The 72,089-nt window shown below is 37.7% G+C and overlaps 2 protein-coding genes across 3 annotated transcripts; both read right to left on the reverse strand.

Moving 5' to 3' along the window:
- Nucleotides 1-10,180: 10,180 nt before the first annotated feature.
- Nucleotides 10,181-19,193, reverse strand: LOC141684430 (protein ALTERED PHOSPHATE STARVATION RESPONSE 1-like). Its single transcript, XM_074489413.1, has 5 exons — nucleotides 17,797-19,193; nucleotides 17,179-17,348; nucleotides 16,512-16,735; nucleotides 15,572-16,244; nucleotides 10,181-10,441 (listed from the first exon to the last, which is right to left on the reverse strand). Exons 1-5 carry the CDS (start codon nucleotides 18,806-18,808, stop codon nucleotides 10,343-10,345), a joined length of 2,178 nt encoding a protein of 725 aa, XP_074345514.1. The 5' UTR covers nucleotides 18,809-19,193; the 3' UTR covers nucleotides 10,181-10,342.
- Nucleotides 19,194-19,348: 155 nt separating this feature from the next.
- On the reverse strand, nucleotides 19,349-38,036 carry LOC141684431 (uncharacterized). Of its 2 annotated transcripts, XM_074489414.1 has the most exons (9): nucleotides 37,764-38,036; nucleotides 36,909-37,022; nucleotides 36,552-36,625; nucleotides 29,603-29,705; nucleotides 21,219-21,269; nucleotides 20,690-20,831; nucleotides 20,441-20,579; nucleotides 19,820-19,925; nucleotides 19,349-19,739 (listed from the first exon to the last, which is right to left on the reverse strand). In XM_074489414.1, the coding sequence occupies exons 1-9, from the start codon at nucleotides 38,005-38,007 to the stop codon at nucleotides 19,591-19,593; spliced, it is 1,122 nt and encodes a 373-aa protein (XP_074345515.1). In that variant the 5' UTR covers nucleotides 38,008-38,036; the 3' UTR covers nucleotides 19,349-19,590. The 2 variants fall into 2 exon arrangements, with proteins under 2 accessions (XP_074345515.1, XP_074345517.1); XM_074489416.1 differs by lacking the exon at nucleotides 29,603-29,705 and having other exon boundaries at nucleotides 21,219-21,294; nucleotides 37,764-38,033.
- Nucleotides 38,037-72,089: the final 34,053 nt, after the last annotated feature.

Raw genomic sequence — 72,089 nt, forward strand, 5'->3', positions numbered from 1 at the left:
TCTCTATAGAAATGCATATTGTCTAGTATAATTGTGTAATTGTGTAAATAATATAATACTTTACTCTAATTTTGATGACTCTTAAGAAGGGTGTATCAAAATCGTTTTAAAATTAAATATAAATTGAGCATGATAAGTGAGCTCACTTGTTTTCTTAATTCTCAAGTAAATAGAGTGATGGAATTTGTTTAAGTCAAACACTGTGTATGCTTGTGTCTCTTTAGATGTTTGATCTAATTGATTATACATCTGCAAAATCACTTATGCCAACTCTTGTTTTGTATGGAATGTATGCTTTAGTTAACATTTCAGGATATAATAAATTGGGTTGGTTCTCTTTATATTTAAACTTATAGTAGATCAAAGATTATATTTATCACATGTTTTTGTGCTTATTTATTAGTTTATTTCCAGTATACTATTACTTAGAAGCATGTAAAGTAATTATATAGATATCTCAAAGGATCATCAATTACAGAAAATTGATGATCTATAGATTCTGAGTTCGATCTAACTGGTTGTATAGATGAAAATTTTCCAGTTGGAAAAGATGACAGGATGAATCTACAAGCAGCTGTCGCCATCTAGAAGACAAACTAAAACTCTTGAACTTGCAAAGAAGCTTTGAATTATATCAATCTCTACTGGTGAGAGTGAAGACACTGGAGATGGATGATGATCATATAATTCATGAACAGAAAGTCAATCTATTGACTTCAGTTTACCGTTAGAATAAATTTGAACCACTGAGACGTCACCAGAAGCTTCTGTAATTACCAAAGCTTCAATTTATAATCAAGATTCAAGCACGTCAACAACAAGAAAATATCTCTAACAAGCATGATTCACTTTCACAAGATTGTTAAGTGAGCTAGGTATGCCTAAATGTCTCTCAATCTTTGTCAGATATATGCTTAAAGTAGCCAGATTGCATGTTATGAACTTTGATGAAATTCCACTCTTATGTCAGTTTGATGCTTTTAGATTTTCAAAATCTGTTTAATCTTAAATGTTTAGGAATTATAATACACTATATGGATATTTGTAGAAAAAATCATTTATGTGTTTTGAATTCTGATGATTTGACTGAATATCAAAGGATGAAATCATATGACAAGTTCTCAAGTAGCCAAGTGTCTGAACAACTCTAGTCTGATTGACAATGTCAATTTTAGGACTGTAATGAGTCGGATTTTATCTGCTCTGACTATCAATGGATAGTTCTAGCAATTGATAGTCAAAGTGAACACTTGGAGTGTTAGTCTCAAAGTATCGTAAATGGGGGGGGGGGGGTTTAATACGATACCTACAATCTTTTTCGATTCATTTCAAGTTCTTCGTTCAATTTACGGAATCAAAATAGACACAAAATAATTTGAGGAATATATTATTTTATTAATATAAACCTTGAGGTTTCTACACTCTAATCAATCAAATGATTAGCTACCATAAATTTAACAGCATAACAATATGTTTACAAGCTAATAAATTTGGTCTTCAATGGAGCTTCATAAAATACAGTTGAGAGCTGAGGAAGATTACTGATTAAATTGAATTCATTCTGCTTCTATTTGTGTAGACTTTTAATTGTCTGGACATGTGGCTTAATTTGAGCCAAGTATCAAAATTAATTGCTTCTGCTTCCAATGAATATTCCCAAGTGTTTAACTGACGACTGGAGGGGAATAATTTATCTTTCCTTTCTTTTAACTTGCGCATACAAGGAATAATTAATTCTATGTTTTTTCTCCTGAGTTACGAGTACATGAGGGATTGTTTTCCTTGGTAACAATTATGCTGAGTTGCGAGTACAGGAAGGTCATTGACTTAGTCAATTCTTCTCAGTTGCGTTTACAAGGAAACATGCTTTCCTTGGTTGTGTTTACAAGGAACCATGCTTTCTTTGGTTGCGTTTACAAGGAACATAACTTCTACTTAGCACCATTCCTGACTTGTGCCCACATGGTAAATATTTCCCTTAGAAATTTTCTCTAACTTGCGACCATAAGAAAGAACAACCTCCTTATAAATATTTCTCTAACTTGCGAGTACAAGGGAATTGTTTTCCTTGGTAACATATTTTACTTGAATGATTCTTCAATCCCTTGATCCCCTTAATATTGTATCATCTTCAAATCTTCTGCATGATCAAATTAATTCTTTTCTGATGTGCTGATACTTGGTGTACTGGTCTGGTTCACAAAGAACTAGCAGTGAATTGATTCAACTCGGGCTCTTTACAATTTTGAGCTGATACAACATGTTGGTCAGTCATTCTTCAGTCACTGAACCCCTGATCTTTAATATTTCAAATCAATATATTTCATTAAAACTGTAAATTCTTTAATAGTTTATTCTTCATAGAGGCTTGAACATATTAATAAACTTTTTTCCATGGCCTGGTTACGGACTTAAAGTATTAATTCCATATTTTGATTATTGTATTTATCTAGTCTTTTTCTTCAGGGTTCATGTGCTTTACAGTTAATATTATTTATCTATTTATATTTCATATTGAGTTATATTTCCTCGGTTACATATTACGTTACATTATGTGTTACAATCTCCCCCTATTTGTTTGTTAGAGTTCGACAGGCAAATCCCTAAAGAATAACTCAACTGACAATAAGAAAAAGTACGTATTGAAAATAGAGAATAATATTAAATATATTCTGGATCATATGTACAATTCCATATTTATTAAGTTACAAATTACAAAGAAAAGAAGTGTTCCTCTAGCCTGAACAAATAAACTATGTCTTCTCTGTTTTTTTCTTCTTCTACTTCTTGCTTTGGGTACCTTCTCGTTCTTGAGTAGATTGAGTCTGCACATACTTTCTTTTGGTAGCTTTCTTTCTAGGATCTGATGCCTGTGTTGAGTCCGGAAGAGATTTTACTTTCTTTCTATTCAGAAGTTCATTTAGCCTTACTTGAACAGAATCACGAGCTTCAATTTCAAGTGAATTTATGGTGGTGCATTGTTAAGCTCTTTGAGCATCAATTGAAGATATCCGATCTTGGAGATTTTGAGGATAAGACTAAATAATAAAGTAGATTTTCTTGCCATTACGAAGTCAGTTATCCTTTTAGGATGGCCTTGTACTCTCATGGTTTTATTGATAGACTCTTCTTTCATTACATCTTCAAGTATCTTCATGATTAAAATCCGTGCAATCTTGTAATTTTTGCATGTAGACACTTTGACATCCGACAAGGCTTGCTTGATTGAGTTTGATTCACTTGCTCTAAAATCTTTGATTTTGATCTTCTTTTTATTGATCTCAAATACTAGATCCCCTTCATCATCCTTGCTGATAATAGGTTCACTATCTTTGAGAAGATTAAATTCCGCCACTTCATTAATGAACACCATCTCATGATATTCTATGTTCAGCTGCCTCATCTCTTTCTCTGAATCTCTGATCATCTTGTCATTCAACCTATAAGCATACAGTGCTTCAGCAGCTTTGAGATCTGCTTCTGATCTTTTCACTCCAGGAGCTTCCAGCTTCGCTCTTTTGTTTCTAAGTTGACTTTCCAGAAAGGTGAGTTGAAGATATCGAATGAGTCTCAAATGTTCATCAAATAATGTTATGTTCTGCAATCTACCATCTGCAAACCTCTTGATCACGAATGGTTCAAGGAATGCTTAAGGAGACACATCCATCATCATTTTGTGAAGCTTGTCTCTAAAGTATTCATTCTTTAGAGAAACCAACCATGAAATCTTTGTACTAAGGACAAACAATTCAACTATGTTCATCTTTTTCAGCACACTGGTGGATACCTTCATTTGGATCCCGTCAACATGATTAACATAAATTCTCCACCCATTCTTCAAAGTTTTCATTGTGACACCAGTGATTATCCGAATGAACTCGTAAAAGAATGTATGAATGTTGACAAAGAGTTCCCTAAATTTTTCCACAACATTTAGAAGTTTTCTGTTGTCAGTGTCTCCAGTTTGTCCATTTTCCTTTTCACATCATCCCACTCACTTCCTTTTCTGGTTCTTCAAAGATATGATTCTCCAGCTTCTCTGGATTCTCTTCTATAATATCTCTCTAAACTCTTGCTCTCATTCTTTCAATCTCGTCTTGAATTGCTTCATAAGATATATTTTATATTTTTCAGTAATTCCATAGTACATGCAATCATCCGAGAAAGTATATTCATCTTCATATTCTTCATCCTCGGAAATTTTCTTCCTCTCTTCCATCTCTACTTCTTCAAACACAGGTTCACATCCATTTCATTTTTCTCCCCTTCTTCCAATCCTTCCAACTCAAATTCTGAGAATATGGTCCTTGAAGCATATACCTCTGATAGAAGATTCCTATGAGCTTTTATGACTTGACTCGGAAGATCTTGTTTAGATGTTGATTTCTTTTCCTGAGTCGTTGAACTCTTCTCACAAGCTCTTTCTCTGATAAGCACCCTTTCATCAATCCTTTCTTCATCCCTCTCCTCTTCCAGTTCATCACCAAACTCATCATATTCAGAGCCAGCTGCTTGAAATGCATCTTGAATTAAATCTACAGAAGCAACTACTTTTTCTTATTCTACCCCTTTCTCCCCCTCAATTGTGTTATCCTTCAGAGCTGGGGTTGATTGAGTAGTCAAGATCAAGTCAGGGATATTATGAATAAGTGGTTCTGGAATAGATACTTGCTTACTAATTGAGGTCTTTGGCCCAGTATTGGCAAGAACTATTCTAGTGGTAGTTGCGATTGGCGCTTGCTTGCTAACTGAGAGCTTTGGCTCAATATTGGCAATTGTCTTTCCCTTTCCTGAATGTGAGAGTGATTGCTTTATGAATTTCCGTAAGCTCACAAAAGATGCTTGTTGAAAGACGGACAATCTGGTGGTCCCTGATAGACAGTTCAGCCTTGAAGATACTGATACTTTAGAGTCAGTTGTTCTTTGAGGTATTCATAATTGAATGCCAATTGCTATTCAAGATAAGCCTTTCTTACATATTCTGACATGTCTATAGGTAAGTTTTGGATGGTAGATGTCTCACTGGCTTCTCGCGGTGTTTCACTCAACACTCTATCACTCAGTCGAGGGTGTGGTGTTTCACTCATCCTCACGGATACCCTCCTCTCAAAGCTCCAAGATCCAGAAGTACTTGCATAAAACATTAGAGCCATCCATGAGGATGTCAGTAGTGGTGCAATGGGAGTTTGCAATTCCCGATCCTTGTACAAGAAAAGTTGCACGTCACCCTGAGATGAATGGTCCAGAGTTTAAATCTCTGGCAAAGTCACCGAGACCGTCATACTTGGCATCTGCTCATCAGCTTTCTCAAGTGTCGGTGAAGACACTCTCCCCTTAGGCTCACCAGGTGAATCTGGTTCATTGGAAATAGGTTGCCGATCCGCACCTATGTCGGATCCCTTTTTCATAAATACATCCAGGTTTACTAGTCCTGGGGGAGGTAAGTGATGTGTTAGATGTGGCAGTGATTACAACACTCTCTCCTGACATATGTGAAGGCAGTTGATCCATTGAAGGGCCTTGAATATGATATTCTTACCGTAATATGGTTGAATGTCCTGTTTCCTTCAATTCTTCCTCACCATATAACGCTCTTCTGATTGACACATTCAGAGCTTCAAGAGATTAGATATTGGAAATAATGTTTGTCTTTTTACAGAATGCCATGGCCGACGGGTGATCAACAGACACATCTTCTTAAGAAGATGGATTTAGGAACTGTTTTATTGCCTTTTAAGCCATTGTATCCTTATGAGAAGATACAAGGGGGATTACAACCGTCTCATTTTTGGATAATACTATACTTCTGAGGAGACAGATCCGTGGTTTCTCTCAACGTACCTTTCCTATTTGCTGCATCTTGTGCAGTTTCTTCCTCTCTACTTATTGGATCTTTATACTCCAGGGATTTGGCTAAGAGAATTTGAGATTGTTGTATAGGCTCTACAGGATGGTTATGAATTTGAGGGAAAATAAATTTACTTCCTCTCCTATTTACTTGATCCTCACGGATCTGTTTGTGAAAATCATCTATGTATAATGCTTCAATGTCAATTAAATCAGGAAAGTCTTCAAAAGTTTGACTTAGAGAAGATACATTCATACTCGAGAGGTCTGGCCGGTAGACATCTGCTTCTGATTGTTCTGGCACAACCTCTTCTTGTTGTTCAGCAACAACAGGTTCCTGATCAATTTCCATTGGTTGAGCTTCAACCTCAGGCCGTGGATCACTTAGTTCAGCACTTTGATCAACAATCATTTGTGGTGCTTCATCCTTTGATTGTGTAAGAACAACACCCATGTGTATTTTGAGTAGTCATCAACTATCAATAAAACCCATTGGTCTTTTGTTGGAGAATGGTCCCTGAAATTGAAATAATGGGAGATGTTTTATAAGAAGATGAGGAAGATAAGGCTCCAAGGTACTTCAGCCTAGGCGCACGCTCGGGGGTAGGGCACCTATGATTAGTTATGTGGCGTTACATAGTGCCATATGCCTAAGATGCATATGGATTTTACTAAAAATTAGGGAGATGCCCAAGTTCAGGGAAACAACCAAGTTTAGGGAAACACTCAACTTCAAGAAAATGCCTCCGAGAGTGAGATGCCTCGTTAAGAGATGCTTCTACACAATATGGTTTCTACATCCCTTGAGTTTTGTTGAAGATGGAAGCCATTCAAAAATACTGATCTTGGATTTGGTTTGTCACATGAAGATTCTTTATAAGACCCTTATTGAGGTAGACGCTCCTCTTACAGAAGATGCACCCTCCAAGTATGTTTCCCCTTGTCGAGGTAGACGCTTCTCTTATAGAGGAAGCTCCCTCCAAGGATGAATACCCTTGTCGAGGTAAACGCGCCTCTTACAGAGGAAGCTTCCTCCAAGGATGAATACTCTTGTTGAGGTAGACGCTCCTCTTATAGAAGACGTGCCCTCCAAAAATGATTCCCCTTTTTGAGGTAGAATCTCCTCTTACAGAAGAAGCTCCCTCCAAGGATGAATACCCTTGTCGAGGTAGACGCACCTCTTACATAGGAAACTCCCTCCAAGGATGAATACCCTTATCAAGGTAGATGCGCCTCGTTTAGAGGATGAAGGATAATTCCCCTTGTCGAGGTAGACGCAGAAGATCCCTCCAAGGATGAATACCCTTATCGAGGTAGACACGCCTTGTACAGAGGACGTGCCCTCTAAGAATTATTCCCCTTTTCTAGGATGCTCCTCGTACAAAGGACGCCTCCTTCAAGGATGATTCCCCTTGTCAAGGTAGTCGATTCTCCTACAGAGGAAGCTCCCTCCAAGGATGAATACCCTTGTCATAGGAATCTTCTTTCAAGGATGAATAATCTTGTCGAGGTAGATGTGCCTCGTATAGAGGATGCGCCCTCCAAGGATGATTCCCCTTGTCGAGGTAGACCCTCCTCTTACAGAGAAATCTCCCTCCAAGGATGAATATCCTTGTTGAGGTAAATGTTCCTCTTATAGAAGACGCACCCTCCAAGGATCTTACCTTTGTTGAGGAAGTCGCCGCTTTTATGAAAGGTGCGCCCTCTAAAAAATGGTGATTGTAAAAGAACCTAGAAGCTTCGACTTTTATTTAAATAAATTAATCACATTATTTATAGAAAAGACGATATCAGTGGTTTGGAATTATAATTTGGCAATGAGTAAAAAGTCAAATAGTGGTTGAAGGAATTATATTTGTGTCGTTGGTGGAAGGATCACTTTCACCGATAAGATACGTCCTCCCTACATCAGAGGTTTACTCAACCTCCATAATTTGCTTTATGTGGATTAGTTTCATGTTTCTTAGCCTCCACGATTATATTCTAAAGAACTTTGGATTCAACTATTTGACCTTAAAAGACTCATGGGGGTTACTCGTTGAAAGTCTTTTGAAGATTATTTATTAGTTAGAAGATCGGAGAGCTAGTCTTTTGTTATGGTCACGCCTTTCCCTTAGAGCGTGCCCTCCTATGAAGATCCTCTCAGTTTAAGGCACATCCAAAGGAAACCAATACCGGGATGAAAGAGTTAGAAATACTGGGTTATACGTTGCCAAGGTATGCAAGGTGCACACTTTTATACGATTTCTCTTGTTTCTGATGCCGAGTTAGCTCATGTAAGCTTGGAGATGTGGTGCATACGTGATAAACCTCTCTCGAAAAACCAAGGTTAAATTCTTCAAAAAGAGAAGCGGTAGAGGGTGACAGATGTTCCGCTACGGGTGTGAAATGGTTGTACAGATTCATGAGACGCGCATCCAGCTAGGGTACACCCTATCATATGTAGATAAATAATGGAGGAGAATGAAGAAAGAGGAATGAATAAGTTTGTAAGGGCGATCCATAAATTTGTAGACGATCATACAATTTTTTCAAGTTCGCTAGGGGGTTGAAAATTCCAATTTTGTTTTCAACTTCATATGGAATTTGGGGGTAATTGTTATAGCCAAAATTTGACATATATTTTCGGGTCAAAATCGAGTCAATTGGATTTAATTTGCGCAAAATTACTAGGATCAAGAAGTTAGGGCTTGCCCCTTTCTTTTCTATGAAAGAAAGGGCGCACCCTCTAGAGCTGGAAATCAAGGGCGCCCTAACTCTTACAGAAGTCAGGGCGCACCCCATCTATTTTACTTGGCATAAGATGGATTTTAGACAAATTCTTTGGGCAAATTCTTTGGATACTTCGTGATTTCAGGAGGGCGATGGATGATAATTACTACGTATTCTTTGCAGGTACTGTATTGAATAACTTCTTCTTATAATGCAACCACTAAAAGGCGGTCTCCGTGGTCAGAGACCTCCAGGGTTATGTCTTGATGAAAGGCCTCCTCCTGTAGTCAATATGTGTCCTTATTGGGGATGTGATGTAAACTATGGTGTATGCTTTGGGAGCTCTGTCTCTGTAGTCAACGGGTGTCCTCGTTGGGAGATTTCGGAGTATCCTGTACTTTGCACCCAAAAGCTAGGTATCACTTGTCCTGTAATATGGTGGTAGCTCTTTATTCGGGGGACAAGAATGCGTCCAATATTTGGGGTAAAGCATAGTTATACCTGCGTCCACGGACTAGAGAAACATCTGGTAGCATAGAGTTATCCTCGGTCAGAGAGTTGCATTATCCGTGAAAGTCTCGAAGCCGTGGACGAGCCTATGATCTTTGTGGTTAGACCTCATCGGTGGGCATTCCTAAAACTAGTAGAAGTCAGTTTCCAGTAGGTTTTCTACTGGGTCTCGGGATCGGGATGAGAAATCTAAGCCCATTAGGTTTCTTGTTCACTAAGAACTATATTGACTTGATTCCCTATAAATAGGAATATGTAGACAAATTGTAAGGGGTCGGCCACCAACCGTAAGCAATCTCAGCCTCCAATTCATCACAACAATCATATTCCGCTCATTTTTTAGGAATAAATTATGATAATAAATCTTGATTACGGCGACAAAACTCAAACGTTATTGTCAATGGTCATTAAAGATATGTAAAGGATGGAATGAGATTGAATAAGGGATTCCTGATTTTAAAATGTGACAGAACAACCAAGAATTCACACATCTTTGCAGTTTTCTAGATATTTACTTTTATTACCTAAGAAATTGCAGTACGTATCAATTTGCTAACTCTCGTATAATGGAGTCTGGCTATGGAATTGGTGGGCAGAGATCATCAGATAATTTGTTTGTTTGGTATCGCTTAGCAACTGAACTAAATATGTTGTCCTTTGAGAGGCAAGGTTTCTGCCATGCATATATTATCTCAGCAATTCATGTCTCTAGCCAGTTTAACATCCAACTCTCTCTGTCTATTATGCTGAAGGCATTTTATTAATAACCAGAACATTTCTATTAATTAATTTCTTAATCAAGTTTCTGGTGATTAAATGGTTAGTAAACTAATTGGGGACATGTCCTTGCTAATCTATAGTGTATCTTATATTTCTAATAAACCTCAAGTTCAGTAGGCAGCTAGGACATAGGAATATAGGTTGGACAGATATGTTATATTTGAGACATTTTAATGGAGATTATATAGAAGTGGAGAAGACCAAGAGGGTGGCACTTTCTAAAATATCATCTTAGGATAAAAGATTAGAGAGTAGCGCACACAAAAACAAAGTCACTGAAGAAGAACATAAGAGTAGTACGTTCGGTTTAAATTCATGAGAGACCATGACATGATCATGAAAGTGAAAGTTGTTCTGTGGGTTTTTATATATATAAGGATAGAACCAAAAAGAAATTCATTTGAGAACTGAATTAACAAGGATGTAGGAGTTCTGCGTCTACAATATACACATGTTCCAAGCTATAGAAGCATGTACTAAGTATATAAAAATCTCACTGTTCACGGGTGTCTGTGGTAGATATCAACTTCCCATACATGTCTGAAGAAGCAAGGGAAAATTCTGAAATTGCCTGGAATAGCTCAGGCAAAGTATATTTTGATGGGAAAAGTGACCACAACGGCAACAACTAAGTACGGAATTAATCTTCGTTGGACAATACTTATCCCTACTTGTATGAACCTTCGATGAAACAAACAAGTAAAGCAACAATAAACAATAAACAAGACACCAAGAATTATACGTGGAAAAACCCCCTCAATGAAAGGAGTAAAAAACCACGGGACCGTAGTCCACCCAAACAATTCACTATGATAAATTATATGGGTAATACACCAAGTTCTTCTCCAGATAAAACTAGAGGAATACAATCACCTTCACACTCTTGGAATAACTCGTCAAGAAGTATGGAACCAAATAAGCAACAAAAGAACAAAGACCCACGGCTAGGTTCAGCTTCTCCACGGCTCTTTAGCTACTGCCCAGCCCCTTTTTGCCTATTTTCTATCTTGCTTATTTTCACAAATATCCTCCTATATTTATATATAGGGTTCCCTTTATTTTTATCTCCTTGTGGGCGAAAAGGGTAATCCTATTGGGCTTTTAATCTCATAGGTAGAAACTAAAACCCAACAAATCTCCCCCTTTCTAACTATGAGAAAGAGTTCGCCATTCCGGCGATCGAACAACATACCTTTAGCTTCCCTTTAGCTAAAGACTTTGTCAACATATCAGAACCATTATCATCGGTGTGTACCTTTTCCACTTCAAACAACCCTTCTTCAAGAGCGTCTCTAATCCAATGATACCTCATATCGATATGTTTCGTCCTTGCATGAAATGTTGGATGCTTAGCTATATCGATAGCTGCTTGATTATCACAAAGAACAACATAGCGTTGTTGCGGGAAGCCAAGCTCCTGCATCAACCGCTTTAACCACAACAACTCTTTACAAGCTTCGGTTGTTGCTACATACTCTGCCTCCCCCGTAGAAAGTGAAACACCCTTTTGCAACCTAGATTGCCATGAGACTGCTCCTCCTGCAAAAGTCATCAAATATCCAGAAGTGGATTTCAATGTATCCTTATCACCTGCCAAGTCAGAATCTGTATATCCAATAAGCACTGGTTTATCATTCCCAAATGTAAGACCCAATTTGGAAGTACCTCGAAGATATCGCATAATCCACTTAACTGCTTCCCAATGCTTCTTACCCGGATTTGTAAGATAACGACTGATAACCCCAACTGCAAAGGCTATATCAGGTCTCGTAGATACCATAGCATACATCAAACTTCCTACTGCTGAGGCATATGGAACTCCATCCATCTCTGCAATTTCTTCCTTCGTAGAAGGAGAATCCTTTTCAGTTAACTTAAAGTTGGTAGTAAGAGGAGAACTAACAACTTTAGATTTATCCATGTTGAACCTGCAAAGCACCTTCTCAATATATTGCTCTTGTGATATATGCAACTTCTTGGCCACTCTATCTCGATAAATACGAATGCCAAGAATCTGTTTCGCTGGCCCCAAGTCCTTCATGGCAAAGGACTTACTCAACTGTTGCTTCAGTTGGGAAATTCTTCCAGTATTTTTGCCAACAATAAGCATGTCATCCACATAAAGCAATAATATGATAAAATCATCATCTGAAAATCTTTGAACAAAAACACAATGGTCAGAAATAGTCTTACGGTAGCCTTGCTTCTTCATAAATGACTCGAACTTTTTATACCATCGCCTTGGTGCTTGCTTCAAACCATATAGACTTTTTAGAAGTCTACAAACATACCCCTCTTTACCTTTAACCTGAAAACCTTCAGGCTGCTCCATATAGATTTCTTTGTCCAAGTCACCATGTAGAAAAGCTGTCTTGACATCCATTTGTTCAACCTCCAAATCAAGACTAGCTGCTAAACCAAGCACCGTACGAATTGATGTCATCTTAACAACGGGAGAAAAAATCTCATCAAAGTCAATACCCTTTTTCTGACTGAATCCCTTGACGACCAACCTAGCTTTGTACCGTGGTTGTGAAGTATGCTCATCTTGCTTCACTCTATAAACCCACCTGTTTTTCAAAGCTCGTTTCCCCTTAGGTAGCTTCACCAACTCAAAAGTATTATTCTCATACAAAGATTTCATCTCATCTTGCATGGCATAAACCCACTCCTTCTTGTGTTCATCTTCCATAGCTTCTGCATAAGATTCAGGTTCACCACTATCAGTCAATAGAACATACTCATCAGCAGAATACCTGTTGGAAGGATGACGATCTCTGTTAGACCGCCTGAGTGGAACGAATGGTGGAATATTTTGTACCAGTGACTCCTCATGGGCATCATCATCCATGTCACTATTTTCGGGAATATCAGTATTAGTGTCATGTTGGTCATTATCATGAGCATCGTCTCCAACCTGCGAGTCCACATGTCTTGGAGGAACTGGATCCAAATCAACCAGATCATTGTTATGTTGAGGAACTGACTCTGCCTTCCCAACATCTTTCAAACTCTGATCTTCAACAAAGATAACATCTCGGCTTCTCACAATCTTCTTTGAAACTGGATCATAGAGCCTATAGCCGAACTCATCTTGGCTATAACCAAGGAATATGCACTCTTTAGTCTTCACATCTAGTTTAGACCTTTCATCTTTGGGAATATGCACAAAAGCCTTGCATCCAAAAACACGCAAATGATCATAAGAAACATCTTTACCACTCCAAACTCTATCTGGAATATCAAACTGTAATGGAACACAAGGTGAGAGATTTAATACATTTACCGCAGTATTCAGTGCCTCACCCCAGAAAGACATCGGCAACTCAGCATGTGAAAGTAAACATCTGACCCGCTCCACTAGTGTTCTGTTCATCCTCTCTGCCAAACCATTAAGCTGAGGTGTCTTTGGTGGAGTCTTTTGATGCCGAATACCCTGCTGTCTGCAATACACATCAAAGGGACCTGTATACTCCCCTCCATTATCTGTCCGGATACACTTCAGTTTCTTCCCTGTCTGTCTCTCAACTAAAGCCTGAAAATGCTTAAACACGTCTAATACTTGATCTTTAGTCTTCAAGGTATAAACCCACAACTTCCTTGAATGATCATCGATGAATGTAACAAAGTATAATGAACCACCATTGGTTCGGGTTTTCATGGGACCACAAACATCGGAATGCACCAAGTCAAGTATATGCTCTCTACGAGAGGGAGGACGACTCTTAAAAGAAACTCTGTTTTGCTTGCCAGCAACACAGTGAGAACACCTTTTCAAATGTATATCAGTCAGACCAGATAATACCTTTTTCTTCGACAGCATATTCATTCCTTTTTCAGTCATGTGAGCAAGTCTCTTATGCCATAAATCAATCATATCAACATTCTCCACAGCGTTAACAATGTCAGTAGAGACTTTAGGTTGTGTCATATATAATTTCGGACACCTCTTTCCTCTTGCAACAATTAAAGAACCCCGAGTGAGCTTCCATTGACCATTACCAAAGCTGCTAACATACCCTTCATCATCAAGAAGGCCTGTCGAAATTAAATTCATTCGCATATCTGGAACGTGCTTCACATCATGAAGAAATAACTCCATGCCCGTGTCAAACTTCAGACATACCTCACCGACGCCAACAACTTTTGATATGCCACTATTACCCATTTTAACATCTCCAAAATCACCAGAAGTATAAGATGTAAAGAAGTCCCTTCGTGACGTAACATGACACGAAGCACCACTATCAATAGCCCAACTCAAATCATCTTGTGCAAGGTTAACAATGTCTCCATCACAACAAATCAGGTGCTCATCAGTAGTAGCAATCACCACAGAATTATCATTACTACTGTCAGTTTTCGTCTGATCGTTGTCTGAGCTCTTTTTATTTTCTCGCTTCAACTTTCTGCAGAACTTTTTCGTATGTCCCTTCTTACCACAATGATAGCACTCAACATTAGAATACTTACCTCTAGAACTACTCCGTTGATTACCTCTATTGGTTGGACCTCTGCTTTGAGCTCTCCCCTTCCTTTCGGTGACTAGGACTTCTGACTGTGAAGAGGAACCCTGTGACTTCCTTCTCATCTCTTCATTCAGAATACTGCTCTTAGCTAGTTCCATACTGATAATACCATCCGGAGCTGAGTTCGACAAAGACATCCTGAATGTCTCCCAAGAATCTGGTAAAGTACCCAAAAGACACAATCCCTGAATCTCATCTTCAAACATGATACCCATTCCAGCAAGCTGATTCATAATTCCTTGGAATGCATTCAAGTGATCAGAAATTGTAGTGCCATCTTGATATCGCAGAGACATCAACTGTTTAATCAAATACAACTTATTATTTCCCGTCTTTCGAGCATAGAGTTGCTCGAGCTTGTTCCACAAAGTACGCGCATGTGTCTCTCCACTAATATGGTTCAAAACATTATCATCCACCCATTGCCGTATATACCCACAAACCTGTCGATGCAAAATAGTCCATTCTTGCTCGGTTTTATTTGCAGGCTTTTCCGTAGTAAACACAGGAAGATAATATTCCTTCACATAAAGAAGATCCTCCATCTTCCCTTTCCAAACATGATAATTAGAACCATTCAAATTAACCATTCTACTCGTGTTCGTTTCCATCGTTCAAACAAGTTCAAAAAAAACAATAACCTCGCTCTGATACCAATCTGATGGGAAAAGTGACCACAACGGCAACAACTAAGTACGGAATTAATCTTCGTTGGACAATACTTATCCCTACTTGTATGAACCTTCGATGAAACAAACAAGTAAAGCAACAATAAACAATAAACAAGACACCAAGAATTATACGTGGAAAAACCCCCTCAATGAAAGGAGTAAAAAACCACGGGACCGTAGTCCACCCAAACAATTCACTATGATAAATTATATGGGTAATACACCAAGTTCTTCTCCAGATAAAACTAGAGGAATACAATCACCTTCACACTCTTGGAATAACTCGTCAAGAAGTATGGAACCAAATAAGCAACAAAAGAACAAAGACCCACGGCTAGGTTCAGCTTCTCCACGGCTCTTTAGCTACTGCCCAGCCCCTTTTTGCCTATTTTCTATCTTGCTTATTTTCACAAATATCCTCCTATATTTATATATAGGGTTCCCTTTATTTTTATCTCCTTGTGGGCGAAAAGGGTAATCCTATTGGGCTTTTAATCTCATAGGTAGAAACTAAAACCCAACATATTTAAGACTTGTACAAGACTTCTGCCTGACTTGTACGCACTGCTTCTTGTAGGCTTCTCCGTTTTCTTCTAACTTCTTCTTTAGATTCTTGATTGTCGTCTGCCAGTCATCAATACGCTGCTTATTAAGCGCCCTGTCAGGGTCTAGTTCATCCGGGGGTGTTCTGTTCTGCATATGCTTGTGATACCAGTCTTCGAATTGTTGAGTTTTACGGTTATGCTCCCTTCTAGTGTCCTCGCAAATGTCCCGCATTTTCATTTCGTCCAGTTGACATTGCATAATGGTGTTTATGATGGCTGCGAATTTATGTATAGCTGCTCTTGCAGGTTCAGTGCGAAGCTTGTCAAGTTCATAATGCCATGCGTTCAGGAGATACTTAATTGGAGGATTTTCCTGCGATGAACTCTTCTCCTTCAAGTCGGTATTCATAGGAATAAGATTTAGTTTCAACCAGCTGGTTAGTTCTTTCACGTACGTTTTCTGTTCGCTCACGAGTTTCTCAAACTGTAAATGCCACTCTTGGACAACAGCCCATAGCTGTACTGTTACTTTATGGTGGTGCTCACTTGTTTCTTTTGAGGACTGGGATATGTCAAGAGCATTTAATGCCTGCCCAATCTTCGACTGACTTTCATGGTGAATTCGCATGGTCTCCCACATTGTAGCCATCCTGCATACATACAAGATATTGATCCTTTGAGTTTTAAGGATTAGCAAAATATGTAGTGTTTTCTTATGATAAATTCTATTAAGAAAATAGGGATACATCCAATAAGAAGTTGCTACAGTGGACATAACTAAAATAGACAAGAGAGAGTAGAGTATATGCATAAATGCACACTTGAAAGTTATAAATGGTATTCCTTTATATGGAGCTGCAAACGAAATATAAAAGTATGTTGTAAATGTGAGTTCATAATGTAAGAGCATGACTGACCCATCAACAAGCTCCACAAGTTTAGGGTACAGCTGTTCATCGCGCAGACGATTGATTTCTGTGACAGTTGAATCCATGGACATCATATCAACAGTGTACCTCGTTTGCTGATGACTTACTGCTGCTTTCTTCTTTTCCAGTAAGACAGTATTCACACCACGTGTCTCTAGTCTGTTCAGTGAGGCAACCTTTTTGTCATATTCTAGTTTCATCTGTTCACCCACCTGCTAGGCATCAGTCGATATGAAACAAAGGGATCGTTTAATTATAAATTGAGAAGTTAGAACTAGAAAAATCAGTATATGTTGGAAAAACAGTGTTCTAAAACTACTTCGAAACTATGGGAAATGAAGCAACATCTGATTACCATTCATTGGGCTTGGGGTGTTCCTGCAGGTATCAACATAGCTCATATATAACGTGTTTGCCTAGACTCTAGAGAAATTTCTATAAACAGCGATATTCAATAAATTTTATTTTTTTTGAACTGGCATGTTACTTTAAGCAATCTTAGGAAAAGGTTCTCTGCAATGCAGTCCTAGTGAGAAAAAGGAATTTTGCACATTGCAAGTATACATGGTGCTACAAGCCGACCTAGCTACTTAAAAGTATTTTACAAGGCTGAGGTATGAAATATAAATAATAGCCAAAATAAGTGTAAATATACCTTAACTTCATCAGAAAGCTTCTTCTCCCATGCCAGCATTTTCTCCAAAAGCATAGCAAGAGTTTCATGCTTCTCTGAATTGTCATATCTATCTTCATTCTTTGATAAACCTCGAGAAGATTTATTCCATGTAATGGCATGCATTACTCTTGCGGAATGATCAATGTCGCCTGTAAAGAAAATATCCATATAACACATAACAATGTGTGAAATTCAGATGAACTGAATTTTCTTTTGATCTTAAATTTCATTGGAGCATGTGGTATCAGGCCACCATATTCGTTGGCCTTTCTAGCTAGCACTATGCATAAAGTTCCTTGGACGCCCTTGCTTGGAAATTTTGGGACTAAGATAAAAGAAAAGCTTTAAGAAAAGACTGTTTTTCTTCTTAAGGATATCCTGAATAACTATAGTACACTGAAGGCTTTTCGCTAGGCTTTCTTGTGACTTGAAAATTAGAATGTATTAAATAGTTGCAAAATAAAGATCTATAGTCAAAAGTACAGTTTGTAAACATGCTCTATGTCAAAAATTTAAGAATCAGTTATCAACTTTGATTGAAAATGGTACAAAGTCACTCACTTAAAGATTAAAAACCTTCGAGATAGAAATAATTACCTCCATCGTCTGCAAAATTGGAGTGGTAGTGTAAACGATTGGCCTCAAGCATCTTGGAAACCTTCAAGGTACTCTGTGATGCCATAAGACAACAGTTGTCAAGTTCCTTAAACACGTGCAACAAATTAACACTCTCACTGCTACCCTTTCCTAATTTCTTCCCTTCTCCAGATGACGCCACATGCCTTGTTGTCATTTTTTCCAGTGGTGGTGAAGGTGGTAGTGTTGGTAGCTCATCTTCAACTTCCACCACCTCTTCCTCCTCGACAATTTTCTCAGTTTCTAGGACTTTCTTAGAATTTTCCTCAAAGACTTCCCTCTCAATCTCTTCTCTATCCATTGAAGTAGTGGTAACATTCGAGTACATTTTACTCTCCCAAGACACTGCTTCCGAGCGAGATACACCCTCTTCCTTGTCATCAAGAACATCAAAGCTTGTTCCAGGCACGTTCTCCATCTTGGGAAAAAAATAATCCCACGGGCCATCCGTCTCCTGTTGTGGTGGAGGCAGCGGTTCACGATCTCTCAAAGGCGGTGTACGCGGTGGAGATGGAGGTGGAATCGGCAATTCAACTGTACCTCGTCTTCTTGAAGTCCTGTGCTTTAAACTACCGCTTAAATTCCCAACAATCTCCTTTTCAACCTCATCTTCTTCCTCTTCCTCCACAATAACATCCGACCTGAACACTTGAGCTTTCGAAGTTGACAACTCCGGCATAGTTGAGGCACGTTGTAGAGGGGGAGGGGGTAAGTTAGGAAGTGGAGGCGGTGGAAGAGGAATAGAATGATCAAAGGTGAGTTGAGAGACCGCGGCAGCAGAGTAAGCATACGGAAACTCAGCACTAGCATAGTCATTTAAGGCAGCACCGAGATTCTTCAAAGAAGTGGTATAAGAAGAATGAGCAGAAGCAAAGGCGTTACGAGCTGAAATTGCAGCTTTAATATGTTGCTTTCGTTCTCTACATCGAATCACTGATTCCTCGTTTTCGAGATTCGATTGTACACATCCCATCGATTATGATTAGTTGAACAAGTGAGGACGTCAACGCCAAGTTCGATAATGATCTGAGTCGGTGTCTTTATGGTCGTAACTGGAAAGCAAATGTTGCCAGTGAGAAACAATGATTATCCAATGAGATATTTGTTTAAATGAATACTTTGTGTGCCTGTCCAAAGCCGCCATGAGCTGGACGTTTCTATTACAACACGAGGGTTTACGTCCCCGAGTTTACATATATTATATACCTACAACTTGGGTTGGGTGGACAATAATATACTTGCCCCATAACTAAAATAAATCAATTGTTCATTTCAAACTAAAAAAGTGATGAACATGAAGGAGAAAACAAATACTATTAGACTCCCTTGACATATTAAAAAAAAAAAAAAAGCCTTTTAATCAGTTGTTTCTGGAAACAGGTCAGTTGGATCGGTTTCGGGAAAAACGAAGCCCAAGTCCAGATTTTTAAATTAAATCCAAAATTATGAACCCCAACCACGGGAGTTTGGAATTTACTGAAACCTCATAAAAAAAATATTCGGAGCACACTGGTAACAGTAATAATCTCCCAAATGAGTAAATGACTGATACTATTCGAACTCAAACACAATGCAGTCGTTAGAGTTCACCATAGCTACATCATAGTCAACTAGTTTAAGGAACAGAATAGCTTCAAGCTTTAGTAATAACTTTAACCTATTTAGCGGAAAAAAAAAACTTTAACCTAGTCAAGAGAGTTCCCCAATGGATGAGATAAACAGACAACTCTAACAAACTAGAATAATATATAATCATTATTTCCTATACTTTATCTCCCAAATCTCAACATCCTCTCCTCTCTCATACTCTTTCACGTATTGTGGAATTTGAGTGAGATCGATGCATGTCCCGACAAAGCACGGGGAAGATTCGTTGTGACTGTCTTCACATTCTGCATCTTCCCCTGCCGAATAACACCAAGTATCAATTTTAGTGTTGCAATTACCGAGTGGCAGGATGAGTATCATTTAATAAAATTCTCACCTCGTGCAGTTCTTAGATATTTTCTGAAATGTGAATAACCATTCGCTACAACACTAAGATCATCAAGAGTAAAGTTGTAACGTTTTTCCAATGCCATGTACAATACCTGAGATGAGAAAGAAAAACATATTTTTTTAACTCTTACACAAGCCACTTCATGAGTCAATACTCTCTCTTCTTCTCTTGTCAGCCGGCCAAAGGGAAAAAAATATCGTCTGACTAAAGGCTGGTAGTTAATGACTAAAAGTAGGCAACTTCATCAAACATCAATACTGCTAGCTTGATTTGTGATTCAAGTGAAAGACGTGTTTCTAAAAAAATCTCATGACTTGATAACTTTTTGAATTCCATGAGAACAATAACCAACCAGTGATATTTAACAGATTGAGTTTATACTATTATTGGATTAGGAAAAAAAAATCTCCTAATAATATATATGCAGAAGACAATACTTTTTTGGTTTGACATGAGCCTTTAATCCCTTTACTAAATTTATATTGCTTAGTGTGGTACTGTATTCTTTAAATTCCAAAACTAGAGCATAAAAATTACTCATAACAATTGATATACTGCCACACTCAATCAAGAACTCTATCAGTGTATCCATCTAACAGACCCTACCTTATCGGGACTTCGTGACATTATTCTCTCCAATGTACTGAAGAAAGCATCAGTGAGATCATCATTGTAGATCACATCAGCAGCTACAAGAATAGAGGCTCTTTGAAATTCTTCAAGTTCTTTAGAGGTCCAATTATACCTGCACATAACAATATAGTACCAAGTAAGGTGGCCAGACAACAGATTGAAGGCATCAAGAGGTGTGACATTGGGAACTGAACCAAAAATAAAGTACAACGGATGATTGACCTTCTCTGAGATGATGAACATTTTTCTAGAGGAGGCCACGAAGCCTTCCAATCAAGTTCACGTACTTTAACCGAAGCAGAAAATCTTCCAGAATTGAGATGAACGTTCTGAGCACAATTATCAAGCACTTCATCGCCATGGTCTGTCATAAGACACAAGGTTAAGAACCAGTTTTTTGTCTACGGGACCTTTAGATACGTAACCATGCCAATAAACTTTATAGATTAGAAGAAAGCTTACGGAACCCAAAATACTAGGAGAATGTACAAACACATTTATGCAACGAATTAAAAACAGATTGCTAAAGGTTTTTTTAGAAGGAAATGTTTATTCTTTATAACAGGAAAATAGAACTATACAAGTTACCAAAAATAGAGGTACATCATAATAATGAACCATAAATTGAATTAAAAATAAAGTACGGTAAAGCAAAGATATCGGCAGAGATGAGTAATATAATTCAAAGTACTCGAAAGAACAAGCTGCACAAGACAAATTAATAAAATTAGGACAGTTCAGCCACCGATACCTGTTAGAAAGACCTTCTTTGCAACACGAGCAAGCAACATGCCAGCCAACCCTGGTAAAGTTAGTGTTAGAACTACCTGTCATACGAAAAATACAAATTTATATGGTGGCTGTAAAATAAATTGCAAAACACTCAGTAATATTTACTTGAATGCATTTTAAATTTCTGACAAAGATGTATACCTAACAGAATATCCACTAAAAGGAAAGACAGCTAGATTGCTAGAGTACTCCAATTCGCAAAAGGTGTAGTCCCACATAACTTTATAGTCAGCCCAGAATTCTAAAGTTCAGAGTTTTCTTAAATTTAACCGACTTTGATTGAGTACTGCAATAAAATTAACTTTGTTCGGCACTAATAAATTTAATCTTTGTATTTCATTACTTGAGACTCTTCAAAAGGCCAATTTGACGCTTCTTCAGAAAATGTAGGAAGTATTAAACAATTTTAGAGAACTAGCTTATAACCTGTACACAAATCACCATCATACCTGATAAATTTAGTACAAATCTGCTTTTCATCTAATATACATTACTTAATTCATTAATTTAAGTTTATTTTGTATAAGAAAACAAAAACAACTCTAATAATAGATTTTTGTAATTTATTAATTACAATAATTATTAATCGTTAGTCAATCTCTGGTCGATGAACCAAAAATACTCAAACAATAAGAATGTTTGAGTGTGACAGAGGGAGTATAATTTTTTTGACATTTTTTATTGACTTCAACTCCATACCTTGTATATTATTATAGTAGTTGTAGTTAAAACAAATAAAGCAATTAATACAAATTATTTGAAAATACATATCCACAGAGTTAATTCCAATTTACTACACTTTTTTATAAACAGTGATTTTCGAAAAAGAAACCTTCCTAAACTAATTTGGTATAGTTATCACACCTGGCCTGAGTTAACTCAATACGCGAAGCTGCAGGGTTTTTTTATCCTTGTATTATAGATGGGATATAACTATTGACGAACTATATGTAATAAACTACCAACGGTTTTCAGAAAATAATCTAGTTTATTACAATACTTGAGCTCAATCGTACGATTAATAGATGGAGTGAATTACAGTGGACTTTCGAGAGGCCCTCTCTCTCCCACAGAAGATAAGACTAATTGGAATGACAAAATGCATAACCCTAATTCGATCCCTTCTTTCCTTCTTATCCCTCCTTTTGCCTAATGGTTCTTTTACCCCTTACTTCCCTGTGCAATTCCCTCTATACCCTTCTGAACTGTAATTACGCCTTTGCCCTTGTGCTTTCTCCTGGTATACATAATTAGCTATTTGGCATTATTATTATTCATCACATTACCGGGGGCCCAAAGTTTCACCTTGTCCTCAAGGTGGAAATCAGGGAATCTGGCTTCAATTTCACTAGCTATCCCCCAAGTTGCTTCAAACAATGTGTTAGGAAACATAATAAATAGAATAAATATTAAGTCAGTTACGAATCTGAATAATTAGTGTGTGCATCAGTTATGGATTTCAAAGGGAGGATTTGGTGGGAATAATAATATTTTAGCTTTAATTTAGGGATTGTGAGTTGAGATTGGGGTTATAAATAGGGAAGCCATTTATATGTTTGAGGGAGGAAGAAATAAGATTGACTTATGTGTGTTTGTGGAGAGTGGGTGGTCTCTCGAATACCACCTAGTTGTGTGTGCGTCAATAAAAGAATTCGTTTCTTTTTATATATATATCCAAAGAGCGGGCCTGTACAGGTCCTAACAGTGGTATCAGAGCACCTCTGTTCTTGGGGCAACGACAACTGCAAAATAAGTTCAAAATCGAATCGACGACTTCCAGGGAATTTTTTTTTTTTGTAAAGATGCAAGCAAAATTTTTGAAGTTGGATATTGAAAAGTTTCAAAATGACATTTCTTTCCTCAAAGAAGGTATGGTTGCTATACTTGCAAAAATGGACAACTATAGTCGCAAGACTACTGGACCATTTTCGTCTGCTCGTGAGGATTCGCAAGGCTTTGAACAGGCCCAGAAGTCAGTCCACGAAACTGAGAAGAAGCTGAAGGGAGTAAAAGAAAATGATAGAGAACTTAAATCAGATTTTCAAAAAATTGATTTTGGAAAACTTCAAGAAGATGAAAGGTCTCATCAGCAACCACCAGTATTAGAGGTTTTAGGGCAGACTCCATTAAATTCTAATAGTGGCAACAACAAAGAACAAGAGACTTGTTTGTTTGATGTCTCATCGCCTCCAAGCTCATCCATGTACTCTTTATCACAAAGACTTGAAATATTCGAAGGCTTAAAACTTGAAGGTGGGTCGTTGAAGGCTGAAAGTTATTTTGACAGCTATTTTGAATTAGTAAACCTCTCAACACCAACTAAGAAGGTATGGTCGGCTGTAGTATACTTGAGAAATGATCTTTTGTTCTTGGACTATTGCGGGGAATATCAGCGGCCTTCTTGTAACTGGGAGGAATTTAGAAAATTATTGGCGGAGAGGCAGGGGTTCTGGATTAGAAAGAAAAGGAAAAAGAAAGAATGAGACAATTTTCTCATTTGAACCTTGAGGACAAGGTTCAAGTTTGGGCGGTGGGTAATGTTAGGAAACATAATAAATAGAATAAATATTAAGTCAGTTACGAATCTGAATAATTAGTGTGTGCATCAGTTAGGGATTTCAAAGGGAGGATTTGGTGGGAATAATAATATTTTAGCTTTAATTTAGGGATTGTGAGTTGAGATTGGGGTTATAAATAGGGAAGTCATTTATATGTTTGAGAGAGGAAGAAATAAGATTGACTTATGTGTGTTTTTGGAGAGTGGGTGGTCTCTCGAATACCACCTAGTTGTGTGTGTTTATCAATAAAAGAATTCGTTTCTTTATATATATATATATATACAAATATAAGGACTGGACAGGTCCTAACACAATGGTGATCCTTGCCATTTAATCAACACTTCCAGCGTGGACTGCGAACCATTCTGTACTTTCCGGATGTCAACCACTGATTCAGGGGCCGCTACTAATTCTGGTTCCGGGTTTAACAGTGCTGGAATATCGGTGGTTGAAGTAGAAGAGCCAATTGCTCGTTTAAGCTGAGAAATGTGAAAGACTGGGTGGATTTTACTTGAATCAGGAAGTTGCAACCGATAAGCCACCTGCCCAACCCGTTGTATGACCTCAAAAGGACCATAAAATTTCGGAGCTAGCTTTTCATAAGTCCTGTACACGGCTGATTGTTGTCGGTAAGGTTGGAGTTTCACATACACACTGTCCCCCACCTGAAACGCATCCTCTCTTCGTTTTTTTATCAGCATTGTTTTTCATTATCTGTTGCGCCCTTAACAAGTTGTGATACAATTCATCAAGCACTGCATCACGTTCTTGGAGTATCATTTCCACACTATCATTAGGCGAATGTCCCCTGCCCAAGCGAGTTATCAGTGGTGGATCTCGACCATACAACACCTTGAATGGAGTCAATTTTGTGGATAAATGCGGAGATGCATTATAAGAGAACTCCGCCCAATGCAACCATTTTGACCACGATTTGGGGTGCTCACCTGCGAAACACCTTAGATAAGTCTCCAGCAATTTATTTACGATCTCAGTTTGGCCATCTGTTTGAGGATGGTAAGACGTGCTTCGTTTCAAGTTCGTGCCTTGAATACGAAAATTTTCTTTCCAAAAAATGCTCAAAAACACTCTGTCACTATCAGAAATAATTGAGGCTGGAAATCCGTGTAATTTAACCACCTCTTTGACAAACAAATTTGCCACAGTCAGTGCTGTAAAAGGGTGTTTCAATGATAAGAAGTGACCGTATTTCAAAAATCTGTCAACGACCACCAGAATGGTGTCCACCCCATGAGAACTTGGCAGGCCTTCGATGAAATCTAGTGTTAAGTCGTCCCAGACCCGCATTGGTACTGGTAACGGTTGCAGTAAACCCGCTGGTAACTGCTGAGATACCTTTTGTCTTTGGCAAATCTCTCACTGCTGGACAAATAAAGCCACAGCCTTTCTCATATTGCCCCAAAACCAGTCAGCAGCCAATCTCAAATATGTTTTCCTCTCCAGAATGTCCCGCAACTCCAGAACTATGGTACAATTGTAATAAAGTCGGAATAAGAAATGATTTACTTGGAATAACAAAGCGATTTTTGTAGAGCAGCTTCCCTTCTAATAAACTGAAACCCGTGTGCGATTTCGATCCTGTAGTTAAATCATTTTTGATTTGCTGCAACAAAGAATCCATTTCAATTTCGCGATCCAATTTTGACCAATCAATGCCTGTGACCGAAACTAAAGATCCAAGCTCAACAGTACCTCCATTTTTCCTTGATAATGCGTCTGCTACGCGATTTGCACAACCAGGTTTGTAAAAATGTCAAACGAGAAACCCAGCAACTTACTGACCCATTTTTGATATTCACTACCAACTTCTCTCTGCTGCATGATATATCTTAAGCTTTGTTGGTCTGTTTTTACTACAAAATGTCTTCCCAACAACACAAGTAATGTCGCCATTTTTGAACCGACAAACAAATTGCCATCAATTCTTTTTCATAAATGGACTTGAGTTGAGCCTTAGGACCGAGCAATTTACTAAAATACGCAATAGGGCGTTGGTCCTGCATCCGTTTCGATAGTGAACTGTTTAGAAAAATCAGGAAGAACAAGGACAGGTGGGTTGACCATTGCTTCCTTTAATTTATTGAAGGCTACCGTAGCTTCCTCCGTCCAACCATATGCGTCTTTCTTTAACTGATTCGTTAGAGGTTGTGCGATATTAGCATAACGAGAAACAAACTTCCGGTAATACCCGGTTAAGCCCAAGAAACCTCGCACTTCCTTCAAGTTTGTTGGCTGCTTCCATTCCACAATTGCTTGTACCTTTTCATTGTCAACCGCAACTCCTTGCCCAGAGATTATGTGCCCCAAATAAGCCACTTTAAGTTTGCCAAACTCGCATTTTTTTCTGTTCACCACCAGGATATTGCGAACCAAAGTCTCCAATACTCACTTCATGTGCTCCCTGTGCTCTTCCCGTGTTGGGCTGTATACTAGGATATCGTCAAAGAATATTAAGACGAATTTCCTTAAAAAAGGCCTGGACACATCGTTCATAAGAGACTGAAATGTTGCCGGTCCATTCATCAAACCAAAAGGAAGGACCATGAACTCATAATGACCGTCGTGAGTTCGAAACGCGGTCTTATGAGTGTCCTGTGGTCGTACTAAGATCTGGTGATAGCCTGCTTTTAAGTCCAGCTTGGAGAAAAAAGTAGCACCATGGAGCTCATCCAACAACTCATTAATAACCGGGATAGGATACTTATCAGGGATTGTCTCCTTATTCAATGCGCGATAGTCTACGCAGAATCTCCATGATCCATCGCGCTTCTTAACTAACAAAACCGGGCTAGAGTAAGGGCTGCTCGAGGGTTTTATAATTCCAGCCCCTAACATTTCTTTAATTAGCCTCTCTATTTCATCTTTCTGGCACTGTGGATATCGGTATGGACGGACACCCACTGGGTTTGATCCTTCTTTTAATATTATGGCATGCTCATGGCCCCTCGAAGGCGGGAGGCCCTTTGGTACGTCGAACACAGACTTATACTGCTCTATAACCGACAACAAGAATTCTGGTACACTCCCATTTGTAGTTTGTCCTTCCCCATCCCTCGGCTCTGCCTGCTCCACCAGATTCAACTCCACATAATACCCTTCCTTCTCTCTACGCAACGTCCTGATCATAGCTTTGAGTGAAATTCGCGAGTGTACCAATGAAGCATCTCCTACTAACGTGATTGTTCGGCCTTCAGCTTCGAATTGCATGATCTGAGTTTTCCAATTGTTCACCACAGTCCCGAGGGTCTCTAGCCATTGAACCCCCAATATAATGTCAGAATTACCCAGCTCTAAAGGAAGCATATCCACCGTGATCGAAATTTTTCCATTTAGTACCAATTCCACGTCCTTGCACAGCCCTTTTCCTTTAATAGCATCCCCGTTTCCTAGCGAAACACCAAAACTCCCAGCGTCCTGCACTACAATTCCCAGCTCCTCCAAAATTGACAACGAGATAAAATTGTGTGTAGCTCCCGGGTCTATCATCACCACCACTTCTTTACCTTGTCCAATTCCCCGTAACTTCATGGTCTTTTTCCTTTTTAACGGCTTGGGGAAACCAATAATCGAATTTAAAGAGACTTCAGGTTGACTAATTACCTCTGTGTTTGGTTCAGTTGTTGGCGATATAGGTGACTCACTCCCGCTATCCTCCGTTCCTTCATCCTCTTCTTCTTCCATAACCAAAACGCTGAGCTCACGTTTTTTACACCTATGCCCCATTGACCACTTCTCATCGCATATAAAACACAATCCTTTGGCTCGTTTTTCTTGTAGCTCTTTATCTGTTAACCTTCTCATGTCACCTCCGGACTTACCCACACTGGAGTTTGATGCTGATTTTGGAGAGCTAACTGACCCATGAGACTCTCCTGCCTGGGATGCCCAACTTCGTATCGAATGAGGGCTAGACTGCAAGCTATAGTTGGTTGACCCACCCAAGTTGTTGCTTCTAAACGATACTGCAGAGTATTGTCCAGACTTAACACTCCCGAATCCCGACCTCCTCACACTGCTTACGTTATTTCTTTCCTCCACCCTTAGTGCTAATTCCATTCCTTGTTCTAAGTTGATGGGATTCAAGACACGTACTTCTGCTCGTATCTCTTCTTTCAATCCATTTAAAAACTGGCCTAACATGATGTCTTCGGGTAAACGGTCCAGTGGGGCCGCCGTCTCGATAAACTTTCTTCTATAGTCTGTAACAGTTGATGTCTGTGAAGTTGCCAACCATTGTTCACACAAGGAACCCCCACCCACTCTTGAGGACCGAAGCTGTTTTTATACAAACTCCCTTAACTCATCCCATCTCCTAATCGGTCTTCGTTTGTTTTCCCATTGAAACCACCGCAGTGCGTCGCCTTCCAAAGCCACGACCACCGCTTCCAATTTCTCTGCCTCCGTTAGCCGATAAAAACTAAAATACCGCTCGATACGGAGTATCCAGCCATCAGGATCTGTACCTTCAAACAGGGGCATATCTAACTTTCTATACCTCCATCCTCTATGACCCATACCACCATTCATCCCCATTCCTCCATTAGCCCCCATAGCACCCATCATCAGTCCTCCGCTTCCCCCCATACCCGTACCACCTGCTCCACCATAGCCCCCCAATACGCCATAACTTCCACCTTCGCTAAGTAGGCCACTGCCCCCAACACCTTGCCCAAAATTGTCACTACCCATATATGCCACCATCGAGTTTGGTGAGACTATCATCTTGTTAACACTTCCTTCGGGTTTTTTAGACAAAGGGTTTGGACTCACCTGGGCTCCTGTTAACGTAGATCGTATCTCTGATTGGAACTTCAATTGCTCCTCCTTCATTGAGTTTATCAACGATTCATAGAAATCGCGCGTACGTTGTACGCGTCCTTCAAGCCTTCCTGTTAACGCATCCAAATCTGCTCCCAACTGCTTTGTTGCCTTTGCTTGCCCCTCTAGCAACATCTCCGACAAAGAGTGGTGCATAGCTTCAACAGCCCGTTCCACCACTTTTGACACCATCTCAGAGATCGTTCCTTCCAAATCTTTAAATTTCTCTTCGATTTGTTCAACCCGCTGTGCTACAGTAGGCTGCCCCATTCTCGATCGTTAATGGCTCTGATACCACTTGTAATAAACTACCAACGGTTTTCAGAAAATAATCTAGTTCATTACAATACTTGAGCTCAATCGTACGATTAATAGATGGAGTGAATTACACTGAAGGACTTTCGAGAGGCCCTCTCTCTCCCACAGAAGATAAGACTAATTGGAATGACAAAATGCATAACCCTAATTCGATCCCTTCTTTCCTTCTTATCCCTCCTTTTGCCTAATGGCTCTTTTACCCCTTACTTCCCTGTGCAATTCCCTTTTTACCCTTCTGCACTGTAATTACGCCTTTACCCTTGTGCTTTCTCCTGGTATACATAATTAGCTGTTTGGCATTATTATTATTCATCACACTATACTATACTATCTTCATATTGTATAGAAAGATGAGAGTAGACATTTGACATATCATAAGAATTTGAATTGTCGTATGAAAAAGAAAAAAGCATTAGGCTTCCTGTTCTTGAAGCAGATTGAAGCAATTTCTACTTAGATATCTTAAAAGCAGCTACTTGCATACCATACATTTAAATTCGAAAAACAGATCTAATTCAAATATTTCTGATGCAGCAGCATCCTTTATAGTATTAGCAGGAGATAAAGCTATGTAGTATTAGCATAGTAACTACGATGCACACTTGAAAAGCTTTTTAAATAGCTTTACCTGTACCAGCTCCAAGCTCTGCAACAATGACTTCTGCAAAATCGGATGATTTAAATATTTTATGCATCACATAATCAGCTAGTACTAGTTCCGCCCTCCATACCTGGTAAGGAAGTCATATCAGAGTATGTACCCCGGGCCCAACATTAAATAAACAAAAGAAAAGAGAGGAGAGTTACACACACAAACATAGATAGAGAAGAATGATGATGGAATCTTAAGATGACATATAAAGTTGATATTACAATTCAGATGATAGGGATCAGTAGTAATGTGTATCCTGTTTGAGTTTAATCTTGACTTAACAGTTGGGAAAGTTATTATCAGTAGTGTTATTTCAATTGTGTACTTGACTTTGTATTATCTAGTTCTTAGTAGCTACAACTAGAACCTTTAATAAGTAGTTGGGAGCTGCACTATTATTTTACCCAGCTGTTTGGGTTTGTAAACAACCTATATATCCCCCTGTATCAGCTTCTTATGAAGGCAGACTTTGATTATATATATATAACTTCTTCTCTGAATATTGATAATGTATCAATTTGGGGATAGCTTGGGGTAGAGATTGTCCTGCGGTTCAATCTCCCGAGGTTTATAATCACTGTTCTTGTTGTGTTTATCATTATCTTGTTATTATAATCTTATTCTTGTCATTGTGCTGCGTCAAATTGGCATCAGAGCTAAAAATTCTGGTTTTTATCATTGTTAAAGTCCATCCTACTGTTACTATTCATCCGCTGTTATATTCACCTTGTTCATCAGCTGTTATATTCACCCTGATTCCTATCCAAAACCTGATTTCAGTGGCTAAATACCATTCCTCTTTATTGAAAATCAGGCACATAACACCCTTGTATCACCCCATGGCACCACCAAATTCCACCACTTCAATTTGCTGCCCAGAAACCTACAAAGCTGCGCCTTTCTTATTTTTATAAATCCTTTAAGCATTCAGTTTCATTTCTCACAACACCAACGATTACTCACCAAAGCAGAAAAGAGAATAGGTCTGGGAAAGGAAATCAAGAAAGAAATAGAGAGAGAGGGTACGAGGATATAACAAATCTGAGAAGAGAGAATCATAGTCGTCACTATCGTCCTGCAACAGAACTTTATTGCGCTATGGCTGTTCATTTCACTGGACATCTACACGACACATTCTCCGTTGTGCTGTTACGAAACAAGGGAGGTAACCTATACCCTGTTTGGATATTCTAATATTCTTAATCATATCTGTTTGACCTTCATGTTCTTGACATCACTATCAACCATTTTCTTTCTCAAAATCCAGCAATCCACTTTGTTTTTTTTCCTGTCCCTGCTAATTTAACCATGTTCATATTATGAGTTTTATCTAAATACCCCCCACTGCAAATATCAGTTTGGTTGATTTTTTTTTTTTTTAAAAAGAATTACATTTTAATTCTAGGACTTAATATTCATGTTTTAGGAATTTTAATTCATAGTTTGGTATTTAGCCTTCTTTTACATTTGCATGACTTTATTTGCTTAGTTTGCACAATATTCTATGTTAGTTGCATATACATGTCTTCTTTATTATATTTTGAGAACTAGTGATAGCATTAGTAGTCGACTATAATATAGTTGTTTACGTTAAATTTCTATCGAATCTCAGCTGTGCACTTATTCATATCATGGTCATCACTCGTAGCGGAACTGATAGCACCTCACAAGACCCACCTCCTGACCCTCCTGAGCCGACTTTGACTCATTTATTGCAAAGTATCCAAGCCCACACTACGTCTATGAACGATAAATTTGATAGTTTAAATAATCGAGTTGAGGCCTTAGAGATTGCAAACAATGCTAGGAATTTAAATGATGAACCACATATAGAGGATGTCGATAACGAGGATATAGTTCCACCTCGACGTCAGAATGTTGATGCAATGATTCCTAGACATATGGGAGGACGAAGGGGAGGTAGAAGGGAACCCCCTAGACATCATGACAATTATAGGAATGACCCACCTGACTATGACGATCATTATGATTATAATGAGCGTCGAGATCAGGGATACCGTAATTATAGGAATCATGATAGGTATGATGGAAGAGATGATGTGCTCAAAATTAAGATAGATACCCCAGAGTTTGATGGGAGATTTGATCCCGATGTTTTCTCTGATTGGTTATCCAGTATGGATAAATTCTTTGATTGGCATATGATGAGTGACGAGCGTATGGTAAGATTCGCCAAGATGAAGCTTGTAAAGCAAGCTAACATCTTTTGGGGTATTATTGAGAGAGACCTAGAGCGTACAGGACAACCTCCGGTTAGGCATTGGGCTGAGATGAAGATGCGCTTAACTCAGTATTATCTACCTCTAGGGCATAGAGATAGGTTAATGGAGCAGTTTGATAACCTAACTCAGGGTAGTTTGTCTGTTGCTGAGTATATCGGCAAATATAGGGAGTTGATTCAGAGGTGCGAGCTTAAAGAGAGTACTCGTATGAGCATTATTAAATTCAAAAATGGGTTACGACCCGAGCTCAAACGACAAATGATGAATACTCAAATCAACACTATCGATGACGTTTTCCAAGTCGCATTAGAGCATGAGTATCGAGTCAAGGAGTTCTCCTAACAGAGAGGGCTATCCTATTCGAGGCAGCCTATGAGTCGAGATCTATCACAGAGTCGGACTATCCCCACATCTCAGGGAGTTAGTAGTAGTACGAGCGTTCCTACTAGAGACCCAACGAGAGCTCAGACTCCAGGGTCATCCTCTCGATTTAGAAACACAGAGACATGTTTTACGTGTCACGAACTGGGACATAAGTCTTTCGAGTGTCCAAAGAAAAGATTAAATCTTCTTGAGAACTATGGAGAGGATGATGAGTTGTTCGAGGGTGACCTAGAGAGAGCCCATAACACCGATGATGAGGACGCTTTGCGAGATCTAGAGGAGACAGAAAGACATGTAGGTGTTATGTGATGCCTGTTTACCTACTGGAAAGAGGATGATTGGAAGAGGACTTCCATATTTCACACCTTTAGTAAAGTTGACGGAGTAACATCAAAGGTCATTATCGATGGGGGGAGTTGTTTAAATGTGGTTGCACAATCTGCAGTTGCGCGATCAAAGTTAAAAGTAGAGCCACATCCTCATCCTTATAGTGTAGCTTGGGTCAACAAGACATCTATTCCTGTGACACACAGGTGTCTTGTTCAGATCCATTCCGAGGGCTACGAGGAGAGTATATGGTGCGATGTCCTCCCCATGGATGTTTCTCATATTCTTTTAGGACGACCTTGGTTGTATGACCGTAGTGTAACTCACTATGGTAGACATAACACATATGTGTTTACACACAATGGGAAGAAGATCACATTGCTTCCTAGCAGACCACCTGAGACTATTAAGAGCGACGCAAAGGCAAATAGTGTTCCTACACAACCGATTAAATCTCTCCATATTTTGAAGAGGAAGGAATTCGAGACATGTGCTTTAGAGTCAAAGGTTGTGTACATGCTAGTTGCTAGAGAGGCGAAAGACATTCATGAGATGAGTGGTATTGAGATTCCTAGTGATGTTCAACAAATTCTTGACGAATTTGTTAATATCATGCCCAGTGAGCTGCCTGAGGGATTGCCACCTCTCAGAGATATCCAGCATGCTATAGACTTTATCCCCGGATCCTCTTTACCTAACCTACCACACTATAGGATGAATCCTTCTGAGCAGATAGAGATGAGGCGACAAGTAGATGAATTGCTTAGGAAAGGATTTGTGCGAGAGAGTCTTAGCCCCTGTGCAGTACCGACCTTGTTCACACCTAAGGCCGATGGAAGTCTGAGGATGTGTAGCGACAGTCGAGCTATCAATAAGATCACTGTCAAGTATAGGTTTCCCATTCCTAGACTTGATGACATGTTAGACATGATTGTTGGAGCTCAGTATTTTACTAAGATCGACTTACGGAGTGGATATCATCAGATTCGTGTTAGAGAAGGAGATGAATGGAAGACTGCCTTTAAGACAGCCGATGGGCTTTACGAATGGTTAGTTCTACCTTTTGGGCTATCCAATGCGCCCAGCACATTCATGAGAGTCATGAACCAGGTGCTTCGTCCAGTGATCGGTAAATTTGTTGTGTATTTTGATGATATCCTTATATATAGTCCTACGCGTGAGGAGCACTTGTCACACTTGCGTCAGGTTCTAGCACTTCTCTTACATGAAAAATTATATGTGAACCTGAAAAAGTGTTCTTTTGTGCAGCATTCAGTGATATTCCTTGGATTTGTGGTCTCCAAGGATGGAGTTTCTGCAGACCCAGAAAAGGTAAAGGCTATTCGAGAATGGCCCGAACCTTCGACTATCCATGAGGTTCGTAGTTTTCATGGATTAACTATATTCTATAGGCGGTTCATCAGAGGTTACAATACCATCATGGCTCCCATCACTGATAGTATGAAGAAAGGGGAGTTTGTGTGGTCTAAATCGGCTGTGAAAGCCTTTGCTGAGATTAAGGAGAGGTTGATCCATGCTCCAGTTCTCGTTTTACCAGATTTTGGTAAGGTGTTTGAGGTCACATGTGATGCTTCGGGAGTGGGAATAGGTGGAGTGTTAAGTCAAGGTGGCCACCCTATAGCTTTTTTCAGTGAAAAGCTTAACGAGGCCAAGAAGCAGTATACCACCTATGATCGGGAGTTTTATGTTGTAGTTCAAGCGCTTAGGTATTGGCGGCATTATCTGTTGCCCAAGGAGTTTGTTCTTTATTCTGATCACCAGGCGCTTCAATATATCAACTCCCAGAAAAAGTTAAATCATAGACACGCCAAGTGGTTTGAGTTTGTTCAGGAGTACACCTTTGTACTTAGACATAGCAAAGGTACCGAGAACAAAGTTGCTGACGCACTTAGTCGAGTGACCCTTATTCTTAACACTATGAGTGTCAAGGTCGTAGGGTTCACACATATGATTCAGGACTATCCTTCGTGTCACGACTTTGGACAGATTTATGCTAGCTTACAGGATCCTAGTTCACCACCTTCCAGGGATTATTGTATTCACGATGGATACTTATTTCGCGGGATCCATTTGTGTATCCCTAATACGTCTTTGAGAGAGTATCTCGTGAGAGAGTATCTCGTGAGAGAGTTACATGCGGGAGGTTTAGCGGGTCACTTTGGTCGAGATAAGACCATTGCTATTGTTGAGGATAGGTTTTTTTGGCCTAGTTTGAAGAGGGATGTTGCTCGTATAGTCGCAGAGTGTCGTACTTGCCAAACAGCCAAGGGTAGGAAACAAAATACGGGTTTATACACTCCTCTTCCAGTTCCCCATGTTCCTTGGGAAGATGTTAGCATGGACTTTGTGTTAGGATTGCCTAGGACTCGTATGAGTCATGATTCGGTCTTTGTTGTAGTTGATCGTTTCACTAAGATGGCTCATTTTCAAGACTGACAATGCTGCTCATATTGCCTCGATCTTCTTTAGTGAGATAGTGAGGATACATGGTGTTCCCTTAAGTATAGTATCTGACAGAGATGTTAAGTTTGTGAGTTATTTCTGGAGGACTCTATGGAAATTACTCGGTACTAGTCTTAAGTTCTCTACAGCCTATCATCCCCAGACCGATGGACAGACTGAGGTCGTTAATAGGAGTCTAGGTGATTTAATTAGGTGTCTTGTAGGTGAACATGTGTCTTCATGGGATAGGGTTTTACCTACGGCCGAGTTTACGTATAATAGCTCTGTTAATAGGTCTACAAGAGTCGGGCCTTTTCAGGCTTACATTGGTCGTCAGCCGAGGAAACCCATAGATTTAGTTCCCCTTCCCCCTGCATATAGGTCTAGCGAGTTTGCAGAGTCGTTTGCACATCACATTCATAAGTTGCATGCTGAGATACGACGGAAAATTAATTTAAGCAATGAAAATTATAAGTCTGCTGCAGATGTTCATCGCAGGTTTCGAGAGTATAATGAAGGTGATCATGTTATGCTACGACACCGCACTGAGAGGCTACCTCCCGGTGCTTGGAAGAAAGTGCATGCTAAGAGGATGGGTCCATTTCGAATTCGAAAGAGGGTTGGTACTAATGCTTATGAGTTAGATCTTCCGACTGATATGACTATTGGCCCTGTATTTAATGTGGAAGATCTTACTCCTTTTCATGGAACCTCTGATATTTCTTCACCTTCTTCACCTGTTAGTGTTCCTATGCCTTCTAGCCCCAATCAGCCTATATCTAATCCTTCGCTACTTGTACCACCTACACCTCCTTATGTTTCGGCACAGCCAACAGTAGATGTTCCTGTTGATGTTCTAGATGAGAGATTTATGCCAACACGGCGTGGTGGTTTTCGACAGTACTTAGTTCACTGGAGTAACAGGTCAGATGATGAGTGTACATGGATTAGTGCTACAGAGTTTCAGCGTCTTGCTCCTGATCTTTTTGAGCATTACACACAGATCAGTTCGACAGAGCCAAACTTTTCCTAGTCGGGGAGAGTTGATAGGGATCAGTAATAATGTGTATCCTGTTTGAGTTTAATCTTGACTTAACAGTTGGGAAAGTTATTATCAGTAGTGTTATTTCAATTGTGTACTTGACTTTGTATTATCTAGTTCTTAGTAGCTACAACTAGAACATTTAATAAGTAGTTGGGAGCTGCACTATTATTTTACCCAGCTGTTTTGGTCTGTAAACAACCTATATATCCCCCTGTATCAGCTTCTTATGAAGGCAGACTTTGATTATATATATAACTTCTTCTCTGAATATTGATAATGTATCAATTTGGGGATAACTTGGGGTAGAGATTGTCCTGCGGTTCAATCTCCCGAGGTTTATAATCACTGTTCTTGTTGTGTTTATCATTATCTTGTTATTATAATCTTATTCTTGTCATTGTGCTGCATCATCAGACGATTTGAAGAAGCATGGCTGTAGAGCATCAGATAAAAAAGTTTTCACCTGCAAACCAACACTTGGAATGGATGAAGTGATATTGTGCTGGATGACCATGACAAACTTGTTCTTCGAATCTTCTGCAACCACATTTAGATATGATATGTTGGACAATTTGAAAACAGTAGAGATATAACGTTAGTAGAAACTACTTTAATTTTTATGCCATTATACACTTAATCGGGGAAGGGCGGGTAAATAACGACTTGTAATTTCAGTAAACTATCAACTGCCTTATCAAAGGCGCCGCATTGACTGGTAAGCATGAAATGTTTGAAGTTGAAACTTTAGGAGACAATCACAAAAAAATAACAAAGAGAATGAATGCATGCACAATCGTCCTTGAAGTTTACTATGACTTACCGCTACGGCGTGTTAGTATAAGATCGCCATCATCATCCAAACTTATAACCTGTTCAGTAGAAGTCGGTTCACCACCTCTGACACCATCAAAATTTCTTCCCACGAGCTCAACTTCTGCATCATATGATAATTACAAATTGTGTATGCAACAATATGTAATAATTAAATTTACATCAAACTATTCAGGGAGGGAAAATATCCAACAAGTTCCGATACACACCTACAATATACAGTGAAAATATCTATAACAATCACTAACTAAATTTGACCTAAAATGACTTGTTCGTTTAGATTTTAATCCTCTAAGGCGTTTATTTGTGTGCATTCAACTTTTATCAAAATTCACCAAGTTTTCAAACATGAAATCAGGAAATTTACCAAACAAGGCCCAAAGCCAAAATCACCAATCCTGAACAATTCATTAGGGAGAAAATTTCGCCCTGTTCAACTAGGAGTTCAAGGAACTGTAAGAGTTTATGTCCATTGCTATAGATAAACCAATTATCCTTTATCCCTAACTTGCACAAAACAGTATAGAGTGCTCTTCGAGTGGATTTGTTAAATCCCAATATATTACTTTTAACATTTTTTTATTGTTTTCGAGTAATGAAACATAAAATCACAAACAGATATAGTTTGTTTGATGATAGAATAATTTAACATGCTTTCAAAATTCACAAATTTACAAGGCATATGATATAACTATTGAAAAGTAAACTAAGAATCTTCTGTTTAGGGGGGGAGGGGGCGAAGAGAGGGAGAGAGAGAGAGGGAGGGGGGAGAGAGGGAGAGAGAGAGAGAGAGAGAGAGGGAGGGGGGAGAGAGGGAGAGAGAGAGAGAGAGAGAGAGAGAGACCAGACGAAGGAGGAAGGGAAATGTTAAAGGTGGAAAAGTAAGGGCCGGAATAATGAGGAGGACAGCCCAGGTGAACCTCGCTCATCACTACTTCCTCCTCCACGGTCGCTTTGTCCATCGTCGGTCTGAGCCAAATTTCTTTACTCAACGGGATTGTCATGTTTTCCGAAATTAAAAGAGTGTTTTCCAAAATTAAAAGAGTAATTTGCAGTTTGGTTGACAAGCAAATAATTGTCTTGCACATTAGTGACCGATGTTGCAAATTCTGCACTATACCGGTTCAAATTAATTTTCTGAACACTTAAAGTGACTTCCGTTAAATTATCGTTCGGACAACTCGGGTTCAATCCAGTTTTTTCGAAAATTGGATCAAATTTTGATAACGAGATCAAATTTTGATACGAGTCCGAAAAAATCAAATTAAATTATCCCAAAAGACAGCCAACTTGGAAAACAACAAGACATGATAATACTTGTTTAATAAACTAAAATAAAGTCTTGAATCTCCTCGATTTGGGATTGAGGTCTTACAAACTCCACACTTCAATTCATGTCGTCCTCGTCAGACCTCAACAAACATTGCATAGGTCCGGATCGATCCTCCATAACTAGAGCTGTACAAAAATTGGATTGTGCCATATTCGGGCCAGGCTTTGAAAAATCCGATTTTTTTGAAATCAGGTAGGGCCAGGCTTTTTTTAAAATGGGTTCGGACCGGATTTCATTTAAAACAATTTTAATTATTTTTGGTAATAATATATATTTTTGTATTTTTTTAATTATATTTGCGAGTTTAGATTTTTATTTATACGTACACACTCTTAAATAGACTTTAGAACAAATAATTTATATTATATCTTAAAATAGATTCGAATTTAAAACTTACATCTCAATAATTTGATCTTAATATTAACAAAAAGTGTTCACGGATAAATAAAATATGTGTAATTATAAGTTCTCTAAAGAGTTTCTTAGAATTTTAGGACTTTTATTCGAAATTATATACAATTATAAATCAATTTCAATAATACATAATTTTTTCAAAGTTTTATTCGAAAATTTATTAAAAATCACCATAAAATTTGGGATTTTATCGGGTCGGATCGAGTCGGGCCGGGCTTTTATCCAGATCGGGTCAGGTTTTTGTTTGGATCGAGTTCAAATCCGGGCTTATACCAGATCGGGCAGGCCAGATTTTTATGAATAATAAGTTGCCCATTGCGTCTTGCGGGCCGGATCGGGCCGCATTTTTTTCGGATCGGACTTTTCCGGATTGGATTTGACGAACTTTTCGGATTTGGATTTTTTGTACATCTTTCTATGTAACCATTATGGGATAAAACAAGTTTGCCTCAATAACACCTCAAGCCCACAACCGAATGCATACCAGACCCAACAACTCACCATGGGTCAGTCCGAAAAAGCTAGCGATTTGGTATACATTTGTTGTTAACTTGTATCTATAAAGGTCCCAAACACTCTTATTTTTATCAATGTGGGATGTTACAAACACCCCCTCTTATAGGATCGACATTCTCGTCGATCTCACAAACACACTAACGGAACTCGGGCATTGATTCTGTACTTCCAGCCGGGTAGAGCTCTGATACTATTTATAACATCCAAGCTTACAACCGAATGCGTACCGGACCCAACAACCCACCACAGGTCAGTCCGAAAAAGATAGCAATTTGGTATACATTTGTTGTTTACTTGTATCTATAAAGGTCCCAAACACTCTTATTCTTATCGATTTGGGATATTAACACCCCCTCTAATAGGATCGACGTCCTCGTCGATCTCACAAACACACAAACCGAACCCAGGCAGTGACTCTACACTTTCGGTCGGGTAGAGCTCTGATACCATTTATAACATCCAAGCTCACAACTGAATGCGTACCGGACCCAACAACCCACCACAGATCAGTCCGAAAAAGCTAGCGATTTGGTATACATTTGTTGTTTACTTGTATCTATAAATGCCTCAAACACTCTTATTCTTCTCAATGTGGTATATTACAACTTCGTGTCCCGATCTTCGAAACTATGCTCGTTGTGGGATAATACCACCAGCTTTTATATCTCCACTTCCGACAACTTAACAAGTAAAATTCCGAGAGTCGAATGTGATATAATATGTGACAACCCGGTTCAAATCCCGAGACTTTTTTAATAATTGGATCAAGTTCCAATTACGAGTTCGAAAAAGCCGAAGTAAATTGTCCCAAATGCAGCCAACTTGGTTAAACAACAAACCCAACACATTCACCCAAAAATCATGATTTATTAGTGCACTTAGTAGTAATAATTTATCTAATAAACTGGACTAAAGTCGAAATCTTCTATATGTATGATTGAGGTGTTACAACTGTTAATAAATTAAAGCATCATTAGTAAGTAATTAGAGTTTAAACAAAGGGCACAATTGTTATCTTCTCTCTCACATCTATTTAAGTACAAGTAGACTTTCTTCTTTTTATTAAATTACATGCAATAATATATCTACATTCTCTAACGGTCAAAAGATGAATAAAAACAGAAGGAAGAAGTTCGATTGACGAATCCTAAATTGCCAAAAACAATGGTTTGATTTACGAGGAAAAATAATTATTTTAAACATAAAAAACATAAAGAATGTCCAAATTATCCAGGTAAGATCGTTATTATAATCGGTTAAATTTATATGTTTATGTGTATATAATCTATGTGCATATAGTAAAGACATTAATTGTTGGGTGTTTGTATTTTTTGTGAGTTGTTGGGTTCTATACTTCTAGTTGCTTGTTTTATGAGTCTATAATATATGGTTGACTTTTGCAGATTAAAAAGTTTAAAATATTAGACCATTAACCAAAATTATAAATTTAATTGTTTATATATGCTAGGATTTTTATTTAGCGTCATTATGTACTACGTTTTATTGATATTAAACACTTTGATTAAAGTTTTAATTAATTTAGAATTATGTGTATCACGATTAAATTTAAAGTTTCACATAAAAAAATTAGGGACTTCCTAATCATTTAACCTTCCAAGTGCAGGTGCAAATCATGATGTATTCGGTATAAAATTATTTTATGGTGGTAAATTTTAAGAAAATTTAAGAAAATATGGTGAAGGAGAATGTATATTATATGGATTGTTACAATGTGGAGTGTATAACTTCACTAAAAATTTAAATGTTAAAAGAATGTGGCGATGACGGGGATCATGATGTTCATTGATGTAAAATTCTTAAGACAGATATAGAACGAAGCTTATTTAAGCTAGATTGTGATGAAGTAGTGTTAACAATGTGTAGTCTAATGCCTGCTTGTAAATATTTTAAGTTTTATATAGTTGTCATCCGTGTAATAAGTTAAACAAATTCAGAGAAAGGTCATCCTTTGAATAATATTGAAGTTTAGAATATGGAGACTCATGAAAGTCAAGAAAATACAAACAACTGTTAGGAATATGTTGTGAACTTGATGATAAGTTAAACAAAATACCTTAGTAGATTTGACTTAGTGAATTTTGTAGCTCTCGACGGATGATCTAATATAGTCCTGACGAATGAACTTCATAGTCCCGACGGATGATAATTTGACATCCATCGAGAGTGTAGCTTATGTAACAAATAAGTAATCTAACACATTTCTACAAATAACATGTTTTAGTCTAGTAGATTATGTAGGGTTCCCTAAGTCATGTTGACTACTAGATTGATATGCAGAATATGTTGGCTAATTTTAAATATGAGATGTCTTGTAATTCTGTATAAGTGAAATAGAGTCAAGTGACAGACAGACTCCCGACGGATGATCTACAAGGCTCCCGACGGATGATCAATATATTCCTGACGGATGTTCAACATAATCCCGACGTATGATCATATTCAAAATAGCTGTTGATAGTGACAACACAGTCACATGCGTCGGGTGTTGGCAAAAGGAATGTGGCAGCCTGTTAAGCAAGATTTTGAGAACAAATAAGCATTACCATTTTCATGCAAATGTGAAGATTTTCAAAGATGCTGGAATAGAGTAGTGAAGCAGCATGGGGTTAGACTAGATACATTTTGTTTTATTATCTCGTCTTACTGTCATGTATCTTGGTGATGTATAAACTAAGAGTAGACAGTAGAACAAAAAAATTAAGCAAGCTTATTTTTCAGAGAAATATATCAAGCTGTATTCTGTAAGAATTTCTCTGTAGTTTTGTTTGTTTAACTTGTAAAGCAGCTGTGAGCTATTCAAAACTTCACAGAGTTCTCAATTAGATATATATATATATATATATATATATATCTGGTGGATACTTTCAAATCCACCAGAAATTTTTAAAGCTTGTGTTTTATTACTTAATGTTTTGATTTTTATTACTCTTTCATTCCGCACTATTGCAAATCAAACACTGTTATATATATATATTAAGTTAGAACAATTTTAAAATCTCATAAAGTAGCCATAATTACATTCAAACCCCCCTTCTGTAATTCTTGTTGTATTGTTAGGGAATAACAATTGGTATCAGAGCAAGCTCTTGAAGTACAAAGAGTGTAAAGATCACAACAATCAACAAGATGAACAAAAAAGATGTTGGAGTTAAAATTCCATTTCTGGATAAAGACAACTATCACCACCGGAAGGTGAAGATGCACCTACATCTTCTTTCTCAAGATGAAGCTTATGTGGATTGCATTGAAAGAGGTCCTCATGTCCCTATAAGAGCTGCTACAGGGAATGAACCATCAGTTCCAAAACCTAGGCATAAGTGGTCTGATCCAGACATTGAACAAGTCAGGAAGAATAAGAAGGCCATGAACATATTGTTCAATGGTGTTGATGGTGATATGTTTGATAACATCATTAACTGTAAAACAGCCAAAGAGGTTTGAGACATAATACAGATTATTTGTGATGGTACTGAGCAAGTGAGGGAGAACAAGATGCAGCTCCTGATTCAGCAATATGAGCATTTCCACTGTGAAGAAAGTGAGTCACTCACTGATATATTTAATAGATTTCAAAAGCTACTAAATGCTCTGAAGCTGCATGGAAGAGTCTATCAAACAAAAAACTCTAACCTCAAGTTCCTTAGATCTCTCCCAAAGGAGTGGAAGCTAATGACAGTCTCATTGAGAAATTCTCAGGATTACAAGGAGTTCATCTTGGAGAGATTGTATGGCATCTTGAAAACATATGAGCTTGAAATAGAGCAAGATGAAAGGATAAAGAAAGGAAAGAAGAAAGGATGATCCATAGCACTGATTGCTGAGTTAGAGAAAGAGATAAAGATGGAAGCTGTTGAATCTACATCAAAGGTCTGTGAAAGCAGGGGTAAAGGGCTGGTAGCTGAGAATGAAGATCTGTTGAGCCAAGATGACATGGATGATATTGATGAGCATCTAGCATTTTTATCCAGTAGATTTGCCAAGCTCAAATTCAAGAAGAATTTTGGAGCAACCAAGCCAAATAGAAACATGGTTGATAAGTCAAAATTCAAGTGTTTCAAATGTGGCTTGGCAGGTCATTTTGCTAGTGTAGAAAGTCTGATTCCAGCAAAAAGAAGTTTGAGCCTGTTGATTATAAACAGAAATACTTTGAGTTTCTCAAACAAAAAGAAAGGGCTTTCATCACACAGGAGAATGACTGGGCTGCAGATGGATTGGATGAAGATGAAGAAACAAGCTATGTCAATCTAGCCCTAATGGCCAAATCAGATGAAACAGAGACCAGTTCTTCAAGCAATCAGGTAATCACCACTAACCTAGCACATTTATCTAAAGCTGAGTGTAATGATGCAATAAATGACATGTCTATAGAATTATATCACCTGCGTGTTACACTTAAGTCCCTCACTAAGGAAAATGCCAAAATTAAAGAAAATAATTTGTTTTTAAGTGAGAGGAATAATGTGCTAGAGTCTCAATTTATTGAATTTGAAAAATTTAGAATTGACTATAAAATTATTTTGGATGAATTAACTGATTCCTTGAAGAAAGAAGACATTTTAAGGAAACAGCTTGAGAGAGAACATGAAGTAATTAAAGCATGCAAATTATCTAGAGATGTTCATGCTCAAATTACTAAAGTTCAAGGTATGAAATCCTTTTGTGATGCAGCCTGGAAAAAGAGCAAAGAGAAGCTTGACTCAAATCTGGTTGAAGGACTCTTTACAGATGTGGACTCGACGGATGATGAAATTATCCGTCGGATAATCAAAAGGATTATCCGTCGAGAGACAAGGAGCCACATCTGTCGGCTGTGAGTAAACCAGTTAGCAAAGCTAAGTTAGTTAAATTGAATAAGAAATATAAATCAGTCTCTAAAAACTTTGTTCCAGGAGAATCAAGTCAAGTTAGAAAAGAAAAGAAAGTTAATGTTGGTCATATGTCTATCAAGCAATTGAATGACAGGCTGGAAAAGATTGAGGTTAAAACAGAAGCTAAAAAGAAAAACAATAGAAATGGGAAGGTAGGGATTAACAAATATAACAACTACACACCTGATAAATATGCACCAAAAAAACTGTGTTAAGTGTGGTAGTGTTAATCACTTGTCTGTTAATTGCAAGATTGCTATGCCTACTCTCATGACTGCACCTTCTTCTTTTTCCAACATGACTGCCATGTCTGCAATGCCTATGAATGTTATGCCTGCTCATAATATGAATGCACAATTTGCTAATATGCCATTTGCACCTAATTCTTATTATGCTGCATTTAGTATGCCAAAAATACCATTTAGCATGCCTTACTGGAATAACATGTTTGCAAATAACATGCTTTTTCATGTAAACCAAAATATGCATGATATTTCTATTTCAATGACTGGTTTCAAAGGTCCAACTCAAATGACTAAGGATGAATCTGAGATCCCCAAGTCAAATGAGATCAAACCTAAGAAACCAAAGAAAAAGGCTAACAAGGCAGGACCCAAGGAAACTTGGGTACCAAAATCAACTTGATTTAGTTTTGATGTGTGCAGGGAAACAGAAAGAATCTTTGATATCTAGACAGTGGTTGCTCAAGGCAAATGACTGGAGATTTTACCCTGCTCACTGAATTCAAGGAAAGAGCTGACCCAAGTATTACTTTTAGAGATGACAATAAGGGTTATACTGTGGGATATGGCTTGATTTCAAAGGATAATGTCATCATTGAAGAGGTTGCCTTAGTGGATGGACTCAAGCACAATTTTTTGAGTATCAACCAGCTTTGTGATAAGGGCAATTCAGTCACCTTCAATTCAGAAGCCTGTGTTGTGACAAATAAAAAGAGCAACAAAGTGGTTCTCACTGGAGTGAGAAAATGGAATGTGTACCTAGTTGATTTTAACTCATCAGATGCAGAATCAGTAACTTGTCTTCTCAGTAAAGCAAGTCAAGATGAAAGTTGGCTATGGCACAAGAAGCTGTCCCATCTAAACTTCAAGACCATGAATGAGCTACTCAAGAAAGAGTTGGTCAGAGGTATCCCTCAAGTGGATTTTACTAAGGATGGATTGTGTGATGCCTGTCCGAAAGGAAAGCAAATTAAAGCATCATTCAGAAAGAAACTTGATTCAACAATTGAAGGACCTTTGTAACTGTTGCACATGGATTTATTTGGACCAGTCAATGTGTTATCCATCTCAAGGAAAAGATATTGCCTAGTAATTGTAGATGATTTCTCAAAGTTCTCCTGGACATATTTTCTAAAGTCCAAAGATGAAGCTAGTGAAATTATCTTCAATCACATAAGGCAAGTCAATTATCATCTTGACTTTAAAGTAATAAGAATCAGGAGTGACAATGAAACTGAGTTCAAGAATTCTGTGATGAGATAATTTTGTGAAGAGAATGGGATTATGCATGAGTTTTCTCCAGCTAGAACTCCACAACAAAATGGAGTGGTGGAAAGGAAAAACAGATCTCTTAATGAAGCTACAAGGACAATGCTTGAAAAATCAAAGTTACCAACATATTTTTGGGCTGAAGCTGTGAATACTGCATGCTACACTCATAATATTTCTTTGGTTAATCAAGCCAAATGCATGATTCGTTATCAGTTGTTCAAGAATAGGAAGCCAACTCTAAATTTCTTACATATCTTTGGCTGTAAATGCTATATCTTAAGGAATCAAACTGATCAACATGGAAAGTTTGATGCCAAAGCAGATGAAGGAATTTTTGTTGGATATGCTGTGGAAAAAGCATATAGAGTCTACAATATGAGAACCAACATTGTTATGGAATCTGTACATGTTGTGTTTGATGATAAATTGATTGAAGGACTGCAAGATGGAGATTTCCATGAAAGCCTCAAATTCGATAATGTTGAGATGGTTAGTGATGACAGTGATGATGAAAGTGAACAAGAAATAGTGGCTAAGGACAATACAGAAAAATCTACACCTAATGAAGCACATAACTCAACATCCGTCGAGTTACATAATGCTTCATCCGTTGGTAGACAATCAGATTCATCCATCGAGATACAAAGTGCATCATCCGTCGGAACAATAAGAGAAGCTGAGAGTCAAAATAGATCATTTACAGAAAGAACCCCATCTTTACGTCAAAGATCCACAAACTCAGGTAGAGTTTCTTATAATCAAAACTCAGTCACACATCAAGACAACAATGAGGCCTCTTCATCAAGAGCTAATCTATCACAACAGAAAAATGGACTAGTGATCACCCTTTTGAGCTTATTATTGGTGATGCATCTTCTAGAGTTCAAACAAGGAAAACAAATCAAGAAGAATGTCTGTATAACAGCTTTCTCTCTAAGGAAGAACCAAATAAGGTAGAAGAAGCTCTGTTGGATCCTGATTGGGTTTTAGCTATGCAGGAAGAGCTAAACTAATTTGAAAGGAACAAGGTATGGAAACTGGTACCCAAGCCAAAGGGAAAGAATCCAATTGACACCAAGTGGGTATTCAGAAACAAGATGGATGAAAATGGCATAGTTGTCAGGAACAAAGCTAGATTGGTTTCTAAGGGCTACTGTCAACAAGAAGGAATAGATTTTGATGAAATTTTTGCTCATGTTGCAAGACTTGAAGCCATCAGAATTTTCTTAGCCTATGCAGCACATGCCAATTTCAAAGTCTATCAAATGGATGTCAAAAGTGCCTTTCTGAATGGAGATTTGGAGGAGGAAGTCTATGTCAGTCAGCCTCCTGGTTTTGAAGATCCAATTTTTCCAGAATATGGCTACTATCTTTTGAAAGCACTTTTTGGATTGAAGCAAGCACCTAGAGCATGGTATGACACTTTATCAAAGTTCATCTTAGAAAATCACTTCATAAGAGGTACTGATGATAAAACTTTATTCTTTAGAAATGTTAATGTCTCTAGTATACTTGTTCAAATTTATATAGATGATATTATATTTGGCTCTATAGATGAAAAACTTTGCAAAAAGTTTGCCAAATTGATGTAAAGTAAGTATAAAATGAGCATGATGGGAGAACTAACTTACTTTCTTGGTTTACAAGTTAAGCAAGTTAGTGGTGGAATATTCATTAGTCAAACCAAATACATTTTTTATCTTTTAAAGAAGTTTGATCTAATGGATTGCACATCTGCAAAACTCCCATGGCCACTACAACCAAGATTGAATTAAATACTACCGAAAAGTCTATGAATATTTCAAGCTACAGAGGCATGGTTGGCTCACTTCCGTACTTAACAGCTAGTAGGCCAGATATAATTTTTGCTACTTGTCTTTGTGCTAGATTTCAGGCTGATCCTAGAGAATCTCATTTAGTACTATTAAGAGAATTTTCAGATATCTCAAGGGAACACCAAAACTTGGCATTTGGTACCCTAGAGATTCTGGTTTTGATCTAACTGGTTATTCAGATGCAGATTATGCAGGTTGTAAAATTGATTGAAAAAGTACAACATGAACCTGTCAATTTCTAGGAAACAAGCTTGTGTCCTGGTTCAGTAAAAAGCAAAATTCAGTTTCTACTTCTACAGCTGAAGCTGAATATATTGTTGCTGGCAGTTATTGTGCACAAATTTTATGGATGAAAAACCAATTGTTGGACTATGATCTACAAGTGGACATAATTCCCTTTTTATGTGATAACACAAGTGTAATTACCATAACTGAAAATCCAGTATAACATTCAAGAACAAAGCACATAGACATCAAGTACCACTTCATTAGGGAACATGTGATGAATGGTACTGTAGAACTTCATTTTGTTCCAAGTGAAAAGCGGCTTGTAGATATCTATACCAAGCCACATGATGGATCCACCTTTTCTAGGTTGGTAAGTGAGTTAGGTATGCTTAATTATTCTTAAATCTTTTCAGATATTTTTGCAAGTTGATATGCAGCCAGAAATTTAATTGATTTTTCTGTTTTAGATGAAATTTTGGCTAAGTCAAAATTTACATCTCGACGGATGTTCATTATCCATCGAGTTTGATCATCCGTCGGGATAGAATAGCTTAGTAAAAATTAATTATTTTTTTGGATTATTTTATACCCGATGGATAACTGTTTTATCCTCATCCGTCGAATTGCCTACATCCTAGCCGTTAAAAGTATTGAACATTATCCATTGTATATACTTACAGTCTGTAATTATGTCACGACAGATTATTGACAGAATTTTGACAGTTTTATTTTATTTTAAACGGCTATTTAGGAAATTTTGATTGATTACTTTATTTTACTTTATTACTTTTGACAGATTATTTCTGAGATAGTATAAAAGCTAAATTCATTTTCATTCTTTTCTTTTATCATTCTCAAAGCAATTTCTCTAACTCTCTTCTTCTTTAAAGCAAATACTCTCTCTCTCTCTCTGCATATTTCCTCACCTTAACAATGGCACAAGTAGTCAAAATTATGTCTCAGTCTGGATTCATCTATGAGAAAAATAATTTCGTAGCTCTTGTGAACAAGGAGATTCCGGCTTCTGAAGATTTTCATAAAATGATGGATTTTGTGAAGGAATGCAAACTCAGTTATGCTATGTTGGAATCACCCACAATCTACTGTGAAGTTGTGGAGGAGATATGGACGACTGCTGTGTACTAGTCTACTGACAAAACCATAACTTTCACTCTCAAAGGTAAGCAATACTGCATTAACAGTGATGTAATTCAGCATACTTTAAGATTCCTGAGAACACTACTACTGAACCCCACACAGATGATAATTTAGTTACCATGCTTAATTATATTGGCTATGATCTTCCTACCAATAAGTTAAGTGAGATTAGAAGACTAGGTCTTAGGAAAGAGTGGAGTTATCTGTGTGATGTAGTTACCAAAGTGTTTTCTGGTAAGAAGTAACTTTGATTCTGTCAACACTGCCATGCTTAACATGCTTTATATGCTAGTTACTGATAAGTACCATAACTTTAGTGACATGATCATGTTTGAGTTAGATTACAAGTTAAGGGAAATTAAAAAGAGAAATAAAAATATCTATTATGCTAGATTCTTTATGATTCTTTCTAACCATTTTGTTGAGGAAATTGTTGTTGAGAACCCAACCAACAAACTGGATTGTTGGGTTCAAGAAAAGAGAGTGCTTGCAGATCTTAACAGAGCAAGTCATCACAATGAGGTGCCCCTTTTCTATTTTCCAATCATGGAGGGCCCTCAGGTAAGTGAGGTAAGCACAATTGTCCCTACTATTCCAACCTCTCAAATTTATTTACCTTTGAGTATTGCCATGACATCTGTGTCAATGACCAAACAGATGCCTACCCAAGCCACCAAAACAAAAATTTCAAAAACCAAATCAAAGAATGCCCCCTCTGGTTTCTCTCAAAAGAAACCAGTTGCAAAATCTACCAAGAGGGGAGTGTGAAGGTGAGTGAGTTAGGTGAGGGACAGGGTGAACATCAAAGAAGCCCTAATGATAAGGTTGGAGAGGTGAGTGTTTCCCATCCTAGCCACACTACAGTTTCCCAACAAACTGCAGTGCTTAAAAAGGACTTAAGCTCATTGCTAGCTGCATCCTCCCAAAAGGATGTAGCTATTGAACAAATCTCTCAGCCAGGAGCACATGCCAAGAGGGCAAGGGACACTAGCTCACCCCAAACATATGCCAGAAAGAAGAAATCCAAACCAACTGGGGATACACAGGGTGCACAGTGCCTACTGCAGTCAAAGACTCAGTACATGCACCATCACAAATTAGTTTGATGTGTCTCTAATAAATGTAGAGTCACATCCAAAATCCTTAATTATAGAAGCACCACAAACACAAACTCTCCCACGAATTCTCTGGATATGGATATGATCAACATATCTGATTCCCCTTCTTTAACTCTGTTGGGGAAGCCAAAATCTAGTGCAAGTGAACATCATCTTTTAGATGATTTGTTGGCTCACTTACCAATTCTTTCAGGAACTATTGAGACATCTGTGCCCAAATTTTCATCAATCTGCACATAGTCTACAATAGTTTCCACTCTTGTAATATCCGGGATATGACGTGTAATTATTTTTGTTAATAAATAACTTATGTGTATAGCTTCTGTTAGCTATGTGTTGTTTTATTATTATCTACGGGTGATTTGTGGTGTACAGGGTTGTTCGCGTAAGTAATTATTGAGCTGTATTGTTTTTGTTTCACTTTTAAAAGTGGGTTTAATGCAAATTTATTTGCATAAATATTTGGATTGTCTCTAAAATCGTTTTATGGTTTTATAACTACAATAATTATTTTTAGGATTTTATAAAATTGAGAAATCAATATTTTATTAAATATTTATCTTTAAATGATTTTCTGATTGCCTTTATTTGTAAAATTCGTATTTAATTCCAGAATTCTTCAAAAATTACGAAACTCACATTTTATTAAGCTCATAATATTCTGAGAATTCTAAAATTATTTTGGAAATTTTTGGGATTAATTTCACCCGCGCATTGATTCGTTTAATTAATTAAAAGCGAGTATAAATAGTGTTTCAAAAATTATCTTAAAATTACGGAATTTATGTTTTTATAAACTTCTGGATATTTGTAACATTTTAAGACTATTATCGTGATTATCATAATTTATTTTAAGTGCAGCTTGGTTCATTAATTGTGAAATGCAGATATATTGCGCGATCAATAAATGCTTTAAAAATTACGAAAGTTTCATTTTATTGGCTTTTGGATATCTCGGAAATTTTATTGCTATTTTGGGGACCGTTTAGGTGAAATTTTATACGCTATGTATATCGTTAAATTCGCAATTTAATATCTGAATCAAGAATGTCTGTCTAATAGGGGGTACGTGTCCTTTATTCAGGACACGTATTTTATACTCAGAATAGCAGCAATTGCAAGGGATTAACTTTCTCATCTTTTCCCTCTTGTGTCTCTCTCTCTGGTCGATCTCTGCAGTCCCTTCCTCTCTCGATTATTTTTCTTTTCCTTCCTCTCCCTGTGTCTCAGTCGCCTGCTCTCTGTTATGCGGGTTGTCCTCTTCGTTCCCGGTAAGCTGCCGTCGCAGCCGGAATTCCGGCGGGGACGGTTGTTTCCGTTTTGAATTCTTTTCATGCGCGTATATATATGTGTATATACTTGTATGTACTTATATGTGTGCATAGGATTTGGTCGAGTTCTGTGGCTATGGCTCTGTGCCTTTGTTTTTCCGATCTCTGTTGTTCTTCCTGGCTGTGCGTGGCGCGTGGCGAGGGTGTTGTGTTGTTGATTGTTCATTTATTTATTAACTGAACTTTTAATTTTACAGATCATTTGATTAACAATTCGTGAAGTAAAAGGATTCTTTTGCAGAATTATAGAATTTAATCGATGAAATTCACGAAGGATGTCCGATGTATTTGGAAACCCGCGAATTTTATCGCCGTCGGCGATGAGCCTTGGCGAGCCGATGATGGACGGTGATGAATCATTTCTGAGTCCAACGAATAAAAACATAAACATATGAATAATAATAATTAATAACCAAATTGTATCGGTGATTGGGATTTGCGAGTTGTGATTGGTTGTTGTGTTTTAATTGAATTGTTGTTATGAATATGACGTCGAATTGATTCGACGGGTAGGCCGATAAACAAATGATTAATTCCGAAAATAGGGGAATGTACCCTATAATTATCGGAGATGTCGAACAAAGATATAATCATATTATACGAAACCTAATTACGTGTTGGGATATAATATTTTATAAACGATCAATTACCCTACTATTTCCAAAACAACGAGTATACCTACTTTCTGAAAATAAATATCGAACCAAGTTTCGAAGATGTGAACCATAATTTGTTAGGAATATGTGTATTAGTTTGATGATAAGTTAAACAAAACACTTAAGTAGAAATCTAGTGTTTGTAGCCTCAACGGATAAGACCATTTTGGCTATCCGTTGAAGGAGTAGCTTTACTTAGAAATAAGTTTAGTATTGTAGCACATTTCATTCTCTGTATTTAAGTTGTAATTCTTAGATGTTGTGGGAAATTATCAGTCATGTTGACTACTAGTGGATATGCAAATAGGAGGGCTAATTGTAAATATTTCATGCCTTGTAATTTTGTATAAGTGAAGTAGTATCAACTGATATTAAAGGCCTTCAACGGATGAGAAACAAAGCTTCAGCGGATGTCTCTAAAGCTTCAACGGATAACATCCATCAACGGATGAGTGCTTCAACGAATAAAGCTTCAACTGCTAATGCATCAACGGATAAAGCTTTAACGGATAAAGCTTCAACGGATAAAGTCATCAACAGATGAAAGCTTCAACGGATGCTTAGTTCAATAGCAGTTGATAGTGACAATTCATAAGCTGACAGAGGCACATGGGTTGACAGAGACAAACTGGAATGTGGCAGCCTCTAGGAGGAATCAAGAAAATGCAGCATTTCCATTCTGGTGCAAACAAGGAAGTATTCAAAGATTCACAGCTAAACCTAAATTGCATTGGATAGAGAAATGAAGAAGAAACATGTGAAGAATCTTTTAATTGTATTTTAAGTTTTGTCTTCACTTGTAAACTTGGTGATATATAAACCAAGTAGCAGCTAGTAATTAGATGGTGAATTTTCCAGAGCTATTTAGAAAAATCCAGAGAGAAAATCATCTAGTTTGTACTAGGACGCAGCTGTGATTTAATTCTTTGAATCACAGATTTTCTGAAATAACACATCTCTGGTGGAATAAAAAATCCACCAGAAAAGTTTTTAAGTTCTTTGTGTTCTTTACATTTGTGTTTGAATATATATCTGTCTATATTAGCTTCAAGCAATTCACACATATTTGTTCACTAAAACACTTAGCCTTAGAAACTGCTCAAAACTTGAAAAAGTTTTGAGATTTACATTCAACCCCCCTTCTGTAAATCTCATTGTTAGTCCACTGGGAATAACAATTGGTATCAGAGCAAGCTCTTAACTTACAAAGAGTTTAAAGATCTATTCTACTAACATCATGAGTCAGAAGAATCCTCCTGCTACCATCATAAGTCGGAAGGATATTGGTATAAAGATTCCAGTCCTGGAAAAAGATAACTATCATCACTGGAAAGTAAAGATGCATTTACATCTACTCTCTCAGGATGAAAGCTACATCAACTGCATTGAAAATGGCCCTCACATCCCTCACAAGGTGGCTACAGCTGCCACTGCAACAGTTGCTGTTGGACAGTCCATTCCCAAGCCAAAAGCAGAATGGACTATTGAAGATATTGAAGAGATTCGCAAGGACAAGAAAGCCATGAACATTCTGTTTAATGGCTTAGATCAAGATATGTTTGACAATGTCATTAATAGCCAAACTGCAAAGGAAGTTTGGGATACTGTGCAAATCATCTGTGAAGGTACTGAGCAGGTTAGAGAGAACATAATGCAGCTTCTCATTCAACAATATGAATATTTTCATTTTGAAGAAGGAGAATCATTAAATGATACCTTCAACAGATTTCAGAAACTGTTAAATGGATTGAAGCCGTATGGTAGAGTGTACCAAGTCAAGGACTCCAACTTAAAATTTCTGAGGTCTCTACCAAAGGAATAGAAGCCTATGACTGTTTCTCTAAGAAATTCTCAAGATTATAAGAACTTCACACTTGAAAGATTATATGGAATTTTGAAGACTTATGAACTTGAGATGGAGCAAGATGAGCTGTAGGAAAAGGGAAAGAGAAAAGGAGGATCAGTTGCACTTATAGCTGACAATGAGAAGATTGAAGCCAGGAATGAGGAAAAGACAATGCCAAGTCTCAAAATTGGCACAAGCAAATCAGAATCAAGCAAGGGAAAGGAGCAAGTAGCTGAGGATGAAGATAATTCCAGTCAAGATGACTCTGATGATGTTGATGAACATCTGGCTTTTCTGTCCCAGAGGTTTGCAAAGATGAAATTCAAGAAAAATACAAAATTTACTAAGTCAAACAAAAACATGGTGGACAAATCTAAGTTCAAATGTTATAACTGTGGCATTAGTGGACACTTTGCAGATGAGTGCAGGAAGCCAACCTCTGATAAGAAGAAATTTGAGCAAGTTGATTACAAAAAGAAGTATTTTGATTTGCTCAAACAAAAGGAAAGAGCTTTTCTCACTCAAGATGATTGGGCATCAGATGGAACCAATGAAGATGATGATATGGAATATGTCAACCTAGCCCTGATGGCTAATTCTGATGAAAATGAAACTAGTTCATCAATCAACCAGGTAATTACTACTGACCTCTCTCAGCTTTCTAAAATTGAATGTAATGAAGCCATAAATGATATGTCCAATGAATTATATCATTTGCGTGTTTCCCTTAAATCACTAGCTAAAGAAAATACAAGAATCAAAGAGAATAATGTGTTTTTAAGTGAGAGGAATGCTGTGTTAGAGGATCAGATAATTGAGCTTGAAAAGATTAAAATTAAATGCTTGACTGTTGAGAGTGAACTAGAAGAAGCTGTTAAGAAAGTAGAAATTCTTTCTAAACAGTTAGAAAGTGAGCAAGAGGTAATCAAGTCCTGGAAAACATCTAGGGATGTTAGTGCTCAGATTGTCAAGGTTCAGGGAATTGAATCATTCTGTGAGAATGCCTGGAAGAAAAACAAAAAGGAGTTAGAATTAATTGATGGATTGTCAACGGATGTGGAATCAACGGATGATGAAAGTTATCCGTTGAAGGAAGAAAAAGAGCATTCGTTGAAGGCTCATCAATTAAAACAGGTAAGTGATTCTAAAAAGAAAAATCTCAATAAGAAGGTTGGTTCAACTTTCAAGAACTTTGTCAAAGAAGGAGCTAGCACATCCAAAGATGCCAGTAAGGTGAATATAGTGTTAGTGTATACTGAAAATATTTATTTAAAGTATATACATTTATTTCTGGCCAGTTTAATTGAGAATCATTTGAATGTTTACATGTTGTCTAATATTATATATTGTGAACAATCTAGTATCAAATGGGATACAGAATATTAGATTGTTAAATACGGTTATATAATATAATAAGGTTCACAGCACATATGGTATTGGACAATCCACTGGTATGGCTGTAGTATTATTTAGATTAGTTTATATTGACTAATAAATAATGCTAGTATACTTTGTGTATATTGAACAGGATCAAATTTAGAATTGTTCCCTTAATACTGATTAAGAAGGAGAACTACGATTCTATGTTATTATTAATGCTTAGGTTCTTAATCCGGAAATAGTAATTGACACGTGTATATTATTTACATGCTTTGATTTATATATGAAATAATTCTTTTGAATTATATCATTATATTTTGGGTGATGGAATTATATACATGATGGATATTATTTATTGAAGGAATCTATGTCCTGATAATATTCGGGTTAATGATGTCCCCTTGAAAGCTCAAAAAGATTTAAATATGTGAAACCCTGCAGGTGGAATTTATTCTGGCATAATTAAATAAAGGTTGAGTGGATGATCAAGGATAAAAGATATTAATTAAATAAATTATCAGTAATTTATTTAATTAATGGACATATGATATTTTAAACATGGGGAATTTAATAAGCAAATAATATTGGAACCGAATTAATTAAATTACGGTATTAGGAAAGGTAGTGCAAATATTAATTCTTTAGTGGATTGAATTAATATTTAATTACATTGGGCTAGGCTCAAGATGTAATTAGAAGGCCCAACCTAATTATCCATGGTCCCTATTGTAGCCTATATATATTCTTATTCTCTTCTTGCTTGGCAATTGTGTGAAAACATATTGTAGCCACCAAGGAGCAAGAAGAGAGGATAACTTGAGAAGACAGAGGCCACACTTCACTCAAGGGAATTTGGGAATACAATAGAAGAGCGTGGAATCAACCATTAACAAGGTAATCTTCTTTTCGTAATCTTTATCATAAAACGTAGTAACACCCCAAGTCCGTGGTTCCCAATAATTGGTATCAAGAGCCTGGTAATGGGTTCTACGTTTTATGATATAATGTCCATGTCGTAATTATATATGCGTGTATATAGTGTTTTGCTTGTATTGGTTTTGATGCAGGTTGTTAATCCACTATTATGGCCATGTATATTTTTTAATTATGTGTTTGGATCCCACGTGGTTTAATCGTGGTTAATTTTTGTTTTGGTTTCCACGTGGTTTAATCGTGGTTGTAATTTACACGAGGGTTGATTGTGTTAGAATAGATTTTACAAAATTAGTTTTGTATTAGATCTATTTTTTTGTAATTGTTCCGGGTATTTTGTAATAGTTATGTGCGATCGGTAATCAATTCCGGTAGTTTTTTTTTGTTCCGCTGTGCGATTACATGGGGCTGCTGGGGCTGCTGGGGTGCTGGGGTGCTGGGGCTGCTAGGGCTGCTGGGGCTGCTGGGGTTGCTGGGGTGCTGGGGCTGCTGGGGGCGTCGGGGCGCGCTTGGGGCAGATTTTTTTTGAGAGCTGGATTTTTTTTCAAGGGCCATAATAGTGGAAAATTTATTTTAATTTTTTCCATTAAATTTTAAATATTGCTTTAATTTATTGATTATGTGTGTCGTTAATTATGTGTGTAATTCTTTTAAAATTACATGTTTAACTTAATTAGGACGACATGGACATAAATTTTATTTATTGCTTTAATTAAATGTTATATGTTGCTAAAATTATGTGTGTATTTTGAATGCATGTTTAGACATAATTATAACAACATAGGGCCCCATTTAATTTTAAAATTCCTCAATTTTAATAAAAAAAATTCTAAGTGGGAGAGGGAATTAATATGAAATTAAATCCCATGGTCTCCATTATTGGTTGTAGGTAATTTAACATAAAGACGAATATAAATTATATATACGTCACCCATCGTGGCATGTAATTTATGGTGTCTAGAATGTTATAGAAATTACTAGAACAAACTTCTGAAATTAATAAATTTTAAAAGGAATAAATACGGATTTTCTTTATTTCTGATTTGGGGCGATTTTGTCAAAAACGGGTTCATCGAACTTGTAAGGCTGTGGGTTTTAAGCGAGACCGACGTGACTCCTCCACTACCTGGAAATCAAACCATTGATGAATATTGAATTGAAGTATTCTATTCAAGGTAAAATTACGAATATTGGAAGGTATACACGCCACCCATCGTGGCGTACCAAGTTCCATAGATTTCGAATAATTTAAGATTTGATGATGGTATACACTTAGCTATGAAAAATAATATAGTCCACCCCAACGTGGCATATTGTTTAGTAATAAGGACCGAAGTAACATTTAAACAAAATTAGGTGGTATACATGTCACACATCGTGGCGTACCAGAAACTTATGGTGTTTAGATGTTAGTGCATTTAATTTTAAATAATTGTTAGAGGAATCAATAGCTCTGAATAATTAATGCACCCTTATTTATGTGATGTTTTTATGCATGATTCTCAGGATAAAATGGACTTTAATCCACTATTCACCATACTTAAGGATAACAAACTTACCGGACCTAACTATATTGAATGGAAATGAAATTTGGACATTATGTTGACTGCTGAGGAGTACAAGTTTTGCACTTATGAACCCAAGTCTGAACAGCCTGATGCTGATGCTCTTGAAGATGAGAAAGAGTATTATAAATGGTGGATTAAGGCTGATGAGATGTCGCGATGTTACATTCTGGCAACAATGTCGGGTGTTTTGCAGCATCAGCATCAATCTATGGCCACTGCTTCGGATATGCTCTTTAATCTCAAGGAACTTTTTGGAGATCAGAATAGGGCTGCTAGACAAGTAGCCATGAAGGCTTTAATGAATACTCAGATGGCTGAAGGCACACCTGTAAGGGATCATGTTCTCAAGATGATGTCGCATCTGAATGAGATAGAGATCCTTGGTGCTGAACTTGACGGGGAAACCCAGATTGACATTATCCTTATGAGCTTGTCCAAGAGTTTTGAGCAGTTCCGCTTGAATTACAACATGAACAAGAGGCAGTATAGTCTCGCGGAACTGCTGACAGAACTTCAGGCAGCTGAAGGATTATTTCGGCAGAGTGTTCAAGTGAATGTGGCTGAGAAAGGTTCTTCCTCTAAGCCGAAAGGTATTAAGAAGAAGAAAAAGGCTCAGACACAGAAAGCTGTGAAGGCAGTGGGAGTTCAGGGTGGTGTGAAAAAGCCTAAGGGAAAGTGCTTCAGATGCAAACAGTCAGGTCACTGGAAACAGGATTGTCCTCTTTCTAAGAAGACAAACAATACTGGTATGTCTCTTTCTCTAGTTACAGAAACATTTATAGCAGCTATATCTACGAGCACTTGGTGTGTAGATACAGGAGCCACTGATCATGTTTGTAATTCTATGCAGGGGTTCCAACTATCCAGAATGCTTAGAGATGGTGAGATATACGTGTTCATGGGAGATGCTACGAAAGTAGCAGTAGTTGCAGTAGGAGTTATTCATTTATCTTTTGGTTCTGATAGGATTTTGGTTTTGAACAATTGTCTTTATGTACCTTCTTTTAGAAGGAATTTAATTTCGGTTTCTAAACTTGCTTTGGATGGTTATAATGTTTGTTTGGATCATAATGTTTCTATTATGATGAATAAACGAATTATATGTTCTGGTACATTGCAAGACAATTTGTATATAATTAATCCTAGTCAACCTGCACTGCAACTGCAATTTAGGGAATTGAACAACACATCTTCTAACTCTACTAAAAGAAAGGAACCTTCTAGTTTGAACCAAACATATCTTTGGCACTTGAGATTAGGTCATATTAACTTGAGGAGGATTCAAAGACTGGTAGTAGACGGGCCTTTAAGCTCATTGGCAGTGGAGCCATTTCCAGTTTGTGAATCCTGCTTGGAAGGTAAAATGACTAATAGGCCTTTCAAGGCAAAAGGGAATAGAGCCAAACAACTGTTAGAATTGGTTCACTCTGATTTATGTGGACCCATGAATATCCAAGCAAGAGGTGGTTATAAATATTTCGTCACTTTCATTGATGATTATTCTAGATATGGGTACGTTTATTTGTTGCACCGTAAGTCTGAGTGCTTTGATAAGTTCAAAGAGTACAAAGCTAAAACGGAGAAGCGACTTAATAAAAGTATCAAGTCACTACGATCAGATCGTGGTGGCGAATACTTGCTTGGAGAATTTAGGGAATATTTATCAGAAAATGGGATAGAATCCCAGTTAACTGCACCAGGCACACCCCAGCAGAACGGTGTAGCAGAGAGAAGGAACCGGACTCTTTTAGAGAGTGTTAGATCGATGATGAGTTATTCGGATTTACCCAAGTCGTTTTGGGGACATGCCTTAGAGACAGCAGCTTATCTTCAGAACTTAGTACCTTCTAAGTCGGTTCCTAAAACCCCCTTAGAATTGTGGACCGGGGGTAAACCGAGTCTAAGACATATTCGAATATGGGGTTGCCAGCACATGTGCTGAACAAGAACGTGACTAAGTTAGAATCTCGTACAGAAGTAAGGTTGTTTGTAGGCTACCCCATGGGAACGAAAGGATATTTATTTTATAGTCCGAAGAATCGGGATGTCATTGTTAGCACCAATGCAAGATTCTTAGAGGAGGAATATATAATGAATCACAAACCCATGAGTAGTGTCGTTTTAGAGGAACTAGTGGGAGGGACAAATAATACCCATGAAGCTGTAGTACAAGTAGAACAACCACAACATAATGTACAACCTGTCACTAATACCGCACCAGTGCCTCGTCGTAGTGGGAGGGTTGTTCAACAACCTGATAGATTCATGTTTTTGGGAGAGTCTTCAGACTTGGTCTCTGGTGAACATGATGATGATCCTCGTACATACGAAGAGGCAGTACAAGACAAAGATGCAGATCTTTGGCAAAAGGCGATGGAATCTGAGATAGAATCAATGTATTCTAATCAGGTCTGGGAGCTCGTGGAACCACCCAAAGGTATAAAACCTATTGAATGTAAGTGGATCTACAAGAAAAAGAGGGGATTAGATAAAAAGGTGAAAGCCTGGAAAGCAAGACTTGTTGCGAAAGGGTATACTCAGAAAGAAGGTATCGATTATGAGGAAACCTTTTCACCGGTAGTCATGCTTAAGTCAATCCGTATTCTTTTATCTATAGCAGCTCATCTCGATTATGAGATTTGGCAAATGGATGTCAAGACAGCTTTTCTTAATGGAAGTCTTGAAGAAACCATCTATATGCAACAACCAAAAGGATTCATTAAGGAAGGCCAAGAGAATCTGGTATGTAAGCTTAAGAGGTCTATTTATGGACTTAAACAAGCTTCTAGAGACTGGAATATTCGTTTTGATCAGGCAGTCCAGTCATATGGATTTGATCAAAGTCCAAGCGAATCGTGCGTGTATAAGAGAAGTGAAGGTAATGCAGTGGTTTTTCTAGTACTATATGTAGATGACATTTTATTCATTGGAAATAATGTTGAGATGTTGTCATCAGTAAAGGCATGGTTGTTCAAACAATTTGACATGAAGGACTTAGGTGAAGCGGCATACATCCTTGGGATCAAAGTTATAAGGGATCGCAAGAAAAGGATGTTGGCTTTATCTCAAGAGCCCTACATTGATGAAGTATTAGCTCGTTTTAACATGCAGAACTCCAAGAAAGGTTTTCTACCTTTTAAGCATGGAGTTGCTCTATCTAAGAAGCAGTGTCCTTCGACACCTAAGGATATAGAGAGCATGAAAGCAGTTCCTTATGCTTCAGCATGTGGAAGCTTAATGTATGCTATGTACGAGGCCTGACATCTGCTTTACTGTAGGCATGGTTAGTATTTAGTAGATATCAGTCGAACCCAGGTCAGGAATATTGGAGTGCAGTAAAAACTATACTCAAGTACCTGAGAAGGACTAAGGAGTATATGTTAATTTACAAGGCCTCGGATCTATTTCCTTTGGGATATACTGATTCAGATTTCCAATCAGATAGGGATAAGAGAAAATCAACCTCGGGATATGTTTTTACTTTGGGAGGTGGAGCCGTTATATGGAGGAGTGTAAAGCAAAAATGCATTGCAGACTCCACCATGGAGGCCGAGTACGTGGCGGCCTCTTAGGCTGCCAAGGAGGCTGTATGGTTGGACACATAGATTTTTATGTAATAGTGGATTAAATAAACACTGATATACACATAGAATATTTTGAGTATAAGTGGGAGATTGTTAGTGTATACTGAAAATATTTATTTGAAGTATATACATTTATTTCTGGCCAGTTTAATTGAGAATTATTTGAATGTTTACATGTTGTCTAATATTATATATTGTGAACAATCTAGTATCAAATGGGATACAGAATATTAGATTGTTAAATACGGTTATATAATATAATAAGGTTCACAGCACATGTGGTATTGGACAATCCACTGGTATTGCTGTAGTATTATTTAGATTAGTTTATATTGACTAATAAATAATGCTAGTATACTTTGTGTATATTGAACATGATCAAATTTAGAATTGTTCCCTTAATACTGATTACGAAGGAGAACTAAGATTCTATGTTATTATTAATGCTTAGGTTCTTAATCCGGAAATAGTAATTGACACGTGTATATTATTTACATGCTTTGATTTATATATGAAATAATTCTTTTGAATTATATCATTATATTTTGGGTGATGGAATTATATACATGGTGGATATTATTTATTGAAGGAATCCATGTCCTGATAATATTCGGGTTAATGATGTCCCCTTGAAAGCTCAAAAAGGTTTAATTATGTGAAACCCTGCAGGTGGAATTTATTCTGGCATAATTAAATAAAGGTTGAGTGGATGATCAAGGATAAAAGATATTAATTAAATAAATTATTAGTAATTTATTTAATTAATGGACATATGATATTTTAAACATGGGGAATTTAATAAGCAAATAATATTGGAACCGAATTACTTAAATTACGGTATTAGGAAAGGTAGTGCAAATATTAATTCTTTAGTGGATTGAATTAATATTTAATTACATTGGGCTAGGCTCAAGATGTAATTAGAAAGCTCAACCTAATTATTCATGGTCCCTATTGTAGCCTATATATATTCTTATTCTCTTCTTGCTTGGCAATTGTGTGAAAACATATTGTAGCCACCAAGGAGCAAGAAGAGAGGATAACTTGAGAAGACGGAGGCCACACTTCGCTCAAGGGAATTTGGGAATACAATAGAAGAGCGTGGAATTAACCATTAACAAGTTAATCTTCTTTTCGTAATCTTTATCGTAAAACGTAGTAACACCCCAAGTCCGTGGTTCCCAACATATAGGACACGTGACTTTAGATCAGTTGAAAAATAGGCTTAAGTTGGTTGAGGATAAAAAGGAAACTAAAAGAAAATCTAATAGAAATGGGAAGGTAGGGATTAACAAACACAACAATTACACACCTGATAAGTATGCTCCTAGAAAAAGGTGTGTGCATTGTAAAAGTGTTAATCATCTATCTGATAACTGCAAATCTGTTAAGAATGCTCCCATGCCTTTAACTCCCTCCATGCCTAACATGTCTATGTCACCTCTGCATGCTATGCCTGTTATGTCTCATCAGAATCCTTATGCACATTTTGCAAACATGCCATATGTTAATAATCCTTATTTTACTGCATTCAGTATGCCTCAGATGCCATACAACATGCCTATGTGGAATAATATTTTTGCACAATCCATGCCTTATCAAATTCAACCAAATGTGCTAAATGATTCTGTGACTAACCCTACACTTCAACCAACTACATCTGAGACCAAGGTTGACCCAAAGTTACCTAAGTCAAAAGATGCAGGAGGAATGAAGTCTAGGAAAAAGACTAACAAGGCTGGACCCAAGGAAACTTGGGTACCAAAATCAACTTGATTGATTTTGTTGTGTGCAGGGAAAAAGAAGGAATCTATGGTACTTGGACAGTGGTTGTTCAAGACACATGACAGGAGATTTCACCCTGCTCACAGAGTTCAAGGAGAGAGCTGGCCCTAGCATAACCTTTGGAGATGATAACAAAGGGTTCACTATGGGATATGGCTTGATTTCAAAAGAAAATGTCATCATTAATGAAGTTGCATTAGTTGATGGTCTCAAACACAATCTATTGAGCATCAGTCAACTATGTGACAGAGGGAATACTGTTTCCTTCAATTCTGAAGCTTGTGTTGTCACAAGTAAGAAGGACAACAAAGTGGTTCTAACTGGAGTTAGAAAAGGGAATGTGTACTTAGCTGACTTCAACTCTACAGATTCAGAATCAATTACTTTTCTTCTCAGCAAAGCAAGTCCAGATGAAAGTTGGCTATGGCACAAGAAGCTGCCCTATTTGAATTTCAAGATAATGAATGATCTAGTCAAAAAGGACTTAGTTAGAGGAATCCCTCTAGTGGAATTCACAAGGGATGGACTGTGTGATGCTTGTCAGAAAGGAAAGCAAAAGAAAGCATCATTCAGTAAGAAGCTTGAATCAGCAATTGATGAACCATTATAACTGCTACACATGGATCTTTTTGGACTAGTCAATATATTGTCAATTTCAAGGAAAAGATATTGCCTAGTGATTGTAGATGATTTCTCAAAGTTTTCATGGGCTTATTTCCTTAGATCAAAGGATGAAGCTAGTGAAATCATTATCAATCATATCAAGCAAGTCAACAATCATCCAGATTTCAAAGTAAGGAATATCAGGAGTGACAATGGAACTGAGTTCAAGAATACAACCATGAAGTTGTTCTATGAAGAAAATGGGATCATGCATGAGTTCTCAGCTCCAAGGATTCCACAACAAAATGGTGTGGTGGAAAGGAAGAACAGATCACTAATTGAAGCTGCAAGAACAATGCTTGAAGAGTCAAAACTCCCAACATACTTTTGGACTGAGGCTGTTAACTGTGCATGTTACACTCAAAATATTTCTCTAATTAATCAGGCAAAAGGCATGACTTCCTATCAATTGTTCAAGAGAAGAAAACCAACTTTAAACTTTCTGCATGTCTTTGGTTGCAAATGCTACATTCTAAGGAATCAACCTGATCACAAAGGGAAGTTTGATGCAAAGGCTGATGAAGGAATATTTGTTGGTTATTCTGCTGGAAAATCATATAGAGTCTACAATCTAAGAACCAACATTGTCATGGAATCTGTGCATGTTGTGTTTGATGATAAAAAGATTGATGGACTAACAGATGAGGGACATCATGAAGGACTCAAATTTGACAACATTGAGATATATTGTGATGATAGTGAAGATGAGAATGATGGAGAAGGCTCCTCGAAAAGAATTCAAAATCTGCCTTTGGATAATGCACAGAATGCTGCATCCATTGAAAGTCATAATTCAACTTCCGTTGATAGAAGCAGTGCAGCATCCGTTGAAAGACAAAGTGCATCATCCATTGAAGTTCATAATGAAGCATCCGTTGATCACAGTCTGTCAACGGATAATCATTTCACTTCATCAGTTGATAGAACTCCCAATTCCTTTCAAAGGATCAGCAACTCAGGGGGAGTTTCAACCAATCAACATTCTATCTCACATCATGACAATACTGAGGCAACCTCATCTAGAGCTAATCTACCACCTCAAAGGAAATGGACCAAGAATCACCCTTTTGAACTGATCATTGGCGATGCTACATCTAAAGTGCAAACTAGAAGGGCTACTCAAGATGAATGTCTGTATAGTAGCTTTCTATCACAGGAGGAACCTAAGAGAGTGGAAGAAGCTCTATTGGATCCAGATTGGATTTTAGCAATGCAAGAGGAGCTAAACCAATTTGAAAGGAACAAAGTATGGAAGCTGGTACCCAAGCCAAAGAACAAGAGTTCTATTGACACAAAATGGGTATTCAGAAACAAGATGGATGAAAATGGCATTGTCATAAGGAATAAAGCCAGATTGGTTGCTAAAGGCTATTCTCAACAAGAGGGAATAGATTTTGATGAGACATTTGCTCCAGTTGCCAGACTTGAAGCCATCAGAATCTTTCTAGCCTATGCAGCCCATGCCAATTTCAAGGTCTATCAAATGGATGTCAAGAGTGCATTTCTGAATGGGGAATTGGAGGAAGAAGTTTATGTAAGCCAACCTCCAGGATTTAAAGATCCAAATTTTCCAGACTATGTGTATTATCTGTTGAAAGCACTCTATGGACTAAAGCAAGCACCTAGAGCCTGGTATGAGACTTTGTCAAAATTTCTTCTAGATAATCACTTCACAAGAGGTACTGTTGACAAAACTCTTTTCTTTAGAAATGTTAATGGCTCTACAATACTTGTTCAAATTTATGTAGATGATATTATATTTGGTTCTACAGATGATAAGCTTTGTAAAAAGTTTGCTAAGTTAATGCAAAGTAAATATGAAATGAGCATGATGGGAGAGCTAACTTATTTTCTTGGTTTACAAGTTAAACAAGTTAGTGATGGAATTTTCATTAGTCAAACTAAATATATATGATCTTTTAAAGAAGTTTGACTTAATGGATTGTTCATCTGCAAAAACTCCCATGGCCACTGCCACCAAGCTTGAATTAAACAAGGCTGAAAAGTCTGTAGACATTTCAAGTTATAGAGGCATGGTTGGCTCACTTTTATATTTAACTGCTAGTAGACCTGATATAATGTTTTCTACATGTCTCTGTGCTAGATTTCAAGCTGACCCTAAAGAGTCTCACTTAGCGGCTATTAAAAGGATTTTAAGATATCTCAAAGGGACTCCAAATCTAGGAATTTGGTACCCTAGAGAGTCTGGTTTTGATCTAATTAGCTACTTAGATGCAGATTATGCAGGTTGCAAAATAGACAGGAAAAGCACAACTGGCACCTGTCAATTTATAGGGAATAAGCTTGTGTCATGGTTCATCAAGAAGCAAAATTCTGTTTCAACATCAACAGCTGAAGCTGAGTACATTGCTGCTAGTAGTTGCTGTGCACAGATACTGTGGATGAGGAATCAACTATTTGACTATGGACTAACTGTTGACAAAATTCCTATATTCTGTGACAACACAAGTGCCATTGCCATTACTGAAAATCCAGTGCAGCACTCAAGAACCAAGCACATTGACATCAAATACCACTTCATAAAGGAACATGTGATGAAAGGTACAGTGGAACTTCATTTTATTCCAAGTGAAAAGCAGATTGCAGACATATTTACCAAGCCACTTGATGAATCAACGTTCACAAGATTAGTAAGTGAGCTAGGTATGCTTAATTATTCATAAATTCATGTCCTCATTATAATCTGCTTTGAAGCCTGAAATGAATTTGTGGCAAGAACAAAGTTGGCTTTAAGTAAAGTTTATTCTATCAATGGATATTCCCTATCCGTTGAAAGCCAAAATTGTTCTATCAACGGATGTTCATTATCCGTTGAAAGACAAATACATTTCTGGTAATTTTATCCTTCAACGGATAAAAACAGTGTTAATCTTCAATGGATAACTATTTACCTCATCCGTTGAAGTGTCACATCAGTTACTTTAAGTGAGTCACAGTCGTTGATTCATTTACTTAACCGTTGATACATATATACACAGTTGTATGTATTTGTATTAAAGGCAGTTTTCAGAATTTTTACAGTTTTCTTTATTCTCAAACGGTCGTAATTTACTTAAAAGTATTATTTAATCATTCTATTTACGTTTTAATTTGAGAAAGTATAAAAGCCCATTGAATTCTTATTTTCACTTTACACTTTCTTGCAATTTTTACTCTCTTTCTCTCCCAAAACTCTCAATCTTTTCTCTGCAACCTCTACTCACAACAATGGCACCAGTACTCAAGATTATGTCTCAGTCTGGCTTTGTTTATGAAAAGAATAATTTCGTAGCCTTGGTGGAAAAGAATGAAGCCCATTCAAATTATCACAAGATGATGGACTTCATCAAGAACTGCAAACTAAGCTATGCAATGCTGGAAGCCCCAACTATCTATTTTGAGGTAATTGAGGAGATTTTGACAACTGCAGAGTTCAACTCCACAGATATGACCATTACTTTCTCTCTCAAAGGTAAGGATTACTGTATTAACTGTGATGATATACAATCTTGCTTTAAGCTACCTGAGAATAATGCCATGACACCACACACTGATAATGATGTATCTACTATGTTAGATTCCATAGGCTATTCTTTTGATTCTGCTAGTTTAGGGAGCATTAGAAGAAAGGGCATTAGGAAAGAATGGAGTTTTCTTGGAGATGCCTTTATCAAGGTTTTCTCTGGGAAGATTAGCAATTTTGATGCCATAACTTCATCTCTTGTTAATATGCTCTATATGCTAGTTTTTGATAGGTACTTTAATTTTAGCAACTATGTCATGTTAGAATTAGGTTCCAGGTTAGGTAACAAAGCTAATAGACCTCATAACATCTACTATGCTAGATTCTTTATGTTATTGGCTAACCATGTTGCTGAAGGTTTGGTCATAACTAATGAGAGCAATAAACTCAAATGCTGGGCACAAGAGAAAAGGGTCCTTGCAGACCTTTTGAGAATTAACCTCAACAGCCATGTGCCATTGGTATATTTACCAATAATAAATGCACCTCAGGTAAGTGAGGTAAATACTTCTGCAACTCCTACCTCTTCCAACTCCATTGTTTCTTTGCTTTCTAGTGTGGCAAAGGAATCTGTGTCTTTGTCCTAACAGATTCCTACCAAAGTCACCAAAACTAAAATTCCAAAACACAAGTCAAAGAAAACCACCTCTGTTGTTTCTCAAAAGACAACAGTTGTAACAACTACCATAAACCCTGAAGGGAGTGAACAGGGTGTGAGTGGTGAGGGGAGAGGTGAACATCAAGAAACCCCCCAGGATAAGGTGGGAGAGGTGAGTGGTACCCTAGCCAACCAAGCCACGGTTTCTCAAAAGACTGTGGTGGTTCAAAAGGAGTCAAACACATCCCTAGTTGCATCCTCCCAAAAGGATGCAGCTATTGAAAATAGTCCCCAACCAGGGACACAGAACAAAAGAGGGAGGGACACTGAAGCCACACATTCACCTATCAAAGCCTTTTCAAGAAGAAAGAAGGCTAAAACCCTAGTTTCAATACAGGGGGCACACACTGCACAGATACATCCACCTGTATCTTTGCCTTCTCAAATTCAGCTAGATGTGGCTCCAGCAAATGTGGAGTCACAGTCCCATTCTCTCATAATAGACACACATCAATCACCAAATTCTCCATCACCATATCTGGATGTGGATATGATATTCACATCAATTCCTGATTCTCCCTCTTTAAAACTCAGGGAGGAGCCCCACTCAAATCCTGGTGATCATCATCTTTTAGATGATTTGTTGGATCATCAGCCAATTCTTTCAGACTTAGTTGAAGAATCCGTGTCACCTCACTTAAAAATCAATTCACACAGATTCAAAAATTATGTCACTTTCAATATCTACATCTTTTCCTTCTTCAACGGATATCTCTCATCCGTTGACAAGTGGTTGTTCTTCGACGGATAAGCTTAACAGCAGTTATCCGTTGATATCATCAGTTTCCACTTCAACGGATACTCCCTATCCGTTGATGGTCTCTACACATATAACTGAATCAATTCCAAGTGTAGAAGACATGGTTACTGTACAATCACTTCTAGGATTGAGGGAAGGGAGTGATAATTTGAGTGAGAGGCTGGGTTGCTCCCAGGCAAAAGGAGAGGTTGAGAGTCAAAATATGCATGCTATTTCTTCCAGCATGGCAAAAGTGAGTGAGGGGAGTGCCACCTTAGTAGGTGAGGGTGAGGGTGTGAGGGTGTGTGTGAGCCAGGGTGAGCCCCTGATGCAAGAATATAGAGAAAATGAGAGAAAAGCAGGTACAGAAGCTATAAGGGTGGATCTAGCCATTGCTAGTGAGTCAATGATTGTGGATGATGCTGAAAAGGGAAGATAATTTTAGCAACATTACAAAGCTGAAATTGATAACATTTCCTTGGATGCTGACACTTTTACTCATCCTGTTTCAGCCTATCAACTGTTGGCTGCTCAGGGCAATGTGGAGGCAGAGCAGACTTTGAACATAGTGCACACTTCAGAATCTCTTCAAAAAGATAAAGCTGCTATTAATAGGATGCCTTCTCAAGCTGGTGAGCCATCTGAAGAATTTGAAGTAAATTCTAATGATGATGACTCTATTTCTTTGGATGGGAGCATGAACTTAGGGGGAGATGCAGGCCCAAGTTCTATTCCAAATTTACCTGAATGGGCATGGACAAAGAAATCTACACCAGGACAGTTTGGTGTAGCTTTGGTCAAATAGGTTATGGCTATTCAAAAGGCCCTTCAGGACACTTCAGATGCTGGTACCAAGGCTATTCTTCAAGCTCATCTAGACTCTCTGCATCTCTTGCAGTTGTAGCACATCAGACAGAATTTGAGTGTGGATGAACTCAAAAAGGATATTGCTGATCTGAAATCCTACAATTCTGAGAAGTTGGATTCAGTCATGCCTTATGGAACAATGCAAGATTTGTTGCTGAGATTGAGGAGAGAATCTGATGCTGACAAGAGGCTGGCCAAGTTGGAAAACAGAGTTCAAGTCATTGAAGACTCTGTGGTCACCATTCTTCAAAATCAACAATCTCAGACAAGTCTACTATTGTAGCTGGAAAAAGCACAAGGCTTGACCCCTATCCTTGATGATAACAAAAAGGGGGAGAATAAAGGGGAAAGGGAAGGAGAGCCATCAACAAAAGTTCAAATATCTAAAGTGCTAGTTCCTGCCATCACCACTTCTCCAACACTTCAAATCAAAGGAAAGCTTGATGGAATTGATCTAATCCAGATAGCAGCAGCTGAGATGAAAGTCAAAGAGCAAATGAGGAAAATTGATGAAAGGATGCAACAAATTTTTGGTTCTACAACTTCAAAATCACAATCTGTGAAGCATAACACAAAGGTGGAGCCAATCATTATGGAGCTCAAGCAAGTAAGGAGGAATAAGGTTGGAGAGACTTCTTCCAAGAATCTGAAACCTATGGTTCTCAAGCCCAATAATAGATCCAACAAGGACTCTACGAAGAACCCTCTAAGCCTTGCTCAGTTGAAAGGAGTGGATTTTCCTCTTCCAAAGCCTGATGAAGACAAGGTTTTGGGTGGTAATATCATGAAGCACAAGGAGACCAAGGATGTGGTTGAAAGAATGAACATGGCTATTATCTTTAGAGAGGGAAAGAAGATCTGTGTGATACAAGGACATCCCAAATTCTCAATAGCCAAGAGGGAAGAAGCCAGAAGGTTGAAAGAAGAAGCTAAAAAGCTAAAGGCTGACAAAAGAGCACAAGCAAAGCTTGAAAAATAGCTAAAGTCAAGTCAAGCTGAAGAAAAGAAAGAAATTGAAGACAAGGGTGAAGATGTAGGTATGGGGGTCATGCTTAATGATGATGTGGAAGAAAGAAGCAAGGAAATAAAGGAATGGCAGAAAGGGAACAGAAAGAAGGCCAATTCAAAAAGGAAGATTGTAGATGAAACTGAAGAAACCCAATCAAAATCCAAACCACTATCCTGAACCCATTGTGCCTGACCCCTTCATAAACATCCATGGTGAAACAATCACTCCTAAGGACAATTGATTGGGACACCATCAAATTTCCCACTTTCTTAACCACTTCTCCACCATCAAAGAAACAGAAAAGAAAAATCAAATCAACACCTCCTCTAACCTCAATCAAATTCACTCAGAAGCCTAAGCCTAAGCCACAAGCCTCAAAGGATGATTATGTTCACATTTGTGACATAAAGGAATTTACAGACATTGAACTCTATCTGGATGAGCTGGAGGAAGTAAGGGGAATAGATGCCTACAGACAGCTTCCAGAAAGACTAGTGTTCAAATATAAAGGAAGTGGGGAAAGGACTTGGCCTCTTTACAAAATTCTGGATGAAGGCTATTCTACCTTGGTTAGAGTCTACTCAGCTATAAAAAGGGATTCTGGCTTTACCAGGACTGCCAAAACTGAGATTCTCAACAAGATTGCCAGCATAAGGAAAACTTGGTGGGAGCCCAATGCCTTGCCTAGAACATTACTCATCCCAGAGAGAGGAATTACAGTTCATAAATCACCTCATTGGTTGATGGAGTTCAGAGACAATAAAGGAGTCAGAAGATTTTTCAGACTTGAAGATCAGATCAAGATTGCCAGTAATGAAACTCTCAAAGATATGCAATCTAAGTTGGACATCAATGAAGAAGATGAAGCTGAATTCTACAGACAACTCCAACTCCAAATAGAGGAGAATGACAGGAGGCTAGGGAAGAAAACAAGGGATCAAAGGAAAAGAAATTAATCTACTCAGGCTTAAGGAGCACCCTTGGAAACAATGTAATTCTTCAATTCTATCTCAGTATACACATTTTTGCAGCACTTTTGAATTTCTACTTTATTTCAGTTCATATGTTTGATAAGTGTTTTGTTATCATCAAGTTAAACCCAAATTTATGCCTACAGTTCTAGTAGACATAAATAGGGGGAGATTGTTAGGAATATGTGTATTAGTTTGATGATAAGTTAAACAAAACACTTAAGTAGAAATCTAGTGTTTGTAGCCTCAACGGATAAGACCATTTTGGCTATCCGTTGAAGGAGTAGCTTTACTTAGAAATAAGTTTAGTATTGTAGCACATTTCATTCTCTGTATTTAAGTTGTAATTCTTAGATGTTGTGGGAAATTATCAGTCATGTTGACTACTAGTGGATATGCAAATAGGAGGGCTAATTGTAAATATTTCATGCCTTGTAATTTTGTATAAGTGAAGTAGTATCAACTGATATTAAAGGCCTTCAACGGATGAGAAACAAAGCTTCAAAGGATGTCTCTAAAGCTTCAACGGATAACATCCATCAACGGATGAGTGCTTCAACGGATAAAGCTTCAACTGCTAATGCATCAATGGATAAAGCTTCAACGGATAAAGTCATCAACGGATGAAAGCTTCAACGGATGCTTAGTTCAA

This window comes from Apium graveolens, chromosome 9, assembly GCF_009905375.1.
Source record: "Apium graveolens cultivar Ventura chromosome 9, ASM990537v1, whole genome shotgun sequence".
Classification (NCBI taxonomy): domain Eukaryota; kingdom Viridiplantae; phylum Streptophyta; class Magnoliopsida; order Apiales; family Apiaceae; genus Apium; species Apium graveolens.

What these genes read in the sequence shown, in the direction of transcription:
- LOC141684430 (XM_074489413.1), bottom strand. Translation starts at nt 18,808, where the DNA reads ATGGGATGTGTACAATCGAATCTCGAAAACGAGGAATCAGTGATTCGA. An exon ending in CAATTTTGCAGACGATGGAG is followed by an intron (nt 17,349 to 17,796) that starts GTAATTATTTCT and finishes TTTTCTTTACAG; the next exon opens with GCGACATTGATCATTCCGCA. An exon ending in AGCTTTCTGATGAAGTTAAG is followed by an intron (nt 16,736 to 17,178) that starts GTATATTTACAC and finishes GATGCCTAGCAG; the next exon opens with GTGGGTGAACAGATGAAACT.
- LOC141684431 (XM_074489414.1), bottom strand. Translation starts at nt 38,007, where the DNA reads ATGTGCAAGACAATTATTTGCTTGTCAACCAAACTGCAAATTACTCTT. An exon ending in TTCCCTTCCTCCTTCGTCTG is followed by an intron (nt 37,023 to 37,763) that starts GTCTCTCTCTCT and finishes CATATGATGCAG; the next exon opens with AAGTTGAGCTCGTGGGAAGA. An exon ending in ATATCTAAGAACTGCACGAG is followed by an intron (nt 19,740 to 19,819) that starts GTGAGAATTTTA and finishes GTTATTCGGCAG; the next exon opens with GGGAAGATGCAGAATGTGAA.